Source organism: Schistocerca piceifrons, chromosome 3 (genome assembly GCF_021461385.2).
Source record: "Schistocerca piceifrons isolate TAMUIC-IGC-003096 chromosome 3, iqSchPice1.1, whole genome shotgun sequence".
Classification (NCBI taxonomy): domain Eukaryota; kingdom Metazoa; phylum Arthropoda; class Insecta; order Orthoptera; family Acrididae; genus Schistocerca; species Schistocerca piceifrons.
The window spans coordinates 468,551,527-468,623,615 of record NC_060140.1 but is presented as its reverse complement, the minus strand read 5'-3'; positions in this window follow the sequence as shown (position 1 = coordinate 468,623,615).

The following is a 72,089-nucleotide window of genomic DNA, read 5'->3' as shown; positions in this document are numbered from 1 at the left end:
CCACTGAAGTCATTATATGATTTGAAAGGCATGATAAATAAATGTGAACTATACTGTGAGTGAATAATTAAAATTCCGTTCTCACCTCTCATCTCTTACCCCAAAATTTTCTGCCATGTGTTTAATGTTAAAGACTTGCTAGAGTGCGATATTGGTCCGTCTATCCCTCCCACCTTGAATGTTGATTGTGACGACAGACTGATCTGTAGAGTAGCCCAAGGTCTGGGTTTACAAGTCACAACCGTGGAAAGCACTGATCTTACAGTTACAAGTTGAAATCGGCAGTAGTATTAATGCAATATTTTAAAATGCACACAAAAATTTAACTGCATATTGTACTGTCGGAAAAGAATCCGTCTTGTGAATATAGCAATTAAACTCCTGGTAAAAGTTGCGTAGTAGACACCGTATACTCATCATAATACTCATTGGAAACTTATCAGTTATCTGTTTTTGAAATTCCCGTGCAGTTTTAGCTTTTATGGTGAAGCGTGTGTTTACATATGTCACGAAAATTCCAGTCCACGCTACAGGTCTGTCTGTTTGCACAACCTTTATTCGGCCTTCACATTGCTCGGCTGCACCAATTCTCAACCGAGTATAAAATTTTCCTCAGAGCAAATTAGCTTCTTGGTTCATTTCTTTGAGCATAAGCATGTAATACATCCATACTGTGAGGCAGAAGGTTTTCAGAACAAAGTACGAACGTAGGGCAAGAGATCACATACGGCACCTAATGTTAACTGCGCTTTTTAGTTGCTACATGCTACTTCTAGCTGGGACTTGTCACGGAAATTATAGTTAGACCCGATAGCGTGTCACAAAGTAAAACAGTAGTACGAACTTAGAGTGTCAGATGACATACGGCGTTTATTATTAACTGCGCTTCTTAGTTGCTACTTGCGACTTGCCACTGAAATTGCAGCTAGACAAGAGGATCAGAGGAGGAAGTACGAAATTCGGCCAACAGATGGCACACGTTGTTGAATGTTAAACGCTCCTTGGTACTCTTTCTTACGACTGAAATCGCAGGCAGATTCTGTAAAGTTGTTATTGTGATATCTGTGAATTCTCAGTTTATAACACATAACGCGATTTCTAGCCCATCCTACTGTCAATTTTGAGTGAGATGGCGACTGTGGAGCACAAGGTTTTCTGCGTTCTTGAGCTCGCGAAAAGTGAGTCACAAATTGCAGTGCAGTGGGCATTTCGTGCCAAATTCGGTATTCAACCAACAACTCGCAGAACCGTTAGCCGTTGATTTAAGCAATTTAAACAGAATGAGAGTGTGTGAAAAAGGAAAAAGCACAAGCCGACAACGTGTGTCAGAGGATGAGATCTGCCAGATTCAAGAAAGTTTTGTACACAGTGCCAATAACTCTACCAATAGAGGCAGTCGAGAACTTGGAATACCCCAACCAACTGCATGGGAAGTTCTGAGACGGCGTTTGCTGTACAAGCCCTACCGTTTACAACATAGTCGCCTATGTTACATTCTGACTTCAACGCTGGCGGCGGCCACTGATTCCTTACCTCAGTCTTTCGTTCCATCCATTTGGCTTTTTTCTCTGTTAATTGTATCCTTCTTATATGGTTCTGTTAGCTTCTTAAACTTATTTTTTGGATGTTATTATTTTCAACCTAAAATCACCGCAAGAGTTTCACAGAAACACGTTTTGTCATTTAAGCATTTCCTCTTAATAATTTAAAATTTAACTTTGTTCGTGTTTTTTTACATGTTACATTTTGTTTCTGTAACAGGAACCCACTAATAATTTTGGCCTATTGTACTTTATCAGTTTATTGCATTTTATACAACTGCATAATTAACGAATACGTGCAAGCCTACAGTAGCGACATTTATCGAGCTTACGACGAAAACACACTTTTTACTTACAGTACCTCAGTCTGTTATGAACAACAGCCCTGTTAACAGTGAGACCTTGTCAGCACAGTGGCGTAGTTTATACCACTTTTTAAATATGTGCTGTGATGCTAAGCAGATTATGAATGTAAAAGGGGCGTTCAAGAAGAAACGAGCCAGAGTGTTGAATGCGCAAACAGGTGACAGGAGGGTAATATCGAGACGTGTGTAGCGAGGTGTGGTTCCGATCAGAGGGTGGAAGTCCACAGCCTATTGCTAGAGGGCACGCATGCACGTCACGTGACTATACAGAGCTATCAGCAGCGTGCATCAATCGCCCAACGCTGCCAGTTGCATTGCAGTGACAGGGAGACGTCAAAAGAAGAGCAAAGAGGTATTGTTAGTTTTCTGACAGTGGAAGGAGTAGGAGGAACGGACATTCATCGACGAATGTCACAAGTGTACAGCAAACAATGCTTGTCCCTTGCAACGGTCAAGACTATGCACAAGCGTTACAGCGAAGGACGAGTGTAGTTAGCCGATGATGCACGGTCTGGAGCACCATATTGCATTACCGATGACATCGTCCAGCTGGTGGATGCACTCATTACCCAGGATCACCGAGTGACAGTGAAAGCCATAGCTGCCGTGGTCGGATTGAGCGTCGGAAGTGTTCACATCATTATGAAGTAACGACTGCACATGCACAAAATGTGCGCCCAACAGATGCCCCACAGTGTTCAACCACACTAGGAAACAAGTCGAATGGCCCACTGTGTTGCTCATCTGCAGCGCTATGCTCGGGAAGGGAATGCGTTCCTGGCATGAGTGGTGGCTATAGAAGAGTCATGGTGTCAGAACTTCGAACCACAATCAAAACGACAAAGTCTCCAGTGGAAGCATCCAGGGTCACCACCACCAAAAAATACCAAGACCATCTACACGAGTGCAGGAAAGGTTATGCGGACGTTCTTCTTTGACCAAGATGGCCCTCTTCTGATTCACTTCCTGCAGCACGGGACAACAGTGAATGCCCAGCATTACTCGCAAACCTTGACCACCCTTCGCCAAGCGGCCAAATCAAAACGACCAGGCAATCTCACCCGCGGAGTCATTCTGCTCCACGACAATGCAAAGCCTCAATCGGGCAACACAGAGGCGGCACTCATGCGGAAATTCAAATGGGAGGTTCTCGGCCACCCTCCATACAGTCCGGACGTCTCTCCCTGTGATTACGCCGCTTTTGGTCCCCTTAAAATGGCTCTGAGGGACACACGATTCACCTCGGACGTTGACGTCCAGCTGTACGTGCGGAACTGATTAACATCGCAGTCAAGGGAATTTTATGAGACAGCCATTTACCGCCTTGTGTCACAGTGGGACGAGTGTCTCAACAGCCAGGGTCAATATTTTTAACATACAGATAATGGTTTCTGTAATTATGCCTCCGGCTCGTTTCTTTTTGAACGCCCCTTATATATTTTGACGATTCCAGTATGGCTTCACTATATTAGGACATGTTTTAAAACAGGTATACATTGTCATATTTTAATGCCCAAGCTTTTAACATGTACAAAAGTACTTATTTTCATTATGGCATATTTTATTAAAATGTAGACTAGCCACCATTTGTATCTGGTTTTCAAAGATTTTGCTGCAGATCCGAAATTGGTCATCGCTGACGAAAATACTGAAATACTAAACACCTTTTTCCAAAGCTGTTTCACAGAAGATGACCGCACTGCAGTTCCTTCTCTAAATCCTCACATTAACGAAGAAATGGTTGACATCGAAATAACTGTCCAAGGAACAGAAAACAACTGAAATCACTCAACAGACGGGATACCAATTCGATTCTACACAGAGCACGCGAAAGAACTTGTCCCCCTTCTAACAGCCGTGTACCCCAAGTCTCTAGAGGAACGGAAGGTGCCAAATGATTGGAAAAGAGCACAGATAGTCCCAGTTTTCAAGAACGGTCGTCGAGCAGATACACAAAACTATAGGCCTATATCTCTGTTGTGGAATTTTAGAACATGTTTTTTGCTCGCGTATCACGTCATTTCTGGAAACCCAGAATCTACTCTGTAGGAATCAACATGGTTCCGGAAACAGCGATCGTGTGAGACCCAACTCGCTTTATCTGTTCATGAGACCCAGAAAATATTAGATACAGGCTCCCAGGTAGATGCCATTTTCCTTGACATCCGGAAGGCGTTCGATACAGTTCCGCACTGTCGCCTGATAAGCAGAGTAAGAGCCTACGGAATATCAGACCAGCTGTGTGGCTGGATTGAAGAGTTTTTAGCAAACAGAACACAGCATGTTGTTCTCAATGGAGAGACGTTTACAGGCGTTAAAGTAACCTCTGGCGTGCCACAGGGGAGTGTTATGGGACCATTGCTTTTCACAATAGTAGATAGTGTCGGAAGTTCCATGCGGTTTTCGCGGTTGATGCTGTAGTATACGGAGAAGTTGCAGCATTAGAAAATTGCAGCGAAATGCAGGAGGATCTGCAGCGGATAGGCACTTGGTGCAGGGAGTGGCGACTGACCCGTAACATAGACAAATGTAATGTATTGCGAATACATAGAAAGAAGGATCCTTTATTTTATGATTATATGATATCGGAACAAACACTGGTAGCAGTTATTTCTGTAAAATATCTGGGAGTATGCGGACAGAACGATTTGAAGTGGAATGATCATATGAAAATATTAGTAAGGCGGGTGCCATGTTGAGATTCATTGGGAGAGTCCTTAGAAAATGTTGTCCATCAACAAAGGAGGTGGCTTACAAAACACTCGTTCGACCTATGTTTGAGTATTGCTCATCAGTGTGGGATCCATACCAGGTCGGGTTGACTGAGGAGATAGAGAAGACCCAAAGAAGAGCGAAGCGTTTCGTCCCAGAGTTATCTGGTAAGCGTGATAGCGTTACGGAGATGTTTAGCAAACTCAAGTGGTAGACTCTGCAAGAGAGGCGCTCTGCATCGTGGTGTAGCTTGCTGTCCAGGTTTCGAGAAGGTGCATTTATGGATGAGGTATCGAATATATTGCTTCCCGCTGTGGTTACTGCGATGTCTGCATATGTCTGGTTAACGTTAACCATTAATATGCGCTCATCTGGAGATAGATTGGGTCGAAAGTTGAACGAAGCGTGGGGGGTTGAAGGGCAGAGGAAAAAAAGTGATGAGGCAAGAGTCAAAGGGGAAGAAAATCCTCTGCGATAGTTTGGTCGGGTTGTAAGAGCAGTAGCGGGTTTCCTGTTGCTAGCAACAGGTCATACAAGGGTAGGCTTTGTTAGTAATGGGTATCATGCAGGTCGATACCTGTGACGTTGTGCGGTGGTGTTACTCGGCGGCTGCTGCTGGGTGCCGGTGTTGGCTTCTTGGTCAGTGTCAGCATATCTGTAACAGTTAGGTTCGTCATATACCGGATTCACAGTGTAGGGTAGTGTTGGTGGTTTGCTTGTGCATTAGTGTGCGAGCTTGTTGGCTTTAATAGCAGCTGGCATATCCCGTCAATCATGCTGATGTTGTCGCTTGTGGGTTTATGTTAGCTCGCCATGGGTGGTGCTGCCCTAGCTAGTAGTGTTTTTGGCGAGCAACTGCGCCGGACACTGGTTGTTTTATATAGGAGTTGCCGACCGCAGCTCCGTATTCTGCTTGTTTGCATATCTCTGTATTGGAATACTCATGCCTATACAAGTTTCTTTGGAGCTTCAGTGTGTATGCCAATATGAAAGGGACGTAGCAGCCTTTTCTATGCATAATAACTTATAATTAACGCAAGACTCACCCTGTGGCACTCAGACAGAATGGATGACCGAGGACAAAAGATAAATGATACGATATAGGAGTCACAAATCCACATTTTAAACACGGCAGGACAAACACGTACGTTTGCAAGATGTATAGCAAACCATAAATAACTCACACATGTTGTAACACCCCACCCGTTGCTTGTCCGATTTTTGCGTGTGTTCGCCCCTGACAAACAACTTACAGAGAAATTGGGAGTGGAACAGTGCGTAAAAATGGATAACGCTAGATTTAAATGTGGCCCTGTCACCCCCAATTAATCTGTAGTGGTAGCGTTGACGATGAATCACACATGTTTTTACTTCCAAACATGAGTGATCACGAACGCTTAGAGTGTTCAATGACATCAAACACATACACAAAAATAAAATAACGCAAAAGGGTGACTTCAGGATCAAATACTGAATGTAAAGGCTCTACTGAATCACAATAATTTTATTATAACCTTCAGATCAATGCTGAATAAAACACAATGAACAATTTACAAATTATCCTCCTGACTGGCATTGGTAGTGAACTGTGTTAAAATTGGTCCAAAACGCGATCTCTTATAACTTGGCTGACCGACTGACATCGACACAAAACGTTAAACACGAAGAACCACTACACCCTAAAGTACGGTGAAGCCTATGTGGAAACAGCAATTGCACGTGATCCAACTGTTTAACGTTACTCCTAACACAGGCGGGAGCGATCTCACCGTAATGTTCCAATTTCAGCGGCGGTCTCCGACGGCGACGGCGCGGCTGTGCGGTTGGCGTGTGGCGTCTCGATAAGTACACTCCTACACTACTCGGACAACAGACCGCTGTCCATAAACTTTTCTATTTGCAACGATCTTCCCGGCAGCAAAGAGCTGGCGTGGCTAACGTCCTCAGAACGAAAAAACCAAGACGGGAGATGACTTGGGTAACGTCCTCTCAGTACGAGAGCCCAGAAGGGAAGACGTTTACCGAGAGTCCAGCAAGATCGCTCTTCACCTTTGTTTTCTCCTCTCAACTTTTACCGAGCGAATCACATCACTTGAAGCTCTCAAAATACCCAGTTGGCCAGTGCCGACCAATGTACGGCCTGGGAACAGAACTCTTTTCCATCATTCTTTTATTTCTACAAAATTTCGCAAGTAAACTCCGCCCTCGCCGGCTGGGAAGAACCACAGCTGTGGGCAATAACACGTTTACTGGAAGTTTTCTCCCAAGAGACCACTCGAGATTTTCCCGGCAAGATTCCCCGTCGTGGCGAACGCAGATTCTTGCATTGAAAGTTTGTTATTCGAAACTCTTGGCCTACCCCACTTGAGTTACTCTAAGGCGTAAAATTAGTGGGACATAGGCGAGAGCACGCATAGTCCAGTTATCCACTGCTCTGTTTTGGTAAACACTTGAACACCTGCAGCCGCACGTCCTTCAGAGGTTGGCGACCGCTGTGGTCTCTCTAAACGGATTACAGAAATCCTCCAATTCACCATTCATACCGTCAGGCTGCGGCCTTCGGCGGCTAGGCGGGGAGGTAGCCGAGCTCTGTCTCGTGTACTGCCTTTCCGCAAAATCTTATAATTACAAAATCGCGGAAATCTCGCGCGCCGATGCGTTCCCACATAGATTTCCTACACCGCAATTTAGAGTATTACTCCAACAAAACCTAAATGCTCACGTTAAATGGACTCACGTAAGGCGCAAGGCCGTTGCCACCTTAAGTCACCATCTGCACAGTACATGACAACATAAAAACGATCTACCACAACAGAATAACATTAGAATTAACCGAAAACACTAGCACAACACAAGAACAGCAAAAAACACTACATATTCCGAAGGGAAAACTGGGATAAACTAAAACAGTACAAGATAACAACCTACACAATATCAGAGGAAGTATAGATAACAGAGCGCACAGACTCACACAGATTATAGAATATACACAGGAACAATAAATACCTAAGGCATCACACACGAAATAGAGAACTACACCCTGGACATACGAATTAACGAGACTAAAACGAGACATGAAGAAACGAAAACTCTACTAACAAGCGTGGATTCAGAAACAAATAGATTCAATTTGCTGCATATAGACAAGCCAAAGTCATCTTCAGACAAATGCTGCTACAAACTAGGAAGCAACACTGGAAAAAAATTCATTAGGTACAATACGGCAGGGTGACGGCACAATGACAAGAGGGTGGAGGAATCCAGCACAATTCTTGTTGAATGAACTACTACCCGAAGATGCCATGAACATAGACGCACCACGTGAAACAACGATGAGAAATGAACTAAACGCACCGTACAACACAGTTGCTGTCACCTGTTAATTTGCTCAGGAAGAAGTCGCGGTAGCGATAAAAGAATTAAAGACAAAAATAATGCCAGTGTCAGATGGCATCCATTGAGGGGTACTCAAACCATTATCGCCACAGATCAACCCTTATTTAAGAGAAGTACTTAATGACGCCCTAAGACTCGGCAGGGTGCCTACAATTTGGAAAACCTCAAATGCGGTGATCATAAAAAAATCCAGAGAGGTATCCTTCAGATCCCAAATCATACAGACCAATATCTTTCATAAATATAACAGCCAACTGCAGGCCCACAGAGCTCTCCACGGTCTTAGTCCCCACCAATTCGGCTTTAGACAATGAAAATCCATTGACGGCGGAATTAATAAGACACTCGAAATTGCTACAAATATACCAAAAAAACATACATATCAATAATGATAGACATCGCAGGTGTCTTTGACAACCTGTGGTAGGCAGCACTGTGTGAGGTTACAACAATTGGAGGTACCACATTTGCTGTATAATAGTATGTTGAACTACTGCAGGGACAGAGTAGTGGAATGGAGTGCGGGCAGTCGCAAATTAATCAGGAGAATTAATAAGGGATCTCCACAAGGATCGATCTGTGGACCCATCTACTGGTTAATCACTATTGAATCCTCCTAGAACTCTTGTATGGGGACAATAGGACGGATGGAGTTGTCGATAATGCAGGCGACCTACTCGTAGTAGTTTCTCCTAACAGTAGAGCCCAGATAGAAGAGAAAGCATTTGAACCACTCCAGGCAATCACACAATGGTGCACAACAATCAGACTCCAGACAGCAGGCGACAAAACAATATATACTCTCTTGAAGGGTCCACTGGAATGAGATCCTTCAATAAAAGTCGGGAACACAAACATAAAGAGGACACGCTATCTAGGAATACACATAGACGAAAAGTTAAACTTCTACAAACGCATCAGAGAAATCACAGACAAGGCTGAAAAAAATACTACACAAACTTGCAGGGATAGACTCCAGAAAATACAGACCACCCCTGTCAGTGATCAGAACATACCACTGTGCACTCTACGAATCAGTACTCAGTTTCGCAGTAAGTACATGGGCGCATCGGCTAACCCTCACCACCGACAGAACGGTGGTAAACCAGGTGCAGAGAAGTGTCCTTCTTAGACTATCAGGAAATTTTCGGCACCACATCGATCGAAGTACTATGGGTGGTGCTTGGAATCTACGTGACTGATATCACCAATGGATACTGGGCTACACAATACTGGCTAAAGATGGGCAGACTAAACTGAGTTAGCCAAATAACTGGTACACCCTTAGACAGCCATCGCCAGCTTAAACTCTGGCGAATGTAAACCTGGCAGAACGAGTGGGGCACAAGTGATAAGGAACAGAGAGTCCATACAGTCTTTCTGGGCGTATCAGAATGGTTGAGAAAGCAATATCCCAACCTTAGGCACAGCATGGTTCACTTCTTAATAAGTCACTGACCTTATCCCAAGTACCTGAACCACGTGAGTCTGATGCAGACACCTACATGTATATGCGGGGAGACAGTATCTCTCAAACATACAGTCCTATTCTGCAGAAATTACATACACATCAGGGACACAATACAAGCACACAATCGTTAAACGGAGTATCAACTATACGATGCGCTACGATACAAAACAGAATGGACACACTTAAATACACTAGCAGACAGAATTTCAAAGGCAACACACGAAGAATACCGATGCACATGACCATACAGAAGACAAGACAATATGCAGAAGAATAACCGACTACGTATGTTGGGTAACGACCTGGAAGACGACACAGAGAGCAATATTATATTATTATATAATCGACAGTCCAGACAACAGCACATTTAGTAACTAGACTGCTATTCAACGTAAACATTAATTTAACTGTAGGTATGTTTAGTAATAATATAATACATTTTGTAATAATTTTAATTCTAATCATACACTTGGTAGTGCACATTAGGCTAAGGTAGGTAGTAAAGTGCCGGCGCATTGCCGCATATTGCCAAAGGCAACAGCCAGTATATAGCAACTAGATAAATAAACAGGGGTATTTTAGTACAAATTAGCCTTAAAAGTGCCGGCTAATTGTCGCAAATTGCGTACAGCATGTATGCAACAACAGTTACGGTAAGGAATATTGTACGAGGATCATCCTACTTAGTAACATGTAAGATGTCTGGGAGTCAATGGTTTGGAGCAAATACTGTGATATTCACCCTCAGACATCTAGGTCTATCATTTTGTTTCTTCTTAAATTCACCAAATTTTTATATTTCCGTTTCCAATTCACGCATTATATTCTGAAAAAGTACGAAACAAATAAAAAAACACTGAAATGAACAATAAACTTGCCTTCACATGGCGCGACACACGCAACGGTCTGATCAGATGTGGGCACCAGGTGGAACTGCTACTCAGATCCACTCGGGTCCCATACTCTGATTACAGCGGCCAAGAGGCAATAAATGACCCACTGTAAGCAATAAGGTGGTGGGTCAATAAAAAATAAGCACCAAGTGAAAAAAAGAAGTTCAGCAGATAATATTGTTCAAACACAGTTTTGTATTCAGAAATATGCATCAAATCACCTACATTAAATTTCTGTTTACATGGGTCCACCTCATATGATGCTGTGCTGTATTTGGAAGTCAATTGTCATCGCATTTTAATTATATGATATCTAGTTCGATTAGATTGCTCAATTATTTGTAGGAAAAAATCTAACCATTTGGTGACCCATCAACATATGATATTTTACTATTCTATTAAAATGTTTGACAATGCTCACCTACATTTCAGAGAATGTTGAATAATGGTCTAATCCACATTGTTCCATTTCCAACTTGAAAGGTCTATCACAAAATTCACCTCCAAGATCAATTTGATGATTGTTGCAATACTGATATTTCCCAGTCTGCAGCAAAAGTTCAAATAACTGTGGAGCTCCCTCCTCTGTCTTTGCCTTCACAGGCAGATAAATCACGTAAACCTTATATTATCAAATATCTACATGTGAATGTTTTGTATGCAGGTTTGTGAAACTCATGAACTACTGTCTCCAGGATTACTCGTGATATGTCTTTCTCACGGTTCTGAATGGGTGAAATGATTTCATTTACAAAAGCTGTGTTCCCTGCTGCAGTCGATGTTGTGAGCAGATCTACGTGTTCTATGGTTTTGTTCAGGTCATTGTAGTAAATATGCTTTAGAGGCAGAATGTTCAATCCTCTATGTCAAATGTCAATGCCTTCACCTCTGCCATATATAGCTTTTAATGAAGATTTAGTAATAGTACTGTATTTCTTACTTTTATAGACTTTTATTTGTTCTTTTGGGTCGTTGCCTTTCCTATGTGATAGTCACACATAATATTTCAACATATGTTAACTTCTCTTTCGACAGATACTTGTCAGAACTTGAAGTTTTGAAGAATATTAGCTCTAATAAACATGGTGTCCTCTCAAATTTCGTATTCCCGACCTGTACCATGTCCTTCATTAAATGTGTAGGGTGGCTATCTTGCACATAGGTTCATCCTTGCTGGCCCCATATATGGAGTCTAAGTCTCTATCACTGTGTTCATTAATGTTGTAATCAGTAACAGTGTTCCTTCTCCTCCATCCCTCCCTTCTCCTCCTCCTCTTCTTCTTCTCCTTCTTCTTCTGTTATTCTATCGCAGTTCATAGTTTACAAGAGCCTTTTCAGATTTTCTGTTATGGGTTTAATGTTTCTGTCAGAGGCTGTTTTCATTGCAGCTGTCCTGTCGTAATTTCCATCGAACAGCATTCCACACTACAATAAATTTGCAATTTATCGTTGGCATGTTGTTGTGTACTAAGTCAGTTTCTGATTGGCATACAGTGTATATACACTGTGAGATTATTGGTTGTGATAGGATGCAACTTTCGTATGTATTGCCCTGATAAAACTAGGTGCATACGTTAGTGTTGCATTGACCTCTTCAATACTGTCAGTCAGCAGCTTACCTTTCTAGCTACTGCCTTGGTAAGACTTTCCAGTGGAATTAATTTGGCGCTGATTGCCTCGATTTTTCTGTCAATGTGTAAATGTATGGGCTTTGTAGCCTCAGACTGAGTGTATGACACACATGCAGATTTGTATTATTGCAGTATACGGATACAGATGCATATTGGTAAACTACCTTTCAAGCAGAAACTTCTATAAGTTTTGTTTATATCGACTGCCACTCAATTTTCTCGTTTTATCAATCGCCAGAAAGCCATACCATGTGTGATTCAAACAATCAGAGCATATGCTAACAAACTGATTGCATGTCATTTTGATTCCTACAAGCACTTGCTAAATATGTTTTAAATTCATAATGTCCTTTTTGAATGTGATAATAAAGTTTTCAATGTTCCCTACCAACTGATTTGGACTCTGTAATATCTGTGGTGAAAATAAATGACTTCTTCTTTCTTAAGACATGCAAAACAAACATTTTTGCATATTCGATCCTGGTTTTCCACTATAACATCTACAATGAAGCACTACATAATGAATCTACACACCCAGAAATAATACTAATTTGGCATCACTAAATCGTAGATTAGAACTGACAATCCAACTTCATACCCACACTGGTGCCTTTGGTACAATATTTGTGCGAACTGTAGGTATGGTTATATAATATTATTACTGCATCACGTGACTGCTGATTTTGCAATGGCAACAACTCGACTCTAAGGAGAGAAGAACACATTATTTGTTAAGCATATTATACTGGGTGGTCAGAAATTGTCTGAAAATCTTGGAAAAGTGTTGTAGGGTAGGCTGTGCTGGAAATTTTAAGAAAAAAAAATATAGATACTTTCTCCATTCACTAGCATTGAAGTTAGCCGATTAGGTGGTGGAGAGTGCAAATTAAAGAAGCCCACCTGATACATTTACTGTCGGTTTCTCTCATATTGTAGATGGCAGCACATGAGAGTACTTAGCCTTTCGCTTGGGTTAGATCCTTACTACAATCCCTCATCCAATTTTTCTATAGCTCTCATGTTTGGCTTTAGGAAACCAAACGAAGTACATGTGTGGCGACATTATTTCTGGCAGGTCACTTGAATCTGCATGTGCAATGCCCTGACTGTCTAACTTCAATGCTATTTAACTCAGAAATGGCGCAATAAATCGACTTTTTTCGTAACAAATGTTTCCAGCATAATCTGCCCTGAAAGACCCTTACCAGCTTTTCAGTACATTTCAGATCACCCTGTTCGTTTATTATCAACTATAGTCTTTATTCATCATCATCATCATCATCAATACTAATACATGTAAGGCGACTGTCTTGTTGCTGTACACTTCAACATGTTAGTCATCTGAGATTTCTCCCGTGACTGATCGAATGATTTGTCGATAGCTGTAAATATATAGGTTTCAGTATGAGGAATAATTTTATTACCTTTCGTACTAAATGTAGAGTTGATTGTTAGCTTGGTTCCTGCTACTAATAAAGCGAGTACACTGTTCGCTTGTTACATATTTTTATGAGCTTTAAACGGGAGCGACTGCAGTAATGGATAGGAACTGTGATTGTTGTGTACAGATGCGAGCTGAGTTGGCGACCCTTTGCTCACAGCTCCAGGCTGCTTTGGCTTCCGTCACACAGCTTGAGGCTGCTGCCAAGGGGCATCACTGCGTTGGATTGGATGCAGGGACGCGAGGGACGTCGAGCACATCCCACGTGTCCTCCGATTGGTCCACTGCTGTGACTGCCCCGGGTACTGCGTGCACTGCGGTTGACCCCTCACCTGTGGTCGATTGGGAGATCACTCCAAAGTCTGGCAGGCAGTGAAAAACTTTCCGAGGGGCCGATCGTAGGACCTCCCCAGTTCGTTTGACGAACAGTTGTAAGTAGGCTGTTTAAGTTTTTATATTGGTAACGCCACGTAGCGCTCTGTATGTGCTGTGTGCAGTCTGTGGCTGGTTTGCATTGTTGTTGGAATAAGGGGACTTTTCACAGGTTTCGGGCGTTATCTGCGGCTGACGATGTCTCTGAGCTGGATGCAGCCGTCCACCCTGTTCCACAGGAAGCTTCTCGGCCCGCAAGGTATGGGCATTCACAGAGGGTGGGTTTGCTGGTAGTTGGGAGCTCCAACGTTAGGCGCGTAATAGGGCCCCTTAGGAACATGGCTGCCAAGGAGGGGAAGGAAGCCAGTGTGCACTCCGTGTCCATTACGCGAGGAGTCACTCCAGATGTGGAAATGGTGCTTCCGGATGCCATGAAGAGTACAGGGTGCAGCCAGTTGCAGGTGGTGGGTCATGTTGATACCAATGACGTGTGTCGATTTGAATCGGAGCAGATTCTGTCTGGTTTTGGGCGGCTAGCGGAAATGGTAAAGACTGCCAGTCTTGCTTCCGAGACTAAGGCGGAGCTCACGATATGCAGCGTCATTGATGAAACCGACTGCGGTCCTTTGATGCAGAGCCGAGTGGAGCGTCTGAATCAGAGGCTCAGGTAGTTCTGTGACTGTGCAGGCTGCAGATTCTTTGACTTCAGCCGTCGGGTGGTGGGTTTCCGGGTTCCGCTTAATAGGTCAGTCCACTACACACAGGAGGTGGCTACACGTGTAGCGGGGGCTGTGTGGAAGGAACTGGGCGGTTTTTTTAGGTTAGAGGGTCTCAGGGAACCACAGAAGAGACGTCCGTCTAAAAGTGGTCAGGTAAAACACAGTGATGTAGTTGTAGAAACGATTGGTATTGTAGTTGTAAATTGTCGGGAAAGAACCAGAGCTCCAAGCCCTAATAGAAAGCACTGAAGCTCAAATAGTTGTAGTTACAGAAAGCTGGCTAAAGCCGGAAATAAGTTCAGCCGAAATTTTTTCAAACGGTCTAACAGTGTTCAGAAAGGGTAGATTAAATACAGTTAGTGGTGGAGTATTTATTGCTGTCAGAAGTAGCTTGCCTTGTAGCGAAATTGAAGTAGATAGTTCGTGTGAAATAGTATGGGTAGAGGTTATACCCGACAATCGGACTAAACTATTAATTTGAACGTTTTACCGACCCCCCGACTCAGAAGATGTAGTTGCTGAACAGTTCAAAGAAAACTTGAGTCTCATTTCAAGTAAGTACCCCGCTCATACAATTATAGTCGGTGGTGATTTTATCTACCCTCGATATGCTGGAAAAATTATACGTTTAAAGCTGGGGGCAGTCATAAAACGTCATCTGAAATTGTACGGAATGCTTTCTCAGAAAATTATTTTGAACAATTAGTTCATGAGTCCACTCGAAGCGTAAATGGTTGCGAAAGCATACTTGACCTTTTAGCAACAAATAATCCTGGACAAATAGTGAGTGTTGTGACGAATACAGGGATTAGCGACAACAAAGCAGTTGCTGCTAGGCTGAATACCGTAACACTTACAACCAACAAAAAGAAACGCAAAGTATATCTATTTAAAAAGCTGATTAAAATGCTCTTAACGCCTTTTTAAGAGACAATTTTCACTCCTTCCGAACTGATTATGTAAGTGTAGAAAAGTTGTGGAATATTTTCAAAGAAATAGCATCGACAGCAATTGAGAGATATATACCACATAAATTAATAAGTGATCATACTGATCACCCATGGTACACGAAACGGGTCAGACCGCTGTTGCAGAAGCAGCGAAAAAAGCATGCCAAATTTAAAAGAACACAAAATCCCCAAGATTGACAAAGTTTTACAGAAGTTCGAAATATGGCGAGTACTTCAATGCGAGATGCTTTTAATAATTTCCACAACGAAATTCTGTCTCGAAATCTGGCAGAAATTCCAAAGAGATTCTGGTCATACATAAAGCACACCAGTGGCAAGACGCAAGCAATACCTTCACTGCGCGATAACAACGGTGAAGTCACTGATGACAGTGCCACTAAAGCAGAGTTTTTAAACACGGCTTTCCGAAACTCCTCCACCAAAGAAGACGAGGTAAACATTCCTGAATTCCAATCAAGAACAACTGCCAAGATGAGAAACATAGAAGCAGATATCCTCGGAGTAACGAAGCAGCTAAAATCACTTAATAAAGGCAAGGCCTCCGGTCGAGATTGTATACCAGTCAGGTTCCTCTCACAGTATGCTGGTAGAATAGCTCCATATTTAGCAATTATATACAATCACTCGTTCACAGACAAATCCGTACCTAAAAACTGTAAAATTGCTCAAGTCACACGAATACCCAAAAAGGGAAGTAGGAGTAATCCGCTGAATTACATGCCTATATCAATATCGTCGATTTGCAATAGGGTTTTGGAACATATACTGTATTCAAACAGCCGGCCGGAGTGGCCGAGCGGTTCTAGGCGCTACAGTCTGGAACCGCGCGACCGCTACGGTCGCAGGTTCGAATCCTGCCTCGGGCATGGTTGTGTGTGATGTCCTTAGGTTAGTTAGGTTTAAGTAGTTCTAAGTACTAGGGGACTGATGACCACAGCAGTTAAGTCCCATAGTGCTCCGAGCCATTTGAACCATTTTTGTAATCAAACATTATGAAGTACCTCGAAGAATACGATTTATTGACACATAGTCATCACGGTTTCAGAAAATATCGTTCTTGTGAAACACAACTAGCTCTTTATACTCATGAAGTAATAAGTGCTATCGACAGGGGATGTCAAATTGATTCCATATTTTTAGATTTCCAGAAGGCTTTCGACACCGTTCCTCAAAAGCGTTTTCTAACCAAACTGCGTACCTACGGAGTATCGTCTCAGTTGTGCGACTGGATTCGTGATTTCCTCTCAGAAAGGTCACAGTTCGTAGTAACAGACGGGAAGTCATCGAGCAAAACTGAAGTAAAATCCGGCGTTCCCCAAGGAACAGGATATAAGAGACAATCCGACCAGCTGTCTTAGATTGTTTGCAAATGATGCTGTCATTTACGGTCTTTTAAAGTCATCAGATGATCAAAACGACTTGCAAAACGATTTAGATAAGATATCTGTATTGCGCGAAAAGTGACAATTGACCCTGAATAAGGAAAAGTGTGAAGTTATTCACATGAGTACTACACAAATCAGCTAAATTTCGATTACACAAAAGTCACACAAATCTGAAGGCTGTAAATTCAACTAAGTACTTAGAGATTACAATTACAAATAACCTAAATTGGAACGATCACATAGATAATATTGTGGGTAGAGCAAACCAAAGACTGCGATTCATTGGCAGAACTCTTAAAAGGTGCAACAGGTCTACTAAAGAGACTGCTTACACCACGCTTGTCCGCCCTATTCTCGAGTATTGCTGTGCAGTGTGGGATCCACATCAGGTGGGACTGACGGATGACACCAAAAAAGTACAAAGAAGAGCAGGTCGTTTTGTATTATCGCGAAATAGGGGAGATAGTGTCACAGACATGATACATGAATTGGAGTGGCAATCATTAAAACAATGGCGTTTTTCGTTGCGACGGGATCTTCTCATGAAATTTCAGTTACCTGATTTCTCCTCCGATAGCGAAAACATTCTGTTGGAACCCACCTACATAGGGAGAAATGATCATCACGATAAAATAAGAGAAATCATGGCTCGCACATAAAAATGTAAGTGGTCATTTTTCCCGCGTACCGTTCGAGAGTGGAATGGTAGAGAGACAGCTTGAAGGTGGTTCATTGAACCCTCTGCCAGGCACTTTATTGTCAATAGCAGAGTAATCACGTAGATGTAGATGTGGATGTAGCAGCAAGTATATGCTTCCATTAATTCCCAACACTGATGTATGCTCAAATAGCTAAACCTTTTTCACGGGAAATTAAATAGTTCCACTAGTGTAACAAATTTAAAGTTTGGAGTCTGGAGTTTTCTAGGTGCCTTGAGCAGTGTTAAGTGGTGTTTCTGCCTGTTGAGTCACATCTGCTGGAATGAGCAGCTGTGGCTCTTAGAGAGAAGCTTCGTGTGGCTGGTGAATATCCGGCAACAGCCTCTGTGTCTCGAAGCCAAAGTGGGGAGCGATGCGGCCTGGCATGTATGAAGCATATGTGGAATATGAATCGCATATGTACGACTTATGTGCAGTGTATGTATGGCTTAACTGTGGTGTTTAAGCGGCGCATTATTGGCGCAATTGCAGTGTATGTGGTGTATGAGTGGCCTAATTTCGGCGTATATGCGGCATGTATGTGGCGTATGCTGTGTAATTGTGGTGTATACGCAGTGTATGTGATGTATGCATTGGGTAATTGCAACCTATGTGCGATGTATGTGCACCATCATTATAATGTTGCATCGCATTGGAGTTAAATGTAAAGAGTCCATACTCTGGGTAGAGAAGTGCTCTCATCTTGACACTAGACTATTCAGGACAGCTACAGTATCGTTACAAAGAAACATCCAGCATCCTCAGTAGTCACATGTGACTGTCTTACATCAGCTACGTACACAACATGGATGGATTCGTTGGTGAGTAGCGAAAGAACATACTTTGACGTCCAGTTGTTTCATATCTTAAACGCATCAACAACAATTTTGTGTATGTGCGTGTGTGTTCGATCCTACAAAGTTCAGATCCATGGCGCTGTGTGTGTACTTGGTATGCATGAGGGTGGGCACGTCCTGATACAGCTGACACAATACTCTGCTGCTGCAAGTTCAACTGCTAGCACTTTATAAACTGCAAGTGCGTGAGTGTGTGTGCGCTGTTATTGGATGAAAATAAGAAACAGTTTTACAGAAAATATTTATTTAAAACGAAGAATTACAATAATAACTAATCATTGACAGACTGTATTCTTTCTGTTAGTTCAAATATACTTGATGTAGAAGGTTGCATCTGTGGTTCAGACAACAGTAATCTTGCTAGCGTTGTAATAATAACAAAGCCTTAAATATAACGACATACGCAATTAGTAATAAAAACAATAATTAGAGATGAGCGAATAGTTACTGACATTTCCATCATAGCTCACAGCTGGGTCACAACCACTTCTTGGGTGGTGAGAAACTGAATAGACATTTGAAGAAGGGTATACAGTTCTAGCAAGTGCATCACGTTGTGTTGGTGTGCCCAGTAAGGTAATGTATATTCTTACCACTCTGTTGCACTGTCATTATTTCTTGAATAGTATTCTTCTTGTCTGTATGCCTATAGTCATACCCATGTCCATCACCATGCATTTCTATTCGTAGTGCAGAACGCTGTGAATGCATTCATTTTTGCAACAAATAGAACTGTTAAGGACTTCACTGATCAACACAAGTATCTTGTCCATTGAGCAATTGAGAGCTTGAGACCTAGATGTATGGACAGACAGCGAAAAAATAATTGCGCTCATGCAATCTAATTATAAAAATTAAAATTGATAGAAGGATGATGACTGAACTTTTAGACCATTCGCCAAAAAATCAGAGCTCCGCCCTCCGCCCCCCCCCTTAATTTACCGACAGCATGATGACATAAATGCACATACGTATCACCATTGGCCAGAGTTGGAGGGGGCAGGGCGAATTCCAGGAATAGGGGGAGGGGAAGTAATTACAGGAAAGCTGACGTTAATGTCAATGATTCCATGAATACCGATGCTGACATCAGCAACTTTTGGGCCAGAACCCACAGTGATTCCCTAATGTAAAACTGGTGTTAATGAGTATTGAAAGTGATAGTAGACTTCTCTGTCAACAACACTGGTCCTCGAGAAAAATCGTCCCTTTTGTTAACTAAATAAAAAATATTCGTTAGCTCTTAAACAAAATTCACTATGATGTTCAATATATGGTGATTCCCACGGTCTATTTAGTAATAATTTCAGACTTTCTGCCAAAAATAAACAAATTTAACCGGTGCATATTGCATAACATTCAAGAAATGTGTTCCAGTAAGTTTCAGAAGCTCACTGCTATAAATCAACAAATGTTAAAGTATGCGAGGGGACTCTTGCGACCTAAAAAATCACTACACCAGTCCTAAGCCACGCTATCAACTCCTCATCATGCACATTACCTCAATGACGGATCTGCACGGAAAAACCACTCGACTCACAGTGCTTGCTCAACTCCGAATGACCAGGGCACCATTACAGGTCTTGTTTTCCTCACCAATATTCACAACAAATATAAAATATAGAAAATAGACCACCATTTAAAATACATACAAGTTATAATTACCATTACTGGCTGGTTATAATCAAACTTTCCCTATTTGTTATAATGCAAAACTAATTATCGTACGAGGACCAAACTTGGTACCATTAATGTCAAGGACATGGGGAAGAGAAATAATGCAGAATCAGTTCAACTGAAACGCTTTTAATGTGCTGCTACAGTACACATGCCATTACACACTGGTACCATTACTGCTACTAAAGAGGCTCAACATGGCGCCCACCAGTGTCCAGTAGAGTCTCAAAGCGCAGGATTGCATTCTGAACAGCAGAACGAAGCATATCCGTAGGTATGCTAGCTATCTCTCTTGCTATGCTGCCCTTCAGATCAGCACATATGTGAATGTTCCCCTGATAAACCCTGTCCTTCAGGTAGCTCCACAACAAGAAATCGCAGGGAGTGAGGTTAGGTGATCGTGCCGGCCAAGCATTTGGAAACGATCAGCCGATAATTCGATCGTTTCCTAATGTGTTTCGGAGGAACAGGTCAACTTCACGAGCGATTTGCTGTGGGGCCTCATCTTGCATGAAAACTGTTAAGTTCAATCCGTCTCTCTCCTGTAGAGCGGTTATGACATGCTCGTGAAGCATATAGCAGTAACCCTGGCCAGTCACACTGCACGTCTTTGGTCCTTGAGCGCCAACCTGTACGGGAAGGAACGGGTAAATGATGAACGTACCCGTAAAGCCACACCATACGGTGACACGTTCACCATACAGAGGAACTTCATGCATACTGACTGGAAGTGAAGATCCCCACACTCGACAATTCTGTGTGTTCGCCACGCTCGTCAGGCAAAAATGAGCTTCGTCTGCCCATAGAATGGTCCAGGGCCAACCCTTGTCAACTTGAATCCTTACGAGAAAGTGGAGAGCGAAGTCAACAGGTCGTTGTGCGTCCTGTGGTGCAAGCTGCTGTACGATGTGGATCTTGCGCGGACACCATTTGAGAATGGTTCGAAGCACCTTTCTTATAGTGGAACACAGGATGTTCAATTGTCGTGACAAAGCACGCGCACTTACCGACTATCGGGAATTGCGCGCAGCGTTGTCTGCAAGAGCAATAGCGATTTAATCAACCACCTGTGGTGCAATCGGTCGTTGGCCTCTTCCCGGAGTGACGCACAGTTCTCCGGTTGATTCAAACTTCCTCATCGTGCACCGCACAGCAGGTGGAGGAGGACGACCTGTCCGTAATCCTTTCAGCCGGCGGTATTCTCGAAGTGCAGCTGCAACGTTACTGTTGTTTTGATAATAAAGCTTCACCAATAATGCCCTGCCCCTTTTGTCCAAGCTCATGCTGACACGTCAACAAGAGCACTGCGACTGGTCAGGTGTGTGAGACCATGGATCACGATCGCTGGTTATGGCAGGTGGTGGCCTTAATTGGAACTGGTTGGTGGTGTTGTGACGCATGGAAATCATGCATCCCATACTCTGGATTTAATGCTGCCAAGTTCGGTACTCGTACGATAATTAGTTTCCGTGTTATAACGTGTAAAATAGGAGAAGTTTAACTATAACCAACCGGTGTATGTGCGAAATGACAGAGCTCTCTCTCCCAGTACCCTACAGATCATACGCATTGTGGTAAATGATCAAGAGAGCGACGTTAAAATATGGTGAAACTAAAGGTGGGCTGTTCAATAGAAGTGTCACTTCACATTTTATGAAATGAAATATTACACTTCAAGTGACGAGAATGTTGAATAAAGACTAAATTTAATAATTAAATATATAAACGAGAAATTACACAATAATCTACACATATGACATTTGGGCACATAGGGCAAGATACAAGGAAAGTCATGGTGCGTTCGTGTCTTGTGTAAGTGCGGAAATACGATGAGCTGAAACAGTTACATAAATAGATATAAAGCAAGTTATAATTCAATAGTAAATGTTCACGGTGACCCAAAAATTCCTTAACATTTGAAAAATCAGTACATCACGGAGTATTGTAGATATAGATGTCTACTCATCACAATACGTGTATTTCAGGGACAATGTTGTGGACATTGTACAGCATGTTAGTATGTATGGTGAGAAACTGCCTTGGGATGTTGTCTTTTAGCATCCCTTTTGAGGTCGGACGTGGACTTGCGACTTCACATAACCCTACAACCAATAATTACACAGATTGAAGTCTGGGGACCTGGGAGACCAAGCATGACGAGAGTGACCTCACAGCACATGATCCGCACCAAACGATATGCGCAAGAGATCTTTCACACACATAGCAACATGGGGTGGAACGCCATCTTGCATAAAATTCGTACTTTGTAGTAGGTGTTTGTAAGCCAGGTCAGGTATGCTGCGATTCTGTAACGTACTGGAGTACGTCGTACCCATCACGCTGACGATCTCATGCAAACGTCCCTGAAGTGTTGCTGCCCGGCGCCATCTTTGGTCAGTTTCTGCACTCGTTTTTGGTTTCGATAAAACCTCATGTTATTTAAGGCATGTGTGTCTCTGCATACATTATTCCGTGAATTAAGGCATTTTCAAATGTTAACAGACTTTTGGGTCACCCTATACACATATTTTGGGTTTTTAGTGGTGGTAGATAGCCCCAGTCTGCCGTATGGTGATTGTCGCCATGATTAGTGCCAGCTCCTTCACGTAAGTGCTGTTCAAAACAGCTAACCATCTCCATCAAACACCAGAGGCCTGGCAAAAACCACTGATTGCCGGTCGCTGGCGGCTGACTCGCTGGCCATCGCTTGGCTGTCGATGCTGCCCTAGGTACCTGGAGTCGCCGCGGCCCCTTTGCCCAGTAAATACAACAACTCCAAGATTTCAGTGACTATACGTGGCCGAATACCTCGCCTGTATATGCCATATGTTACAAGGTATACGAGGTATAAGAGGAATGAGAGTGTACAGAGTCATATGAGCAACGATTTTTACCACGCTACATACGTGAACAGAACACCTTAGAAAGTAGTGGACACTGACTAGAAGTGCCCCCTGTCTAGCACTGTACGGTGGATTTTAGAGTGCACGTAGATCGAAGAGAGCAGACATCACGTTCCTTGCTACGTCGAGAGTGGAGCCACTTTTTGTGGTCACTACTCGCGTCGAAGCAGATCGCCGAGACGGCCAGAAGCGCCATCGTTCAGTGGCTGGCGTCATGTGTGAAACCGCTCATGTTCCTGCAGCATTCGCCGTCGGAAGCGCTACTCAGAAGCGCTGCTAAGTGGCTACGTCTGAATGGGCCATTGATTGTACCCAGAGCATTAGCTACCCGTTCTGAGGGCAGTCTTACAATGTCAGGATACGTTTTTTTAGAAGGACACTTTCTATATACACCACTCAACATGCTCACCATGGAATCGCTCAGATTTTCTGGATAACATGATTTAAAACTTGTTGCAGAGGGAGCATGTATGGAACATGATGTAAAGATATCTGGTCCGATTTCAGTTACCGCCAAAATCTCTTGACTAGCTGCAACAATATCGGAAGTAGTTTGAAACATTATTTCCGAAAACGACATCTGGCACTACTACGATCTTCTCTAAGCACCATTCCATTGTAGTTACAAGAGGCAATGTGAGTTCTTGAAATCCATCCTTAGGCGTATGACCCTGTCATTATGGGCACTCACTAACAATAACGAGTATGAGACAAAGAAACAGTAATTTATTTGGGATTGTTGTTTCTGTGCATTTCTTACTTTCCACGCGGTTATGGGCTGATATAAACGGAGCGAAAGCTTAATCACAATGGGAGGAGTTATGTTGTGTCGTAGGCAGAGTGTCTTCGGACAACATAGTTGGGAACGGTAGCTAGCGAGGAGCTGGGAGTGTTGAGGTGAAATACCAGGAAAAAACATAATATGTCAACCACAAAAGATACTTTGGTTTTATGTAACAATTCGTGAAAAATTTTGCGGTTTTTTAACATAAGAAATTCGACAAACAGATGAATGCAGCTGTTTACAACAGTCTACAAAAACGAGCTTCAAACATTTAGTTTTTCAGATTTGCTCAGCATTAATCTGAGATTTCAAATCCTGACATAGGGCAGAGCTTGACCTCACTTAGGTGGTGCTGTCTCCAAATAAATTCATTATAGCACAGTATGAATTGAGGTACTACTGGAGCAGGGAGAAAAAGATTTCGATTAACACATGTTCCAGAGTAACACATCAAGAGGAGACAAACTTCGCATCAGTTAACACCCGTAAGCACCCCAGATTATAAAAGGCAATGGGAAACTATAAAAACCATACGAAATATTGTAATCTGTAAATATTGTAATCTGTAAATATTGTAATCTGTAAATCAGAGAAACATTATTTTAACTTGACAAAAAAACTATTTGAACTGTCGTAAACAGGTACCTACTGTCTCATTAAAGAACCCATGATTAAATACTCAGTCATGGAATTCGGTATATTGCAATTCTCGTCCAAGAGAAAATGTACCAATGTATGTAGCCTGGTTTCATGTTCCAATAGCTTAGGATAGTTCTATAAGAGAATGTACAAATAAAATTTAAACAACAACGCCCAAATGTCTTTAACTGAAACAACAGGTTGTAAAACTGAACTTACATTAATCCTGAGTACTCCTAGCCAGCATATGCAATTTTCATAAATCAGCAACTGGACTTAAGCGCAATAAAAAAGAATTTTTGCAGCTAAGATCGCTTGTTTGAGTACTATTATTTCTTCAGTGAGCGGTTTCGACAGAGTCTAGTTGTCATCTTTGGATCTCCTGGAAATAATATTGGTGTGCATGAATCATACAACCATAACGAGAGCGCATTCCATATGGTTGTGCGATTCATGCACAGCAATATTATTTCGGGAAGATCGGAAGGTGACAGAGAGGCTCTGCCGAAACTAGATTCTAACGAAACCGGTCATTGAGGAAATAAAAATATTTCAACAGGCAATCTTGGCTGCAAAAATTTTTATACCAAATATCAGTTCGCACCAAGCAACATGTGCAACATATATCAAACCGAACAGACAAGAACTAAACAGCCCACAAAAATAACTGTGGCGTAAACAGTTTTACCAGTGTAAGCTAGCCGCATTAGAACCAGTAAATTCAATGCAATCGTGGTTAACTCAGACCTCAAACGATATAACATACACAGTTTAAAGAACCCTACGGCACAGCAGATTGCTCCGAAAATCGGTCTGTACAGTAAGGTTCTCACCAGATGAGACCAACGTACGTTAATAACTACGGCTCACTAATCCCACTCTTGCCATTAATTCTGCAGACACAAATAGCTCACAAAGTTCCAAAGCCGTGTTCCATCAAATTCGAGCGTCGGGCATGTAAGCTGGTAGAACAGAGTCACACACCCACTCACGGCTTATTTAACTTTGGGAAATGCTCATAGCGACCACGTGCCACACATCTGGCAGCGCTAGTCTTTGCACGGTTATCCCGCATTTATCAGTGGTAAATAAATGTAAATGTCGTGTGACTAGGTCCTCCCGTCGGGTAGACCGTTCGCCGGGTGCAAGTATTTCGATCTGACGCCCTTTCGGCGACTTGCGCGTAGAAATGATGATGACTAGGACAATACAACACCCAGTGTCTGAGCGGAGAAAATCTTCGACCCAGCCGGGAATCGAACCCGGGCCCCTAGGATTGACGTACAGTCACGCTGACCACTCAGCTACCGGGGGCGGACTATCAGTGATATATGGCTCAGAATGAGCTCATGGTTAACGCCTTTAAGTCGTCTTGGTGGAGAAAGAGCATGCTTTCCGGCGGGACGCGACGGAAGTGCTTGCTTAGCGACACAGAGATTATAGCGTGCTCTCGAGTTCACATCGAAGTACCACAGGGGCCATTAGTTTCTGTTTTCGGAGTATCGTTTTACAGCAGTATGTTGGCATTTTATTAGGTACCTCGACGGGACAGCGGTCAGCCAGGTTGATTTCCAAGTGGAGAACCCCGGTTGAATTCATGTGAATGAATTTTTATGGGTGGAAGAGCTGTAACATGTCTCGTAAGATATATTCACGATCTACTTAAAGCACTAGTAGCTGTTAGGGTGCGAAAAACTTGATATTAACGGCAGGAAGAGCAGTTTACTTAACCACTTGCATCTGATTGTCGGCGACAAAAAATGTTGGTGGCAGCGACTGATGACATATCGTCAGCATGCGTGGGCCTCTCGATCTTACAGTGGAGTTGCTTCAAGTGTGTAATATACGTCTTTGGCCACACTATAGACTAAATAACAAAGACATATTAAACACGTCCTCGAAGTATAGAAAATGTTCTACAAAATCGGAACTCCACAGCTATACTCAACAACTCTGATCTTCACAGACATGTTAACAGATTGTGAAGAGCTAAAAGCCAAATGCAAACGACTCTAAATACTTCAAGACGTACTGTACACTTGTAATGTAGGAGATTAAACTATTGACCACGTGCAATGAGCCTGCAGTAATGTAACAAAAGAAAGGAACAATCCCGGACAATAAGCGATGGAAAAAGGTCGAAGATGAGCTCTAAATAAATCAGAGCTCTTTCTTAAATTCACAACAGCTTTTGATATGTTTCTTAATTCAGTTAGAGTCCCAGATATATAACCATCTGTTGTTTTTAACTATTTCGTCCAACCTTAAAAAACTTGGATATATGCAAGAAGGCTAAGAGATGCCTAATCGTAATTCATACAGTAGCTGACACGGTTATTAGATTACATTACAGAATAAAAGTGCACACACTCATATTTAAATGTTAATTTAAACTGTAAATATTTTGAAGATAAACTTTTGTATATGTACCTACATCTAAATTATTTAATAAATAACTAAGATTTGATGTATTCTTATTTTGTTCTACCTGTTCCCGAGTAAGAAAAGAGAAAGCAAACGTTTCTGATACGTATGCATATTGCTTATACATTGTAATCCCCTTCTCTCCCCTGTCTCTGCCTATCACCGTATCCCCTTTCTTCGACCATCTCTTTCTCTTTCTTCCTCTCTCTAGCACCTCCTCCGCCCTCTCCCTGTCTGTATTCTACTACTCTCTCTATCCCCTCTTGCCCCCTCTCACTTCCTCTCTCTGTGCGTTACCTCCTCTCCCATTTCTCTGTCCAGGTTCTTCTCCGTCCCCTCTCTCCAACTCCTCCTACCACCCCTCTAGCCCTTCCCTCTGTTCAACACCTCCTCCCCCCTTTCTGTGTTCATCTTCTCCTCCACCTCTCTCTGTCCAACACGTCCTTTCCAGTTTGTACCCCCATTCTCTCCCACCCCTCTGTCCGTCTCCTCTTCACCTCTCCCTCCGACATTGAGAATTGTTTATTTTTATTGGGTATTCACGTTCTGTAGCATAAGTTGATAAGCCATAAATAAAACTTTCCTGTACGCCAACAACGTTCAACGTTTCACAACCTCATATATATATATATATATATATATATATATATATATATATATATATACGTAACGTATGTCTTATTTATTAGAGTATTGTGTAAAAATTTCAGGTAAAACAATCCAGAATTTTCCGAGATTTTTGGTAAAAAAGTTTACCCTTTTATTGCATATTTATTCGTATATTAAATATATTAAAAAATTGGTACACAAAACAGGCGCATATTTGAATGCATCATTCCATCAAAGTAACAAAGCAATTGGCCGAGAACTTCCGGAGATTTACGATTTTGTACAACCGAACATTTACATTTTTACTGAACGCCCTACAATTATTCCATATATGTATACAACATATGTGGCGCACTTGTCGATATATAAATGCACTGGCATATTCGAATGCAACGCACTGACGATATTTCAAAGGAGTTAGTGAAGAAAGTACGGAAATTTAAGATTTTGAACACACAAACATTTACATTTTTCATTTATTTAGATGTCAATGTTCGTTTGTACAAAATCTTAAATCTCAGAAAATTCTTCACCGAATGCTATGAAATCGTGAAACAATGTGTCATTAAAATTGCGGGTGCTTTTATTTACACGATAAAGTACCATGTGATGTATATATATATATATATATATATATATATATATATATATATATATATATATATAACATGGTAGTTTATCGCAGGGTGGTCTATTGAAAGTGACCGGGCCAAATATTTCACGAATTAAGCATCAAACGAAAAAACTACAAAGAACGAAACTCGACTAGCTTCAAGGGGGAAACCAGATGGTGCAATCGTTGGCCCGCTAGATGTCGCTGCCATAGGTCAAACGGATATCAAATGCGTTTTTGTAAATAGCAACCTCCGTTTTTTATTACAGATTCGTGTAGTACATAAAGAAATATGAATGTTTTAGTTGGACCACTTTTTTAGCACGGTGATAGATGGCGCTGTAATAGTCACAAACGTATAAGTACGTGGTATCACGTAACATTCCGCCAGTGCGGACTGTATTTGCTTCGTGATACATTACCCGTGTTCAAATGGACCGTTTACCAATTGCGGAAAAGGTCGATATCGTGTTGATGTATGGCTGTTGTGATCAAAACGCCCAACGGGCGTGTGCTATGTATGCTGCTCGGTATCCTGGACGACATCATCAAATTGTCCGCATCGTTCGCCGTATAGTTGTGTTATTTAAAGAAACAGGAAGTGTTCAGCCACATGTGAAACGTCAACCACGACCTGCAACAAATGATGGTGTTCAAGCAGGTGTTTTAGCTGCTGTCGCGGCTAATCCGCACATCAGTAGCAGACAAATTGCGCGAGAATCGGAAATCTCAAAAACATCGGTGTTGAGAATGCTACATCAACTTCGATTGCACCGTACCATATTTCTATGCACCAGGAAGTGCATGGCGACGACTTTGAACGTCGTGTACAGTTCTGCCACTGAGCACAAGAGAAATTACGGGACGATGACAGATTTTTTGCACGCGTTCTATTTAGCGACGAAGCGTCATTCACCAACAGCCGTAACGTAAACAGGCATAATATACAGTATTGGCCAACGGAAAATCCACTATGGCTGTGACAAGTGGAACATCAGCGAACTTGGCGGGTTAATGTATGGTGCGGGATTATGGGAGGAAGGATAATTGGCCCCCATTTTATCGGTGGCAATCTAAATGGTGCAATGTATGCTGATTTCCTACGTAATGTTCTACCGATGTTAACTACAAGATGTTTCACTGCATGACACAATGGCGATGTACTTCCAAGATGATGGATGTCCGACACATAGCTCGCGTGCGGTTGAAGCGGTATTGAATAGCATATTTCATGACTGGTGGATTGGTCGTCGAAGCACCATACCATTGCCCGCAAGTTCACCGGATCTGACGTCCCCGGATTTCATTCTGTGGGTAAAGTTGAAGGATATTTGGTATCGTGATTCACCGACAACGCCTGACAACATGCGTCAGCGCATTGTCAATGTATGTGCGAACATTACGGAAGGCGGACTACTCGCTGTTGAGAGGAATGTCGTTACCCGTATTGCCAAATGCATTGAGGTTGACGGACATGATGTTGAGCATTTATTGCATTAATGTGGTATTTACAGGTAATCACGCTGTAACAGCATGCGTTCTCAGAAATGGTACGTTCACAAAGGTACATGTATCACATTGGAACAACTGAAATAAAATGTTCAAACGTACCTACGTTCTGCATATTAATTTAAAAAACCTATCTGTTACCAACTGTTTGTCTAAAATTGTGAGCCGTATGTTTGTGACTATTACAGCGCCATCTATCACAAAGCGAAAGAAGTGATTCAACTAAAAGGTTCATAATTCTTTACGTACTGCACGATTATGTAATAAAAAATCGGGGTTTCTATTTTAAAAAACGCAGTTGACATCCGTTTGACTTATGGCAGTGCCATCTAGCGGGCCAACCATAACGCCATCTGGTTTCCCCCTTCAAGCTAGACATGTTTCGTTCTTTATAGTTTTTTTCGTTTGACGCTTATTTCGTGAGATATTTGAACCCGGTCACGATCAATGTACCACCCTGTATATATGGGAAGTGTGTCAGCAAGAATTTCATGTTTTTCGTTCAAAGCTTCAAATCTCCGACAGCTCTTCACCGATTTCTTTGAAATTTTGGGACAACGTTGGTTTGGAATACGCGGGTTTACTTATACACATACGGGAGCGCCATACGGTGTATTTTTATTTATACACACCATTCGGGGCTCCAGTGGGTGTATAAAAACACGCACATTCGAAAGCAACATTGTTTCAAAATTAAAAAAGTATAGTGAAGAACTTTCCGAGATTTAAGCCTTTGTACAAAAGGATATTAAAATTTTTATGTTCATAGATTGGAGAAGTAAGGCGCTTAATATAACAGCAAGAGTTCTTTTATCTTTGTTATTCTAATGTTCTGCTGATAACATTGCATGTTAACCACACATGAACTTTTGTATGTAATGGGGGATAAACTTAATAATACAATACAGTTCAGTACTAAATAGTATATTAGCGTCTAATCAAGCATTTCATCCTACGTCCTTCAATGACAAAATATTTGTTGGTAGTTTACATGTTTTATAACTTACCGACCCTACCTCTCCAATTTTCACGTCTTGCTTCCTCCTATTAGTCAGAGGTACTGGAATAAGTTTAGCCGTTTATGTAGATTGATTTCAAAATGTTGTATCAAGTATCATTTGTACTCTGTTAATTTATGTATTGTGTGTGGCAGATGGCTTGATTTTTCTCTACAGCTAATGCTAAGTTGGGTCTCATTTCGTGTTAGTACGAAAGAACTACACAACTTCATAAGCGTTAATGAAATCTGTTTATTGTCATTTTCTGAGTAGGTTTCGCCTAGACATATCCACTTTGTGTCTCTTGCTTAGATTTTCCAGTATTCTTGGGACAATCGCTCAGCGTCGAACACACCTGTGAACATTGTGGTATTCTCCTTTGCATACCCCCTACACGCACTGTTAGTTCGAACTAAAATCCATTTCGAATAACGTATTAACAGGATGACTGATCACCACGGACAGCAATGCATGCTTTTGGAAAGGTTGGCAAGGAATTCTTGTGGTACGGCGTCCCAGTCCTCCACTAGGCACGGTTGACATCTGACAGACGGTCGTTGGTAGGCCTACATGTGGCTCTGTGGCATCCCACAAGTGCTTCATGAGACTTAAGTCAGGGGAACGGGCAAGGCGGTCCATTCGCCGGATATCCTCCCGTTCCAAGAACTCTTCCATCTGCGCTTTTCGGTAGGGTCGTGCAAGCCAAAGATACTTTTCGACAATGCTCCTGGGTACGTTTCGCGTCTCCACCTCTTTTCATATGAGGATACGTCCAGTTTTGTCGAAAATGTTCGTTTTGAAGGTCCAGGTGTTATGGTATGGGGACGAATAACGTTTCATGGATGTCCTGACTCTCAAGCCTTTGAACACGTGATAGTGACCGGTCACCGTTATAGTGATACAGTAGTCCTTCCCCATGGGCATCTTTTCAGGGTAGCATTCGGCCCTTACCCCTTTTTTATGGATGACGAGGCACGACGTCGTCGAACACCGCAGGTGGACGAACTCTTGGAACGAGAGGAAATTCAACGAATGGTTTGACCTTCCCGTTCCCTGGACCTAAATTCCATCGAGCACGTGTTCGATGCGTTAGAAGACGTATTACAGTATGTCCATGTGCATCAATGACCATCCAGTAGTTGTCAACTGCACTGGTGGAGGAATGGTGCGTCCTTACACTTCCTTGCCAACCCAGCGGCCAGCATGGGAGGGCGTAGCAGAGCATGTATTGCCAACCGTGGTGAACACACACCTCATTATGAGCCCTTCATCTGTACTGCACCCGGGACCATCATGAATCACGGTGACTTTTGTGTAATCATTGTCTTTGAATAAAAGGGTCATTCCTGTCCGTCTCATTGCGTATTGTAGTTACATTCTGTAGCAGTTGTTTCTATGTATGCTCCAAGTTTCTTCGAGAAATATTACTTGGCAATGAACGTCATGCGAAAGTAACTTTCTAAAGAGACTGGCCACACAAAGTTTATTCGTCCTTTTCTGGAATGCTGCTACGTTCAGAGAAGGGCAGCTAGTTTTGTATTATAACGAAATAGGGGAGATACATGATGTGATACACGAGCTGGAATGGCAGTCATTAAAACAAATCTGTATTTCATTGCAATGGAACCTTTTCAAAAAATTTCTGTCATTATCTTCTCCTCCAAATGCGAAAATATTTTTGTGCCGGAATGAGCTGTCGCAAGCACACTGGTTGGCAAAGATAAAGCGGGACTAGTTTACGTCAACCAGAATTGTACTTTACTAGCTGTGAGAAACTAAAGTTTGTAATAGCAATATTACCGATACTGACGTTACATCAGTCTGCAAGAGGACTATTACTGATGAGCTAGTACCACAAACAATGGACTCTATCCAAGCCAACTAAATGTTTCCAGTTCATGCAAATAAAGAACTGTATTGTGTTGTAGAAGAACGATACCGACCACCCATAACAACGTCCTCTCCCTTGCTTCCTTGCGGTACAATACTCAACAATTGTATTGACTCTCACCTATACAGGGAGAAAGGCCAATCATAATAAAACAACTGTAATCCGAACTCGCAGGGAAAGATTTAGGTATTTATTTCTCCGACATGCTATTCAGGCGTGGAACACTCGAGAAATAGTTTGAACTGGAGATGCAAGTAAACAGAACATAATCATGCCATTTGTGACTCGTCAGTTTACTAGTAAAAACTAACTAGTTTTTAATGTTCTGTGAACAAAACCTTTGGCGTTTCTGCTTATCTGCCAGTCTTTGCCCGTTGACGTTCACCACAGCACTAACATACACCAAATGAGAAGGTATGAAATCAATCAGTTGCCCACATTCCGCCGGAGCTCTCAGCTACCGGGTGGTTATAATTAAACTGCAGATACTCGCGGAGGTGCAGTTGGACTGTAATTAACTTGGTAGACATGCTAGTGCGTTATTGAGGAACGGTTTACACTGGATTTTTTTTTCCAGTTATGGCCACCGCATGAAAACCTGGCACTGTACACTGTTTGTATGACGATATGATATCCACGTGTCATTTGACAAGCCATAACGTGAGTGAACAGTATGGCTATCGAGAAGAGAGCACATGCGCTGTTAATGAAACTGTTTTATGTGAACGGCTCCAATTAGTGTTGCATCGTGAAAATATCGCTAGTTGAAAGGTCTGAGGAGAGGCCTGATGTCATTAAATCGTTTAAAGAAGATGATAATCAAATTCGAAGACATGATGAGCTTGGTGTGGCACCTGGAAGAGGAAGGCATCCTATCACGTGTAAGTTATCAAATGGCCCTGAGCACTATGCGACTTAACTTCTGAAGTCATTAGTCGCCTAGAACTTAGAACTAATTAAACCTAACGAACCTAAGGACAACACACACATCCATGCCCGAGGCAGGATTCGAACTTGCGACCGTAGCGGTCGCTCGGCTCCAGACTGTAGCGCCTAGAACCGCACGGCCACTCCGGCCGGCTGGAAGTTATCGACGAGGTTGCTGTTACTGTAACTGACCGTGCAGCACGTACACCGGGGAACTGCTGGTGCTTGCGCAGTGTCACTAGAGTTGTTCTTCCCATGATCAGCAGTTCGGAAAGTTTTTGTCTATTTTACACTGGTGCCTCACAAAATCCATGTGGTGCAGCAACTGAAAGCTCATTCATGATCCACAGCAACGTTCTGAATTTGTTCTTAGCTTTCTGGCACGGATCGAAGTTGATGACATGTAGCCGAGCAATATTCTGTTGAATGAGGAATTACATTTTACACTGCACAGTGCAGTGGGTGCACAGAACTGCCGAATTAGGGGTACTGTTATGCCCAACGTTGTGCGCGAAGAGCCTTTGTCCTCGCCGTATGTGACTGTATGGTGTGTATTCAAAAACACCTTCATTTTCAGTCCATTCTTCTTTGAAGAAAATACGCCCAGTGGGAGTGTCAGGTGTATCGTGACGTCTACACATCATCGAGACCTTCTTGTACGGCATGTTACTGCTGCTTTGCAAGAACGCAACAGTGTGGAAACCATTGTTTTCATGCAAGATTGTGCAACACCTCGTGTCGGTGTTTCAGCGAAAGATCTGCCCAATACATCCTTCCTCGAACGTGTTATCTCTAGAGGTTTTCCTGATGCATGGCATGCAAGATCACGTGACCTGAAACGTTCGGTCTCTACCTGTTCTGAAAGCCAGTATACAAGAACACGGTGCTCAGATTCCAACGGAACTGCTGCGAGCAACTGCTAATCACGTCGTTTTGCGAATACAGCATCTCGTCGACGTCTCCGATGATACTGAACAAATTGTGTAAGCGGTGGTTAGCAATAAAATCAACTTTATGCCTCTGTCACTTGGTTGAATTTTTCTGCCCACGTCCCGTTCCTAATCCATTACATACGGAAAAATTTCTATTCGTCTTTCTTGCATTCACAGCGCCAGATTTGCACCTGGTGGCCAAAGTTGGAAATATTTCTTTCGGCGTAAATCTGTTCCGCTTTAACGCATTAGCATATCTACCAATTTTCGCTGCCATGTGATAATTTTACCTGCTACAACAGGTCCTCCAGGAGTATCTCACCTTCATTAAAACCATCCGGTATGCGATTGCACAAGGCAGTGGTCCCCTTGCTCGATTAGCGCTGCCGCGCGTGAATCAAATTGATGTGTTGCAAGCCGCGCGGAGAGGAGTAAAGAGCAAGAAGAAAAAAAACCCAGGCCCGCAGACAAAGCAACAGCGTTCAGCGAAAAGAGTCTTCTACGTGCGCGGAATCCCCAGAGCGGAGGCCTTTTAAATAGGCGGAAACTGTGCGGGAGGCATCAGTCGGAGTCGCCTCTCCGACGAGGTGTACTGGTCCCAGTTTGCTACCGCTCATTTTCTGCTACCATTCAGGTCTCGAAATGGCCGTCTGGAGCTGGCTGTGCTGGGCCACCTCGGTCGTCACCCTTCTGTCCGTTGCCTTCGCCGCCGTACCGATGGGGGGTTCGCCTGCACACCAGCAGCCACCTGTGGTCGCGGGCCTGCAGAAGTGGGACAGCGTCGGCGGCAGGAGCGTGTGCCGTGCACAGGTCGAGTACAGCAAGGAACTGCGCGTGCACCGCGTGTGGTGCGCCGACGGCGTCGAGGGACAGGTGTTCGAGGCCCGCGGCCGGGAGTACGTCTGCACCACCCTCCGCTTCAACATCCCTGTCGGCGACTCGGACATAGACGTGCCCGGAGGCTGCGTCGCTCGTCTCCGCAGCGTCGTCACGAATCCAGCAAAGAGTCCTGAGGCCAAATGATGTTTTACCGAGGGTCCAGGTGCTATTCTCTGGCTACAGTCGCAGTCTCCATAAGTCTTGCTGTTTCAATGTTGTTTCTTCACGATTTCTCAATGACTCACAAATTATTCACAAATACTTTAAAAATAGATTAAAAATGTCTTGACCGCAATAAAATATTTAGTTGCAGTGGTTACCAGTTCCGGTCAGAATATGACCATTTTCAGACCAGAATGGTAGGCGGGGCGGTGAACGGACCAGGTGCTCCCCCTCACAGCCTACCATCATGATCTGAAGATGGTTGCATTCTGACCGGAACCGGTAAATACAGCAAATAAATATTTTATTGCTGTCAAGACATTTTTAATCCATTTTAAAGTACGTTTACCAAACCGCTATTTTTCTCCGCGAGAAACATTCTCAAACATTGGTCAGATAAAGGTCAGGTCGCTGATTATTTGTTTTGCGGGCTCAAAAGGGTCAGTTTCAATTGTAGTCTTTTTTCCAATTGTTTTCTGAATTGGAAAAAAAATGCAAATGAATAATCTCATTTGTATGGCATCTAAATTATTCAAAGTATACTGTTACTAACTGCGCTTGTTGTTTTTCTCTCTGGCGCTGAGGTGAGTAACTTTTGCTGTTCTCCAACACACGAACACAATACGTGTGTTTTTCCGTGAGGGGAAACGCAATTTTTTTCGATTCACTCCGCAGCACTGGAATATTTGCCGATGAGTGATTGCCGTTCTGCTTCATTGATAATCATACCATACTCTGATCTTACCAGAAGCTGGAGTCTTTTAAAACTAAGTGGTAACTTAACTGAAATGAGTGGAATTAGTGACAGAAATAGTGACTTGCCTTTTCCTTCTCCGGTTAATATTGTCCAGAAGCTGGAGCCTTTTGAAAGTAAGTGGTAACTTAACTTAAATGAGTGGAATAAGTTGTAGAAATAGGACTTGCTTTTTCCTTTTCCGGTTAACATTTTCGCTTCTATGACGTTTAAAAGAAAGGTTTTTCGCGACGGCATAACGGGAACATTGAGCGAATTTAGGAATTTGTTGGGAAGTTTACGATTTCGTCTTGTTATCACTGTATTACAATACATTTTCTTCCCCTGGTATCATGTTCGGTAATCGCCGATTTGTTCGTTGCAGTACGTCGTCTTTATTGATAAAACTGTTCGCTCACATACTCATTTTTCGTTTACTTGGTTTCTTTCTACGGATACACTTTTTCCATGAGATGTTATCCTTACCAGTTAAGACGTATCTACCCGAGTGAATCAGTGTGATATGTGCCGCTCGCAAGTTGCCTAAAATATACGTTAACATACGAGTATATTCGTAAAAGCTTGACTTCATTATAAACAATTACAAACCCTTTACTCCTTGAAAAAATATTTATACGGAGAATACAGATGATGTCCTGAAACAACCATGATGTAACGCAGACCATTTCAAACACTAATTATCACTACAACTACTACAGCTACCATTGCACAATAATGTATTCCACAAAGGAAGAACCAAGGGTAGCACCAGATACAAAAAAAGTTGTCATTAGCGGTTTTCATTACTACTTTCACTCTACAGGCGATAGCACCTTTAAGTACTCATTGCCCTGTGGCAGTACCTTAAATTTTCAGTTCACTTTGCATAGACGATGGTGCTAAGAGCAATTTTCAACCTTTAATGTGTTGCAGTGAATGTCTACAGGTATTACCGTTTTTACAGTGAAACTAGTAACTAAGCAAATAATACGTCATCTGTTACGGATTTTATGTACAATAATTCCTAACGGTCACTTTGTCTCCTCTAGAAGATGCCTCTCTCTGATTTAAAAAAAAAAAAAAAAAAAAAAAAAAAAAAAAAAACAAAAAAAAAAACAGCAAGTTGTGTTTATTTTGAAAAAAAGTATCATTTAAACGTGGCTTGAGGTTGGAAATTGCTAATGCTAATCTATTTTAAATGTGGAATAATTGATTTGACAGGGTCTGTTGATAAGTTATATGATGAGGAACAGCATCAGTACTAGTACGTCGCTCACAGATCACAAATATTTTGCCTAAGATTGACAAATATATAGACAAAGGGTTAACTACCGTATTAAGAAATAAAAAGCCTTCAGCTCTACACCCCTGCTTTTGCTTATCGCTACCACTGTATTAAGAATTTCTAGGAGCTATTTAGTTCTTTGTAATTGCTCTGTAATTGTAATGATTACTTTAACTGATAAAATCTACATGAAAACAAATGTCATTATTATATGTTGCCTTTTCCACATTGTAATCAATTAAAATAACGCATGATTCAAACTATGTTATAGCATGTTACTAGATTATGTGACTTGTGTATTTGAACATATAAAGCTATTAATAAAAATTTTTGAAATTTTGAAACTTTCGTTCTGTTTCCATTATTTGTGTTTGTCTTTCAACCGCTAAAATTAAGGTATACTTGTTTAATTGAATAGAAAACAAACATATCATGTTCGCAATCAAAAGTGTGCCTGTTTGAAACGAGATGTCACATAACTAAGATACTAGGGAAGTTGAGTTACCTTCGATAACAATACTTCACTTTACGTGAATGTTGGCATGGTTTCTACAACGATGTCACGGCCGGCCTCTTCCATCATTCTGACAGGAAATAACTGATGCTAAGTCTCCAACGACTGCAATGTCAATACTATTTTAAACGGCTTCAAAAAGGGTTCAAATGGCTCTGAGCACTATGGGACTTAACATCTGAGGTCATCAGTCCCCTATAACTTAGAACTACTTCAACCTAACTAACCTAAGGACATCACACACATCCATGCCCGAGGCAGGATTCGAACCTGCGACCATAGCGGTCGCGCGGTTCCAGACTGCAGCGCCTAGAACCGCTCGGCCACTCCGTCCGGCCTAAACGGCTTCCATTTTATTTACACAGGCTACTACCTAAGATTAAGGAGCTCTGGACTCGTTGAAATCGTAAAGTTTTCAACTTTTTGTTGCTCTTTTCTTCACTTATCTTAATCTAATGCATTTCTCCTTTGCTTTATTTTTGGTTTATTCATTCATTCAAAGAAAACATTGTGTGGGGGTACATTTGTACATGTGAAAGTGCCCAGACAGTAATTTGATTTTTGTATCACAAGCCTCCGAGGGCTATTATTTAGGAGATGGGAATTCAGAATTTTTCAGAGCAGTCGAGGAAGAGAAGCCATATAGAGAAAATGAAACTTCCACAAAACTGGAGTCCAGAGTTCATGTACAAAAGCGAATGGGTACGAGGATGAGACGACTGAAAACTGCGTACAAGGGAAAAAACAGGAAGGTGGAAGAGGATTAGATGGTAAGAACAGACACACAGAATCGGCCATACATAAAATTCAAAATTTCTGTGGCAAAGGAATCAGGGAAAATGTTAATACTGTAGAACAGATGAGAAAAGCTTTATAAGTAGTTTTGTTTCACCTCTTTTCGGCAGAAGATACACCCATTTGTGGCCTATGTCCTCCAGGAAATGAATCATTGTGCACATACGACAGAGCACAACAAAATGAAGAGAAATTTATTCACAAACCAATTAGACCGTTTTGACACAATGAACGACTTGAAAGAAACTTTCAAATGAAACTTTCAAATGTAAGACTACTGAGAACTGTCTTCATGGACACTTTGAACATCCTAAAAAGCCCATCAACCACAAAATCAATCCAAAATTCCCAAGACAATATTTGCGTCTATTAGTAAACTACATTTTGGTGTGTTTGATTCAGTGGCAACTTTCAGTGGAGGACATGTTGCAATGTGTGAAGTTCTGAAAAGACTGCTACAGACTGTTGATTGTTTCACTGTGAAACAAATGTTAAATTTAGATAAAGAAAGACTTAGGCTATCAGAGAGACCTATTAGAGACCTTGAAACAAATGCGAAACAGCGCAGATGAGCAGGAAAAAGCATATTGCAAGATGAGGTGGAAGAGGCAGCGGACAACCCATCATATGGAGCAGGGAAGCTTTTGACAGCTTTAATGGGTGTTTCACGGAAGTTACATTTAATAAGAATGAAGTGCACTACGTCTCAGCTCCTGCTTGCTAGAATTACTTCAGTATTGCAGAGTATATTCACTGAAATACTGTGCATATTTTAACAAAGGAGTTTTCTTACTTTTTAAACCTCAAAGAAGTCAGAGCCTTACATACGTAGGAAAGTGTAGACAGTTCTTTATTTATATGAAGATGGTATCTATTCTTTCGGATATGTCCGACAGAACAGATACCATCTTCATATAGTTAAGTCTAACCGGCCATTGGCCTCCTTCTGTGCGGATGCACACGCACTGCCCGAACTCTTACGGGAATCGGTAAGATTGTCTGCCGCGAGTAATGAGTGTAGTGGGCAGGGGAACCACGAATGTAATGTGTGGATATTAAGTTGGGAATGTGGGCCTTACGGGGAGCGTGCAGGGGATAAATCCCTGCAGTCGCACTATCCTCTCTGCCCTCGGTGGCTCAGATGGATAGAGCATCTGCCATGTAAGCAGGATGCAGTTTCGACAGCTGCGACACTGCGCCTGCCACGAGAAGAAACGCAGGTTGGGAGCGAAGTTGCTGCGGGCCGCCACGAGGGCGCCCCGCCACGCGGCAGCCAATAGAAGAAGAGCACCGAGTCTTCCTACTGAGAGGACGACGAGCCATACAGCAGACGTACACAAGCTAGCCAGCGGAGAAGAACAAATTATCTACGAACATTGTATCCTGTACTTTGCTTCGCTCAACACATCCGAAGTTATGTAATCTGTTTATTTCTCTTAATACACGTTATTACTAATTGATTGCTTTGTGTTGCATATCCTCACATCCCGGAAAACTTCCTCGAATTAAACCCACACTTTTTCTCTGATAATCCACTAAGAATACAGCAGAAAATGCCGACGAGGATGGGATTCGCGAAGATTTTCTATTATTTGTGAGTAGCACATTGCTTGCTTTGCCCTCGTTGCTCAGGTCAAAAATTTTACGCAGGGATTGCGACATATCACACTGACGTGTCGATTTTGTTTTGTGTGTTTTGTCTTTCATTTTCTAGCTTGCTTGCCATTGTGGGTTGCTATAGTCTTTGTAACACTGTGTCCTAGTTTATTGCTAACTTTTTTGCTAACATTTTTATTGCTTGTGTACCATATCGACCCCACCTGAAATACCTGCCGGGCTTCCCAATATGCCACAGCCAGGCAACGTACCACCCACTGTTGCTGTTCTCCTGAATGTTAGTTATGCCCAGGTTCAACAGCAGCAGAGCCCAAGCCAGCAATTGGCTGGATTCCAACAGCTGATGCTCCAGATGCTGCAGCTACAACAGCAACAGCCAGCAGCAGTAGCCGCTGCTAAACCAACGGTGCCGACATTTCGCGCCTTCAACGAAGAAACAGAATATTGGGAGACGTATCTGCAGCAACTAAAATAACACTTCCTGGCCCACCATGTCCCAGGTACTGAACAGATCCATTATTTTTTGTTGTGGTGTGGGGGTAGGACTTTTACAATAGCCGAAAAACTCTTTCCGGATAAATCCATAGACTCAGTGCAGTTTACAACGTTAATAGACGTCCTCTCCAAGTATTTTGCCGATCACGTGCACGTTGCTGCAGCCCGCTACCAATTTTTTAGATTAAAGAAAAAGGACAATCAAAAATGTCGCCAATGGGTGACTGATTTGCAGGGATTGACTAAGAAATGTAACTACAAGTGTGTATGTGGTGCGTCGTATGCAGATACAATGATTGGGGATGCAATTACGTAGAACATCACAGACCACAAAGTGAGAGACAAAATTTTGCAGTACAGTAATCCCTCATTAAGTCAAGTGTTAACTATCATTGATCACCAAGATGAATGTGAACTATCCTCTCAGTGCTTTTAATCAACTGTGTGTAAAGTAGTTGCTCGTAATAACGAACATGTAGCTAGCAGTTGAGGTCGCAACGACCGTCAAGTAAACAGACAGAGCGCTAGTAAGGTGCCCCACGCTACTCGTGGGAACGCGGCACGCAGTTCAGGCAGCAACCGCCACAGCTATGTAGCCCGTACTAGCGGTAATCGAAGCAGGAAGTCCTGTCCGCGCTGTTTCACTAAACATAAACGCAGCAACTGTCCATCCAGAAATGTGAAAGGTTTTGCTTGTAGTAAGGTAGGTCATGTACAATCAGTTTGCTTGCAAAGACAACGATAGGCACAAAGTCAACCTTCAACCAATTTAATCACATCAGATCCAATTAGTGACCATTATATTGTCATTATAGACTATTCCAGTGTCACAGTCTCACAAAAGTGTGCGTCTCCCATTAGTCAGACAAAACAATAAATTGCTTGTGAATTTGATAATCCAATATTTGCCAGTGCAGTTACAATTAGATACCGGAGCGTCACTTTCCTTACTTAACAGGAAAACGTACAATTTACTAGGACGACCGCCGTTGGATCCAGCACGTGTGAACTCATCAGCTTATAATGGAGACAATATTGAGGTACTTGGCACCTATAGCTTACCCGTCATGTACCGTAACTGTATAAAAACAGTACTTTGCTCGGAAGATTCCACGAACATTTTTGGCCTGGATCTTTTCGATTTGTATCAACTGACAATACAGGACAATGTACTTTCAGTGAAATCGTGTGTGCCCACAGACAGTATACACTGTCATGAATTCGCCGGCTTGTTTTCCGATGCCATAGGAAAAGCACATCAGTTTACTGCACAAGTGACCTTGAAAGCCTCAGCGCAACCTAAGTTTTGTCGCGCTCGCCGTCTGCCTCTCGCCATGCAAGACCAAGTAGCTTTTGAACTTTCGGAACGGCAACGATAAGGTGTAATTGAACCAATCTCGGCTAGTCAGTGGTCCTCTCCCATTGTGCCAACTCGAAAGCCGTCCGGCCGCTTACGCATTTGCGCGGACTTCAAAAGAACAGTTAACCGGCAGCTTGTTGTGGAGACATTCCCGCTACCTCGCCGGGAAGAACTTCTGGCGAGACTCAACAGGGGGAAGTATTTTTCTAAACTAAATCTGAGAGATGCCTACTTGCAATTGCCATTAGATGTAGCTTCACAAAATGTCCTTGTCATTAACACTCATGTTGGCTTGTTTAAATTCTTGCGATTGCCTTTTGGTTGCGCATCTTCGCCTGCTATTTTTCAGAGTTTTTTTCACAATTGACAGCGAAGGTTCCATGTTGTTCCACTGATTTAGATAACATTGTAGTTGCGGGTCGTACACCTGACGAACATTTGCAAAATCTTCGTGCTTTGTTTGCAGTTTTGTCCACAGCCGGACTAAAGTGTAACAAATCTAAATGTGTCTTCTTTCAAACTGAAATTGATTATTTGGGTCATCGACTGAATGGACAAAGTGTACATCCGTTACAGTCACATTTGTTGCCATCAAAGATTTTCCGCCTCCCAAAAATCTTCGCGAGTTGCAGTCTGTATTAGGAACATTGTACTATTATTGCAAATTTATTCCTAACGCAGCACAAATTGCTGCACCATTGCACCGTCTTCGAAAGAAGAATGTACCTTTCACTGGACTCCCGATTGTGCCAAAGGTTTTCAGACATTGAAAAATGAACTCTTGAGTAACAGATGTTTAGTTCATTTTGATCCATCGTTCCCTGTAGTATTAGCGGCTGACGCATCGGCCTCTGGGTTCGGTGTTTTGTCCCATCGCCTTGGACACCAGGATCGGCGGATTGCTTTCGCCTCAAAATTGCTAAATGATGCATAACGCAAATATTCTCAGATTGAGAAAGAGGCACTTGCTCTTGTGTATGGTGTAACAAAATTCCACCACTATTTATATGGCCGTAAATTTTTACTTGTCACGGACCATAAACCATTGCAATAGTTTCATCCTAACAATCCTCTCCCGGAATCGACAGCGCATAAATTGCAGCGTTGGGCTCTGATTTTGTCTTCCTAAAATTATGAAATTCTGTTTCGCCCTACGTCCAAACACGCCAACGCAGACATTTTGTCCTGTCTGCCGATTGGTCATGATTCTGATTTTGATTCGTCACCGGCGTCTTGTTTTGCAGTCGTCGCTCAGGTTTCAGATTGGCTTGCGTCTTTTCCGCTTGATTTTCGGAAGATAGCTCACGCTACCGCCACCGATCCACAATTGAAACTTCTTGTGAACTTTCTTCGTTTCGGTTGGCCACGATCTTCCAAACAAATTGCAGACACAGTAGTTCGCAGATTTTTTGCACGCCGTAATGATTTGTCCTTGCAAAACGGTGTCAGTTTGCTTCGCAGCGGAGCTGATCAGTTGCGTGTAGTTGTGCCAACGTCATTATGCGCACATGTGTTGCGTCTTTTGCATGAAGGGCACTGGGGTGTCGTCCGAACGAAACAGTTAGCTCGCCGCCATTGTACTTGTCCTGGTATCGATTCGGTCATCGAGCGTATGACGTCACGTTGAACCGTCTGTTCTTACACCTACATCCATACTCCGCAAGCCACCTGACGGTGTGTGGCGGAGGGTACCTTGAGTACCTCTATCGGTTCTCCCTTCTATTCCATTCTCGTATTGTTCGTGGAAAGAAGGATTGTCGGTATGCCTTTGTGTGGGCTGTAATCTCTGATTTTATCCTCATGGTCTCTCCGCGAGATATACGTAGGAGGGAGCAATATACTGCTTGACTCTTCGGTGAAGGTATGTTCTCGAAACTTCAACAAAAGCCCGTACCGAGCTACTGAGCGTCTCTCCTGCAGAGTCTTCCACTGGAGTTTATCTATCATCTCCGTAACGCTTTCGCGATTACTAAATGATCCTGTAACGAAGCGCGCTGCTCTCCGTTGGATCTTCTCTATATCTTCTATCAACCCTATCTGGTACGGATTCCACACTGCTGAGCAGTATTCAAGCAGTGGGCGAACAAGCGTACTGTAACCTACTTCCTTTGTTTTCGGATTGCATTTCCTTAGGATTCTTCCAATGAATCTGTCTGGCATCTGCTTTACCGACGATCAACATTATATGATCATTCCATTTTAAATCACTCCTAATGCGTACTCCCAGATAATTTATGGTATTAACTGCTTCCAGTTGCTGACCTGCTATTTTGTAGCTAAATGATAAACGATCTATCTTTCTGTGTATTCGCAGCACATTACACTTGTCTACATTGAGATTCAATTGCCATTCCCTGCACCATGCGTCAATCCCCCTGCGGGTCCGGGGTAAGAATAGGCCCGAGGTATTCCTGCCTGTCGTAAGAGGCGACTAAAAGGAGTTTCAACCGTTTCGGCCTTCTATGTGATGGTCCCCCTTGGGGTTTGACCTCCATTTTTTCAAAATTCTACAGAAGTACGAGCCTTTTGGGGAAGGACACCTTACATGGTGTACCACATGGTCCTAAGTGCACTCAGCATTGCACTGGCGTTGTAATCATACCCACTATTCCTCAAATTGGGCCTAAACGCCTGATGGGTTGTCCAAGTTACGCCCATAGTGCATTTCCATCTGCACCAGCGATCATGATGGACTTTCCATGGCACCAGAAATCCAGCACGGTAGCCAGCTCGTTGTGGTGGGGTCGTCATGTACCCTCTAGGTTGTAGCCCCCTGACAACACAGGGATCGTACTGCCGATACCTGAGCTGCACCCTCCCCACGTCGGCCAAGGAGTAGATGCCCGTCTTCTTGGGGCATCAGGACTCCCGGCAATGGTCATCCTGCCAGGTGGCCCTTGTTGCGGCTGGGTGGCGCCCGTGGGGAGAGCCCCTGGTCGGAGTGGGTGGTATCGGGGCGGACGTTTCGCAGATGAAACGTCAACATGTATCAGGTCGCTCTGCGGCCGAGTCTTTCAAAAGAAAAGGTACCGTTTCTAGTTCTGGTTCTCCTGCCCTTTCCCCCTTGGCCACTCCATGGGAGGAGGGACAGGCCTGCCGGCTTGGGGCAAAGTACTTCCCCCGCTATTTGGTCTGTTCTCGAACTGATGGGGGGACGTTCGCCACCTCCAAGCCCATGTTCTTTGTTCAGCTCATTGAGGACGTCTTCGGGGAAATCGAGGCTCTCAGCAAGATGCGTTCAGGGTCCGTTCTTCTCAAGACCACCTCCGCCACACAGTCGGCGGCGCTCCAGGCGTGCGACCGCCTAGGGGACATCCCAGTATCCATTGTCCCACATCTGGCACTAAATAGGACGCAGGGGGTTATATTTCATCGTGACCTCCTGCTACAATCTGATGAGGAGCTCAGGGCCAACCTGGAGCGCCGAGGTGTGCATTTCGTCCGGCGAGTCCGTCGCATCGACACCGGGGCCTTTATCCTCGCCTTCGAGGGGGACGTACTCCCGGAGAAGGTAAAGGTGATGTGTTACTGGTGTGACGTGCGACCTTACGTCCCGCCTCCTATGCGCTGTTTTAGGTGTTTGCACTTTGGGCACATGTCGTCACGGTGTGAGGCTGAGCCCCTTTGTGGCGATTGTGGACGTCCTCTTCGTGAGGAACATACATGTGCCCCACCACCTCGGTGCGTTAATTGTCCTGGCGTCCACTCGCCTAGATCCTCAGACTGCCCCACATATCAGAAGGAGAAGAAGATACAAGAAATCAAAACTTTGGATCGGCTCTCTTATTCTGAGGCCCGGAAGAAGTACGACCGCCTCCATCCCGTGCCATTGACCACTTCGTTTGCCTCAGTTGTGTCCACTCCTTACGCGGCATCCTGTCCCCCCTCCGCCTCCTCCGCCCATCAGGGGGCTCTGCCTCCGCCTCCCAAATCCCTCCCTTCCAAATCCTCCTCCCCCGTGGCCCCCACCCCGTCTGCCCCAGGGGCCACCCTTCCTCCTCCTCCTCCTCCTCCTCCTCCTCCTCCCCCCCCCACGCCACCTGAGAAGCGATCCTCTTCTCAGGCGTCCATCGGGGAAACGTTCCGGACCCCAGCTTCCGAGGTCCGGCGTTCCAAAACGGACCCCGCGCGTGAGGACCTTCTTCGGGTCCAGCCCACCATCCCAGTGCCTCCTCGGCCCTCCAAGAAGGCCTCCAAGAAGTAGTCTCTATCCCCCTCTCCACCCCGGCGCGTTTCGTCTGACGCTCCATCTGTGAGTCGCTGCTCCCGGCCGTCCTCAGTTTCGCCGGGACGCTCTGCTGCCAGGCGCTCCGCTGGCCTTTCGTCGGCAAATGATGCGGCCCCTCCTACACAACCAGGGACAGCGGCCGCGGCTGGCGACGAGTCGATGGAACCGGATCCGCCTCCCGTCGGTTGTAGCGTTGTTCCCTCGCCACCTGGCCCTCCGCGGCCGTCGAGGTGACCAGCTCTTCCCCCGTCTCGTTCCCCCAACCTTTTGACTAGCGATGGCGTTGTTTCACTGGAACATAAGAGGTATTCGATCTAATCAGGAGGAATTACAACTGCTCCTCCGCCTGCACTGTCCGCTCGTCCTTGGTCTCCAGGAAACCAAGTTGCGCCCGACTGACCGTATTGCCTTTACCCACTATACCTCGGAGCGGTATGACCTCACCCCTGTGGACGGTATCCCAGCTCATGGTGGGGTCATGTTGCTCGTTCGGGACGATGTTTATTACCATCCCATCCCATTGACCACCCCACTCCAAGCAATAGCTGTCCGCATTACTCTTTCTGCTTTTACTTTTTCAGTTTGTACCATCTACACTTCACCGTCATCTGCTGTTAGTCGGGCTGACATGATGCACCTGATCGTTCAGCTTTCCCCGCTGTTCTTATTGTTTGGCGACTTTAATGCCCATCATCCCCTTTCAGGCTCTCCTGCATCCTGTCCAAGAGGCTCACTCTTGGCGGATGTCTTCAACCATCTCAATCTTGTCTGCCTCAATACCGGCGCCCCGACTTTCCTCTCGGACTCTACTCATACCTACTCCCACTTGGACCTCTCGATCTGTTCTACCACTCTTGCCCGTCGGTTCGAGTGGTATGTCCTTTCTGACACCTATTCGAGCGACCACTTCCCCTGTGTTGTTCGTCTCCTGCACCACACCCCATCCCCACGTCCTTCGAGCTGGAACATACTGAAAGCTGACTGGGGACTTTACTCCTCCCTGGCGACCTTTCCGGACCACGATTTTCCCAGTTGTGACAGTCAGGTCGAATACCTCACGGCTGTTATCATCAATGCTGCCGAACGTTCCATTCTTCATACTACTTCTTCACGTCGCGTTTCCGTCCCCTGGTGGAACGAGGCTTGTAGGGACGCTATCCGTGCTCGACGACGTGCTTTACGCACCTTTCGCCGCCATCCTACGTTGGCGAATTGTACTGAATACAAACGACTCCGAGCGCAATGCCGTAGAGTCATCAAAGACAGCAAAAAAGCTTGTTGGGCCTCTTTCACCAGCTCCTTTAACAGTTTTACTCCCTCTTCCGTCGTTTGGGGTAGCCTGCACCGGCTGTCGGGCATTAAGGCCCACTCCTCAGTACCTGGCCTGACCTCAGGTAATGAGGTCCTTGTTGATCCTGTGGCTGTCTCCAACGCCTTTGGCCGCTTTTTCGCGGAGGTTTCAAGCTCCGCCCATTACCATCCTGCCTTCCTTCCCAGGAAAGAGGCAGAAGAGGCTCGGCGACCTTCCTTCCACTCGCTGAGTCTGGAAACTTATAATGCCCCCTTTACTATGCGGGAACTCGAATGTGCACTTGCACGGTCCCGGTCCTCTGCTCCGGGGCCAGATGCCATTCACGTTCAGATGCTGGCACACCTTTCTCCGGCGGGCAAAAGCTTCCTTCTTCGTACCTACAATCGCGTCTGGACCGAAGGTCAAGTCCCCATGCGTTGGCGTGACGCCGTTGTTGTTCCTATACCCAAACCCGGGAAGGATAGACACCTTCCTTCTAGTTACCGCCCCATTTCTCTTACAAGCTGTGTCTGTAAGGTGATGGAGCGCATGGTTAATGCTCGGTTAGTCTGGATTCTTGAATCTCTACGACTACTTACTAATGTCCAATGCGGCTTTCGTCTCCGTCGCTCCGCTGTTGACCACCTTGTGACCTTGTCAACATTCATCATGAACAACTTTTTGCGAAGGCGCCAAACGGTAGCCGTGTTCTTCGACCTGGAGAAGGCTTATGATACCTGTTGGAGAGGAGGTATCCTCCGCACTATGCACAGGTGGGGCCTACGCGGTCGCCTGCCCCTTTTTATTGATTCCTTTTTAACGGATCGAAAGTTTAGGGTACGTGTGGGTTCCGTATTGTCCGACGTCTTCCTCCAGGAGAACGGAGTGCCTCAGGGCTCCGTCTTAAGCGTAGCCCTTTTTGCCATCGCGATCAATCCAATTATGGATTGCATTCCACCTAATGTCTCAGGCTCTCTCTTTGTCGATGACTTCGCGATCTACTGCAGTGCCCAGAGAACATGCCTCCTGGAGCGCTGCCTTCAGCGTTGTCTAGACAGCCTCTACTCATGGAGCGTGGCGAATGGCTTCCGGTTCTCTGAAGAGAAGACGGTTTGTATCAACTTTTGGCGATATAAAGCGTTCCTTCCGCCATCCTTACATCTCGGTCCCGTCGTTCTCCCATTCGTGGACACAACTAAGTTTCTAGGGCTCACGTTGGACAGGAAACTGTGTTGGTCTCCACATGTCTCTTATTTGGCGGCCCGTTGTACACGTTCCCTTAATGTCCTCAGAGTTCTTAGCAGTTCATCTTGGGGAGCGGATCGTACTGTCCTGCTTCGCTTGTATCGGTCCATAGTCCGATCGAAGCTGGATTATGGGAGCTTCGTCTACTCGTCCGCTCGGCCATCCCTCTTACGCCAGCTCAACTCCATCCACCATCGGGGGATACGTCTTGCGACCGGAGCCTTCTACACTAGTCCTGTCGAGAGTCTTTATGCTGACGCTGCCGAGTTACCATTGACCTACCGGCGCGACGTACTGCTGTGTCGGTATGCCTGCCGGCTGTTGTCTATGCCTGACCACCCCTCTTACGAGTCCTTCTTCGCCGATTCTCTCGACCGTCAGTACGGGTTGTATGTGTCTGCCCTGCTGCCCCCCGGAGTCCGCTTCCGTCGCCTGCTTCGACAATTGGATTTTGACCTCCCTACCACCTTCAGAGAGGGTGAGAGCCCGACACCACCTTGGCTCCAGGCTCTGGTTCCTATATATCTCGACCTCAGCTCACTCCCGAAGGAGGGTACTCCGGCTGCAGTGTATTGCTCACGGTTTGTCGAACTTCGTGCTCGACTTGCCGGTCACACCTTTATTTACACCGATGGCTCCAAAACTGACGACGGTGTCAGCTGTGCCTTTGTCGTCAGGGCCGCCACCTTTAAATACCGGCTCCTCGACCAATGTTCCAGCTTTACGGCCGAGCTTTTTGCTCTCCATCAGGCTGTTCAGTATGCTCGCCGCCACCGCCATTCATCGTATGTACTCTGCTCTGACTCACTCAGTGCTCTTCAGAGCCTTGGAGCTCCCTATCCGGTCCATCCCTTGATTCAACGGATACAGCAGTCCCTCCATTCTTTCGCTGATAATGGTGGTTCTGTCAGCTTTCTGTGGGTTCCCGGACATGTAGGAGTGCCTGGGAATGAGGCTGCGGATGCTGCAGCCAAGGCTGCAGTTCTCCTGCCTCGGCCAGCCTCCCATTGTGTCCCGTCATCTGACGTTCGTGGGGATGTATGTAAGAGGCTTGTGTCGTTGTGGTGGGATGCTTGGTCATCCCTCCAAGGAAACAAGCTCCGGGCAGTAAAACCGCTCCCAACTGCTTGGACAACATCCTCCCGACCATCTCGGCGTGAGGAGGTCCTTCTGACCAGGTTGCGGATTGGGCATTGCCGGTTTAGCCACCGCTACCTGCTCTCCGGTGACCCAGCCCCGCAGTGCCCTTGTGGTCAGGCTTTAACAGTGCGCCATGTTTTATTGTTGTGTCCCCGTTTTAGTCAATTTCGTGTTATCCTGTCTCTGCCATCTACTTTATCGGATGTTTTAGCTGATGACGCTCGAGCAGCTGCTCGTATTCTGCGTTTTATAACTTTAACTGGCTTGTCCAAAGACATTTAACCTTTTTACTTATTTTATCTGCATCTTTGTCAGGTCCTTCTGATGACCCCCCATCCCCTTGATTTTTAGCAGATTCCATGTGCTCTACCACCAGTGACTGGGCGCAAAAAAAAAAAAAAAAAAAAAACATGCGTCAATTCGCTGCAGATCCTCCTGCATTTCAGTACAATTTTCCATTGTTACAACCTCTCAATACACCACAGCATCATCTGCAAAAAGCCTCAGTGAACTTCCGATGTCATCCACAAGGTCATTTATGTATATTGTGAATAGCTACGGTCTTATGACACTCACCTGCGGCGCACCTGAAATCACTCTTACTTCGGAAGACTTCTCTCCATTGAGAATGACATGCTGCGTCCTGTTATCTAGGACCTCCCCAATCCAACCACACAATTGGTCTGATAGTCCATATGCTCTTACTTTGTCCATTAAACGACTCTGGGGAACTGTATCGAACGCCTTGCGGAAGTCAAGAAACACGGCATCTACCTGTGAACCTGTATCTATGGCCCTCTGAGTCTCGTGGACGAATAGCGCGAGCTGGGTTTCACATGACCAGTCTCCAGAAAAGTCATTATACTCGAACACAATACGTGTTCCAAAATTCTACAACTGATCGACGTTAGAGATATAGGTCTATAGTTCTGCACATCTGCTCGACGTCCCTTCTTGAAAACGGGGATGACCTGTGCCCTTTTCCAATCCTTTGGAACGCTACGCTCTTCTAGAGACCTACGGTACACCGCTGCAAGAATGGGGTAAGTTCCTTCGCGTACTCTGTGTAAAATTGAACTGGTATCCCATCAGGTCCAGAGGCCTTTCCTCTTTTGAGCGATTTTAATTGTTTCTCTATCCCTCTGTCGTCTATTTCGATATCTACCATTTTGTCATCTGTGCGACAATCTAGAGAAGGAACTACAGTGCAATCTTCCTCTGTGAAACAACTTTGGAAAAAGACATTTAGTATTTCGGCCTTTAGTCTGTCATCCTCTGTTTAGTACCATTTTGGTCACAGAGTGTCTGGACATTTTGTTTTGATCCACCTACCACTTTGACATAAGACCAAAATTTCTTAGGATTTTCTGCCAAGTCAGTACATAGAACTTTACTTTCGAATTCACTGAACGCCTCTCGCATAGCCCTCCTCACACTACATTTCGCTTCGCGTAATTTTTGTTTGTCTGCAAGGCTTTGGCTATGTTTGTTTGCTGTGAAGTTCCCTTTGCTTCCGCAGCAGTTTTCTAACTCGGTTGTTGTACCACGGTGGCTCTTTTCCATCTCTTACGATCATGCTTGGCACATACTCATCTAACGCATTATGTACGACGGTTTTGACCTTTGTCCACTGATCCTCAACACTATCTGTACTTGAGACAAAACTTTTGTGTTGAGCCAACAGGTACTCTGAAATCTGCTTTTTGTCACTTTTTCTAAACAGAAAAATCTTCCTACCCTTTTTAATATTCCTATTTACGACTGAAATCATCGATGCCGTAACCGCTTTATGATAGCTGATTTCCTGTTCTGCGTTAACTTTTTCAAACAGTTCGGGTCTGTTTGTCACCAGAAGGTCTAATACGTTATCGCCACGAGTCGGTTCTCTGTTTAACTGCTCAAGGTAGTTTTCAGATAAAGCACTTAAAAAAATTCACTGGATTCTTTGTCCCTGCCACCCGTTATGAACGTTTGAGTCTCCCAGTCTATATCTGGCAAATTAAAATCTCCACCCAAAACTATAACATGGTGGGGAAATCTACTCGAAATATTTTCCAAATTATCCTTCAGGTGCTCAGCCACAACAGCTGCTGAGCCAGGGGGCCTATAGAGACATCCAATTACCATGTCTGAGCCGGCTTTAACCGTGACCTTCACCCAAATCATTTCACATTTCGGATCTCCGTCAATTTCCTTCGATACTATTGCACTTCTTATCGCTATAAACACACCTCCCCCTTCACTGTCCAGCCTGTCTCTGCAGTATACATTCCAATCTGAGTTTAGGATTTCATTACTATTTACATCTGGTTTCAGCTCCTGCAGTTTACTATTAGCACATTAATATTTTTATTCCTGTTGCATTTTGCCTACTCCTACCTTGCTGCGTCTCAGGAGGCGTCTTCTTAACATCAGTCAGCTCTACCACAACGCTTCTCTGCTTGGCCTACTGCCACCTCGCCTTGGCAACGCCTTCACTTAGATTTTGCAGGACCATTTTGGAATTCGCGATGGTTATTGTTGATTGAGTCATACATTCATTTTCCGTTTGTGGTACCAATGTCTTCTACCACGACAGCAGCATCAATCAAGGGGTTTCGGTCCATCTTTTGCATAGAGGGGTTGCCGCAAACAATTGTCTCGGATAACGGACCACAGTTAGCTTCGTCGGAGTTCGCTTCTTTCTGCAAGAGCATGGGAATTGATCACGTCACAAGCGCACCGCTTCATCCTCAGTCAAACGGTGCCGCTGAACGTCTAGTAAGGACATTTAAAGAGCACATGACCCGCCTCCGACACGACCATTTCCGCGAGGACGCCTTGCTCATTTTCTGGCTACCTATCGCTCGCAGCCGCACAACGGTTCCTCGCCGGCAGAATTATTGCAGGGACGGCCACATCGCAGATTACTGCACATGCTTCGACCGCCGCTACGCAGCGCGCAGTCAGCGCCGCCTGCTGCATCTTCGCACTTCCGTGCTGGCGCCTCGGTGTGGTTTAGATCTTGCCATGCGCCAGCGTTGGCAGCAGGGTACTATAGCTCGCCGTATCGGACGCGCGCTGTGTTAATTTTAGAATCAGCGAGGCTTGGAGAAGCGGCACCGCCATCAGCTTCGCCTTTGTGTTCCTGCCGCCGGCCCTATGTTCAGACATGGAAGCAGCTGGCCCGCGGCCGACGCCGTCCCACACCGCCGACGACGAGACGCCTTCGTCCGGGGGCGCCATCGCTGTCGACTCACCAGCGCCGCCGCCACCGCCGACGCCGTCGCCCATGGCGTCGCCATCCTTACCGTCGCAGGCTCCTTCTCCAGATGTCCATCCAATGGAAGTTGTCATCGCGGGACAACAGTAGCATGCCATACCAGCTTTGGAGATTCGCTTCGCCCATGGTTTTGGCAGTTTTCCATCGGGCCCGCGTGTGGAATTCCGGACGCGTGAGCCTGGCGACCCTGCCTGGCGACCCTGCCTGGCGACCCTGCCTGGCGACCCTGCCTGGCGACCCTGCCTGGCGACCCTGCCTGGCGACCCTGCCTGGCGACCCTGCCTGGCGACCCTGCCTGGCGACCCTGCCTGGCGACCCTGCCTGGCGACCCTGCCTGGCGACCCTGCCTGGCGACCCTGCCTGGCGACCCTGCCTGGCGACCCTGCCTGGCGACCCTGCCTGGCGACCCTGCCTGGCGACCCTGCCTGGCGACCCTGCCTGGCGACCCTGCCTGGCGACCCTGCCTGGCGACCCTGCCTGGCGACCCTGCCTGGCGACCCTGCCTGGCGACCCTGCCTGGCGACCCTGCCTGGCGACCCTGCCTGGCGACCCTGCCTGGCGACCCTGCCTGGCGACCCTGCCTGGCGACCCTGCCTGGCGACCCTGCCTGGCGACCCTGCCTGGCGACCCTGCCTGGCGACCCTGCCTGGCGACCCTGCCTGGCGACCCTGCCTGGCGACCCTGCCTGGCGACCCTGCCTGGCGACCCTGCCTGGCGACCGTGCCTGGCGACCCCGCCTGGCGACCCCGCCTGGCGACCCCGCCTGGCGACCCCGCCTGGCGACCCCGCCTGGCGACCCCGCCTGGCGACCCCGCCTGGCGACCCCGCCTGGCGCCCCCGCCTGGCGCCCCCGCCTGGCGACCCCGCCTGGCGCCCCCGCCTGGCGCCCCCGCCTGGCGCCCCCGCCTGGCGCCCCCGCCTGGCGCCCCCGCCTGGCGCCCCCGCCTGGCGCCCCCGCCTGGCGCCCCCGCCTGGCGCCCCCGCCTGGCGCCCCCGCCTGGCGCCCCCGCCTGGCGCCCCCGCCTGGCGCCCCCGCCTGGCGCCCCCGCCTGGTCAACATCTTCACACTGGTCCCTCTCCCCCACAGCCGTTCCCGTTCAGTAGCCATAGGCCGCGAAGAGGGGAGGGGAGCAGTTTCGATAGCTGCGACACTGCGCCTGCCACGATAGGAAACGCAGGTTGGGAGCGAAGTTGCTGCGGGCCGCCACGAGGGCGCCCAGCCACGCGGCAACCAATAGAAGAAGAGCACCGAGTCTTCCTGCTGAGAGGACGACGAGCCATACAGCAGACGTACACCAGCTAGCCAGCGGAGAAGAACAAATTATCTACGAACATTGCATCCTGTACTTTGCTTCGCTCAACATATCCGAAGTTATGTAATCTGTTTATTTCTCTTAATACACGTTATTACTAATTGATTGCTTTGTGTTGCATATCCTCACATCCCGGAAAACTTCCTCGAATTAAACTCGCACATTTGCTCTGCTTATCCACTAAGGATACAGCACAGGAGAGCCCAGTTTCGATTCCCGATCTGGGCACACGTTTTCAGCTATCCCCGTACATGTCTATCAACGCCTGTCGACACATTAGGGTCTTGATTTAATTACCATTTCATTCTAAGAGAATTGCATCGTCACCGATGTCACATATGTCCGAAAGAACAGATACCATCTTCATATAGTTAAGGCTAACAGGCCATTGACCTTCTTCTGTGTTGGATGCACACGCATTGCCTGGACTCTTAAGGAACTCTGCCACGAGTAATGAGTGTAATGGGCAGGGGCACTACGAATGTAATGTGTGGATATTAAGTTGGGGATGTGAGTCTTATGGGGAGCATGCAAGGGATAAATCCATACACTCGCACTAACGTCTGTGCCCTCGGTGGCTCAGGTGGATAGTGTCTGCCATGTAAGCAGGAGATCCCAGGTTCGAGTCCCGATTGGAGCAGATATTTTCAACTGTCCCCCAGGGGTCCACTACTCGTTTGTGGATACGTGCGTGGCGAGCACGGGGCCGCGAGCTAGTGCAGTTCTCCTTCCTTTCCGTGCTGCCCTACCCCTCCTTCCCCATCCCTCCTCGTCCCCAGTCCTCCTCCCCCCCCCCCCCACCGCCTCCTCACAATCCCTCTTCTTGGGAGTAATGTATCGAGCCTTCGTCTGTAGATGGACGTTTGAACACTCCAGGATCCTGTTTCCTTTGTTTTTCTCCTTGCCCTATTCTCCTTGTCTTCTTTTCTGTGTTTTATTCTCCGCTTCGGTGTTTGAGATTCTTCTTCTTCTTCTTCTTCTTCTTCCTCTCTCTCTCTCTCTCTCTCTCTCTTTCTTTCCTCCCTGTGCGTGTCTGAAGGCCAACCCACGCGTTCGCACGCGTGGCCGGTGACGGGGTAATGCGTAATTCCCCGCCCTGGGTCGACAAGTAAGACACACACGTACCCCCTGGTAAGGGCCATGCCCATGGAGGGGTGATTGCCTGAGCTGTTACCTTCCGAACGTGTCGATTGGTCCCTCCGTCCGTTTCTCGGGAGGTGTCACCTGAGGTGTGGACAATCACCTAAGGCGGGAGTGCCCTCTGAGGGGGCCCCCACAAGGAAGGAGCGCGCCATCGGAGACGCTGGCAATCATGGGGGATTCATCCGCAATGGATTTCTTCTTCTTCTTCCCTGTTATCTGCCTAATAAAGAAAGCTAGATGACACTCCTGTTCCGAAAATTCTACCACCAGCACCGAAGTTTCTTGTTGTCACAAGATCTGACGGTCACGATTTTTCAACAGTCAACCCTTTAGTCATTCAGAAGTGTGTGGATGCGGTTGCAGGACCAGTGAAATCTTCTACTCGGTTGCGCAACGGTACCTTGCTGTTGGAGAAAGAGAGCGCCTTCCAGGCTCAAAAATTACTTCGAGCCACTCTCTTAGACACAGTCCCTGTACAGGTGGAGGCCCACCGCACCTTGAATTCGTCGCGTGGTGTGGTCTATACCAGGTCACCCGACGGACTAACTGATAAGGAGATTCTGTCTTTCCTCTCTGATCAGGGACTGACGGCCGTCCATCGGGTCGTGAAACGGGTCAAGGACCTCATACAGACCCGAACCATCTTCCTGACATTAGACTATGTGCAATTGCCTACCCGAATTAAAGCGGCTTATGAGATCATTTCTGTTCGGCCGTATGTACCCAGCCCCACAAGGTGTTGCCAATGTCAGCGGCTTAACCATACACGGCAGTCCTGTTCAAGTGCGGCTAAATGCGTTACCTGTGGCAGGGACGCCCATGAGGGTGACTGTCCACCTCCGTCCCCTCGTTGCGTCAACTGCATGGGCGACCATGCTGCCTACTCTCGCGACTGCCCCGTCTACAAAGATGAGAAAAGTATACAAGAAATTCGAGTGAAAGAGGTGGTGTCGACCTCGGCTGCTCGCAAGTTATTCAATAGCAAAAAGCCCACTGTGCTTCCGGCAGGGAAATACAGTACCGTTCTCGCCTTTCCTCGGCCTACGAGGGAGGTAGCTACAGACATGCGATCTAACATTTAGCGATTCGGTCGTCAGATCGGCCAGTGCTAAGATCGCCCTGTCAGCGTCTCCTCTTCCTCCCACCAACCCTAAGGCTCAATCATCTGCTACTGCTAAGACGACCTTCAAAAAAAGAACCGACACCCGAACTTCACAGCCATCGACTGTTCTTTCGACAAAACGCAATTCTTCAAAGAAGGCTCGTAGTAAAACGAGTTCATCTCCCCCGAGGCTTGTTTCTTCTCCTGCACCACCCAGCGGTTGCCGTCCCCGGCCATCTACTGTTTCGCCTGGCCGCCCCGCTGGTAGCCGATCATCTGACCTTTCACCGGCGGAGGAAGCTGCCCCTTCTGGCCAGCTTAGGAAGGTGGCAGGCGTACTTGTAACTGTTAAGTTGATGGACCATGACTCACCACCTATCGATTGCAGCAGCAGTGCTCTCTCGATGCCAGGGCCTCAGCAGCCATAGAGGTGACCCTTTCTTGTTCATTCTTTTCTTTTCGTTTTCGTAATGGCACTACTTCAGTGGAATACTCGCGGCATTCGCTCCAACCGAGAGGAACTAAAATTGCTCCTTCGAATGCACTGCCCGCTTGTCGTAGGTCTCCAAGAAACGAAGTTACGCCCATGCGATCGTATTGACCTGGCACACTATACCTCCGTGCATTTTGACCTACCCCCTGTGGCAGGTATTCCGGCTCATGGAGGGGTGGTGTTGCTGGTTCGAGATGATGTCTACTACGATCCAATCACATTGCACAGAGATCTGCAGGCAGTTGCCGTCCGAATTACTCTCCCCCACTTTCACATTTTCCATTTGTACTGTTTACACTCCATCGTCGTCTGCCTTTACTAGGACAGACATGATACAACTGATTGCTCAGCTTCCCACACCCTTTTTGTTGATTGGAGACTTTAGTGCCCACCATCCCCTTTGGGGCTCTCCAGCATCCTGCCCGAGAGGCTCCCTCTTGGCAGACCTTTTCAACCACCTCACTCTAGTCTGCTTAAATACCGGTACCCCTACCTTCCTTTCGGACGCAACGCATACCTATTCCCACTTGGACCTCTCAATATCCACTATCCAACTTGCACGTCGGTTCGAGTGGAATGCTCTGTCTGACACGTACTCGAGCGACCATTTCCCCTGCGTAATCCATCTCCTACATCACACCCCTTCTCCACGTTCTACTAGCTGGAACATCTCCAAAGCCGACTGGGGGCTTCTCACCTCCCTGGGGACCTTCCGTGATCAAGACTTCACCAGCTGCAATAGTCAGGTCGCATACCTCACGGACGTTATTCTCACTGCTGCTGAATATTCTATCCCTCGTACTTCTCCACGTCGAGTCTGTCCCCTGGTGGACTACGGTATGCAGCGACGTTATTCGTGCTCGCGCGACGTGCTTTACGCACCTTCCAACCCTACGATGGCTAACTGTATCAGTTACAAACGACTCGGTGCACAATGTCGTCGTATTATCAAGGAAAGCAAAAAGGCTTGCTGGGTGGCTTTCACCAGCTCATTCAACAGTTTTACTCCTTCACTTGTCTGGGGTGGCCTGCGCCGGCTATCTGGCACCAAGGTTCACTCCCCGATTTCTGGCCTGACTGTAGCGAATGAAGTCCTTGTGGATCCTGAGGCTGTCTCAAATGACTTCGGCCGCTTTTTCGCGGACGTTTCGAGCTCTGACCATTACCACCCTGCCTTCCTCCCTCGAAAACAAGCAGAGGAGGCACGGCCACCTTCTTTCCAGTCTTTGAATCGTGAAAGTTACAATGCCACCTTCACCGTGTGGGAACTCGAAAGTGCACTCGCCCGGTCCCGATCCTCTGCTCAGGGGCCCGATGGTGTCCATATTCAGATGCTGAAGAACCTTTCTCCTGCAGGTAAAGGCTTTCTTCTTCGCGCCTGTAATCGCATCTGGGCTGAAGGTCATGTTCCCACAAGCTGGCGTGAAGCAATTGTTGTTCCCATACCCAAACCAGGAAAGGACGAACACCTTCCTTCCAGTTATCGTCCCACCTCCCTTACCAGCTGCAAGGTGATGGAGAGCATGGTAAATCCTCGATTGGTTTGGCTCCTTGAATCTCGACGTCTCCTTACCAATGTCCAATGTGGCTTTCGTAGGCGCCGCTCTGCTGTTGACCACCTAGTTTTGTAAGTAGGCTGTTTATGTTTTCTCTATGTAAGTAGGCTGTTTATGTTTTCTCTATGTAAGTAGGCTGTTTATGTTTTCTCTATGTAAGTAGGCTGTTTATGTTTTCTCTGTGTAAGTAGGCTGTTTATGTTTTCTCTATGTAAGTAGGCTGTTTATGTTTTCTCTATGTAAGTAGGCTGTTTATGTTTTCTCTATGTAAGTAGGCTGTTTATGTTTTCTTATTGGCAACGTTACGTAGCGCTCAATATGAAAATCACTGGCTGTGCTGTGTGCAGTCTGTGGCTGCTTTGCATTGTTGTCTGCCATTGTAGTGTTGGGCAGCGGCAGCTGTATGTGAACAGCGCGTAGCGTTGCGCAGTTGGAGGTGAGCCGCCAGCAGTGGTGGATGTGGAGAGAGAGATGGCGGAGTTTTGAAATTTGTCATGAACTGCTATATTTGTATATGATGATATCAAGGTAAATACATTGTTTGTTCTCTATTAATATCTTTCATTTTGCTAACTATCCCTATCAGTAGTTAGTGCCTTCAGTAGTTTGAATCTTTTATTTAGCTGGCAGTAGTGGCGCTCGCTGTATTGCAGTAGCTTGAGCAGCGAAGATTTTTGTGAGGTAAGTGATTTGTGAAAGGTATAGTTTAAAGATTTTTGTGAGGTAAGTGATTTGTGAAAGGTATACTTTAATGTTAGTCAGGGCCATTCTTTTGTAGGGAATTTTGAAAGTCAGATTGCGTTGCGCTAACAAAATATTGTGTGTCAGTTTAAGCACAGTCCTGTATAATTGTTCAAAGGGGACGTTTCATATGTCGACCCTTAGCCTAGGATACCTCACTGGAATCTTCTGATTTTTCTTGTAGTTTGTGTAATTGGTGTAGCTATTGTTTATTGGTAGCGCGTAATCATAGAGAGAATTTCCTTTGTAGTTGTAGTTTTTCATTGTTGTACAGTAAAACAGTTGTGGCATGCATGTAGATTTGCACCAAGTATTTCGCAGCTGCGCTGGCAATTAAGTAGACATTATTTCCATTGCTATGTTATTTTATTTTGCTCTTCAAATTGTGCTTTTCTGTGTTATCGTGTGAAATATTGTGACAATTATGGCGTGTGAAAAACGTAATACTAGGCTCCAAAGTAAACTGAGAAATGACAGTGAAGACGAAGGCAGTGTGTTAGCGCCGCAGAGTAATGAATTAACTAATGTTCAAAATAGTAATTTGGTAATTGCGCATAGGGAAATGGAGCGGGCGGCAAACAATGGTGTAGACAGTGAAACAGGTAGTGAACAGGGAAGCGTTATCGATCGATTGGTCGGCAACAGCTCGCCGCAGGAATCGGGAATGACAGAACACAATATTGCAAATACTGCAGACTCAGGTTTTGGGTTCTCACCGTTTTCTCAAATGAGTCAAGACACATTTTCCGCTTGTCAAAATGTGAATGTTGCCGGTGCAACTTCACTGCCGAAAAGCACTGAGGAACTTGTTTCAGACACCAGTGCATTGTTATTACAATTAATGCAACAAATGGGACAAAAGCTTGAAAAGTTAGACACAGTGGAACAAAATCTCAAGAAGTTAGACATAATGGAACAACACCAGAGACAAACACAGCAACAGTTAGACACAATGGAACAAAATCAGAGACAAACACAGCAACAGCTTCAAAAGTTAGACTCATTGGAACAAACTCTTGAACAAACGCGTGAAGATTTAACTACTGAGTTACATCACATTGAATCGAAATGTCAAAAAGTCTGTAATGACGTAAAAACTCAAATTTGTGAGCATTTTCAACCCATTTTTTCGCGGCATGAAAATGCATTACAGAATCACGAATCAGCCATAAAAGAACTGCAAATTATTGTTCATGAAAATCATGAGACCTTGCAAGCTAAATTTGACTCAGTTGCATCTACCGATTCGGTTACGCAACTTGCAAAAACTCAGGAAAACTTTAAGGACACAGTAGATACTCTGAAACTTGGTTCAGAAAAACACACTGAGGAAATAAGTACACTATCGGAGAAAGTAGCCGAACTTTTGGATCAGTTCACTAATTTATCTACGAAGGTAGATGATGATTTGAATAACACAACACCTGTAGCCTTCACTGACACTGAAGAGTATGTAGAAATTAGAAAATTCAAACAAAATCAAAATCAAATCAATACACAGTACAAAAGAGAAATCCGGGAAGTGCAAGATCAGTTGGCACAAGTAGTACAAGAATTGCGTATTTCAGAGGACACTCGCGCCCCAATACGGGAAGAGGGACACAGAAATACGGAACAACCACAAAATAATAACACAGGGCATTTCGGAAGTTATGAAAGAAATTGGCAATGTGCACCGAATTTTGAGATGGAACGGCCGACACGACCTAACAATGACCGATATGCGACTCGCCGACATGATGACTTTGACTATAAGCTGTTCATTACTACACGTAAATTCAAAACATTTAAGAATTCTGGCAACGACATTCATCCACAAGCATGGCTCCATCAATTCTCGCATTGTTTTCCTCCCAACTGGTCGTTAGAACACAGATTAGAATTTATGTGTGGCTACTTAGAGAATGAACCAGCTGTAAGAATGCGATCGGTCATTCACGATTGTCACAGTGAAGGAGAATTTTACCATGCCTTCCTCTCAGCATATTGGTCTCAAGCCACACAAGACCGCGTAAAACATGGCATCATAATGATGAAACATTTCGAACAATCTGAATTCTCCAGTCTTGTGAAATATTTTGAAGACATGTTGCACAAGAATCAGTACCTGACAAACCCATACAGCCCCTCAGAACTCATCCGCATTTGCTTAATCAAATTACCTGAACATTTACGACATATTATTTTGGCAGGACGTTGCAAAGACGACATTGAAGCTTTTCAGGGACTGTTACAAGAACTGGAAAGTGACACTGACAATCGCGGAACGCGAAAACAAGGACACAACAATTACAGGTCACAACCGTCACAATTCCGTGACGACAGAAACAATAACCGGACACGACTGGTCTATTCTTACAACGCAAATCGTGACCAAAATAGACACCACCCGTACGACAACCGTTGGCAGAGTAGTAATAGTTACAGAGAAAGATCGCATTTCCGTAGTAATGACTATCACAGAGACAGAGAAACAGACAATATGGGAACCAAAACAAGTATTATCAAGGGAGGCAGAATAACTTCAGACGCAACAGTTCGGCGCAGAGTTACGATTCAGGGAGAAATTCTCCACCACATGACCGACAAACAAGAAACTATGTAAACTACCGACAAAACGACAGACGTGAATTTCATCAGAACTGGCGGGATTCTAACAGAGCTGGGCCCTCTCGGCAAGGCGAATTTGTAGAAGTTAGGTCTCCTAATCCCAATAACAACGCGCGCCAACAAAGAGACAGACAATGACTCGCGCCGCAGGCACCCACGTGCGCCGACTGGCTCAGAGAAAAATAACATAGACGCTAACCTTGAGAAAAATTCCAGTATTCTTTGCCGACGTATACCGCATGACAATTGCATTCAAGTTCAAACTCTGAGTACTATGAAGAGTAAAGGTTTACACATGTAAAACCATTTATTGAAAGATAATCTGCTTTTTAACTTTGTCTTTGCCATAAAACTTTTCACATTTCTAGTATGCTTTGTCAGACTTAGAATCTGTTAACATGCAACAATGTCTGTAGTTAAATATCCAGTCATGAACCAAGAGAACTTATTTAAACAGAAATTACGAATGCATTGTTATAGTGAACAGACGACACAGTGTTGTATTTGTACATTCTTGCTTGTTAGTTGCACGATTACGTAACGACTATCAGGCTTACATACTTAGGACACATACTGGTACTGCTAATGAGATTTTAATGCAACATTTTGGTTTATTTGAAAATACATTCTGAATTTAAAGTGCTTTCTGAGAGATACCAGATGACACAGAGGTTAGTTTATGTGACAGCTGCACGATTTTTATCACGACGCTACTAATGAGTGACAATTTACAATGTTGCTTTTGCGGTGTATCTGTTTTATATCTGCACAGTTTTCTGAATTCTTCTGGAAAGAAAAACATGTTTTAGTAGTAACTTTTGTGGTATAGCAACAATGAGACAGCCTTTTTCGTGGCACAACATTACGTTACTGTACAGTACTTTCTTCATCACGCCAATAAGCATAATAACTACGATATCTATACGCAAAGCATTTCACTTTTGTTTATCATGAGGTAAGTACATTGGCTTCTGCAGAACTTACTTTCGGAGGAAAATAACTACGACACTTCCACAGAGATTATCTTACAACAAGATGCACATTTAGCGCTACAGGACACGCATTTCAGTGATCAATTTTATACTTAAAACATTTATTTTTAAAGATTTTTGAATTACAAAGAAAGTTTTCTGTGATATATTTCATTCCATTGGTGTAATCTGTAACACCTGAGGGTATAATGACATTAATCCTCAGGGGGGTACACGCTTACTTTGTGTACCATGTGTGTGGCAACCACAAGGAACCCTAGCTAATATGGTATTTGCTTATACAACTTTACACATCGGTACCATATTTCTCTAACACACAAATTACACAGCTACCTGATCATTTAACTGAGAGAGACAAACATTTATTTTACTACATCAGTGACACATGTTTACGCAATTATACAGTTGGATAACTTCACACTTATGAAACTGTATTTTGTCTGTACTTTGTAAACTGTTCATATTTTTTCGGAATCATTGTGATACTATGAGAGCTTTGAATGATGTATTTGGTATGAGATCATGATTTTTAAAGTACGTTTGAGGCAGCTGACACTTTTGACATGAGCAGAGAATTTTTTTAGGCTTAGAAATTATTGGAGGAAGTTACGACGATTTTGAGATTTGACTGAAGTGTTATGATGTTATTACGACGACGATGTGTATTATGTTGTTGAGGAATGTTTATTATGCTACGTATTTCTCATGATGAAATATTGAAGAAGTGTCGACGAATATGTATATGTATAATGAGGTAAGGAATAATGAGTAGTGTTTAGGGACTCTGATTTATGAAAAGGATGTTGGAAACCAAGAAACGTACTTTAAGAGTTATGAAATGTGTGACTGTATCACAATGCTGACCAATATTTTTTTTGGACACTTATATTTATAGGATTTTCTTTCTACAGATTTGCAACGCTAATTCTTGACCTGTGAAATATTTTTATATGAGACTGCCACGGTAGCAGAAACTGCTGTCGTAAATATTTCCGTACGAAAGTTGAGTGACCACGTGCACGTAATGCGTCGCGGGCACCCAGCTGTGTCAGACGCCTGGAGAAAAAGCCATTATTGCGAGCCCTTTTCAGCGGCACAGGTAGAACAAAAAAAAAAGGGAGGCCATTATCCTTGGAAATATTCTTACATCTGCAAACCTGATAATGACAAGTGTCTTTCTACGAGAATTGAGAGCTACTGACTTACGAAATGCCACATAGCTATTGAATGATGTTTTTATGCTTTGGTTGGCGTAATTGCTTATTTCATTTGATATCTGGTTTCCAGCTGTGTTGCAGCATTGCTTTTATAAAATGAAATGCATTTGCTAATGTGAACACTTTCTGTCAACAGATCTATTAAATAATTATTTTATGATCCACATTCTTTAAAAAAGGAGCACTTGGAAAGGAAAGAGCAATAAGAAGGAACTAGTAACAGTAACACATAATTTTCTTTTCAAGTACATGGTAATATTTCTTTTTACAATCAGTTGTTGTGGTGCACCACTTTAATTACTTAGACATTAAGATGTGATTATACATTTGCCTTATCTGCAATGTTATCTTTAGTGTACTATTTTTTCTGCTTGAGCTATGTCATGTTTCGATATAAGCTGCTGTTTGCCAGGCATAGTGCTACTGAACTTTAATTTGTGTTACTCTGCTAAGCCAGATTTATTTATTTTTTATTTTTTTTTGCTGCACAGTGCCCTATATTAGTTGTAATATTGCAATTGCTTTGGCATTTGTATTTTTGTCATTGATGTTTGTGTTAATTGTTTTGTGCTGCTGCATTGCCTCGTCCCTTAGTTTAGCATCTGAGCTCAGTAGATTTAAGTTAGATTAAGAGGGGGTAGACTATAGAAGAGAATGAGTTGCGATGAATTGGAAGAAATGCATTGAAAAGTTATACAAAAAAAGGTACAGAAAACAGGTTTAGGTAGGATTTTCTTGGAAATAAATGTTGAGGTAAGAAATGTGTGAACATATAAATACAGAAAGCATGCTTAGATAGAATTTTTTTGGTGGAAACAAGGGATGAAATAAGAGGAAAGATATATGAAGTTTTGGGTTGGACTGCAGTACCAAATGTTACGCTGAAAACGAACCCTGTCCTTTCCTATTGGTGTTATCCCACTATGTGTGTTTGTGTGTACCCTTGTGTATTTGTTTTCTTCCTGTCTCTGTGTAGTTTCATAGAATTTTTTCTTCTTTTAATATTAAGCTACATTCACTATGATGAGGAATACTGTTATCCTCAAATATAATGGGCATTAATAATATGTTATTTACCTCATAAATATGCTTACACATTATTTATTCTGTTTAATGCTCATGTGTGAAGTTGATGTTTCAAAAGTTATTGTGATCTTTTATGTATGTACTCATGTCATAATTCCACTGATGTATATGTTAGTTCGATTCTTTTGTAAAGCCTGTACTACAAATGTTATCTGTATTATTATGTTTTTAATGATGTGTTTTGTACCTTTGTTATTGTATTCTTATGTTATAAAATTGTAATTGTCACCAGTTCATGATATTATTAACTTGTTAGTTACATTTCACTGCACACGTTTCTGTTGGTCATAGTATATGGACAATATGTGAGAAGTAGGGACTGTTAGTGTTTGCACGTGTGTTAATAATTCAGCAAGGGACTGGATAACAGCATTGCTGGTTCTAAGGACAATTCCAAAAACTTTGTGAGCGCACAAGTGGTGGTTATGGACTTGCTAAATTATCCGCAAGACTCTTCAATGGTGATTGTGCACCTGCAGTCACAACAGATGGCTGCTGGTTATCTCTACAAGGACTACAATGGGTCCGCATCTATAATGATCCACCATGCCATTATTTCTACAAGGACTGCAGTGGGTCTGCACCTCTCGTGGCCCACCAATACCACAATCTCTACCAGGACTCCTGTGGGTCTGCTCTGTGATGACCTACCTACCAATATTCTTCAAAACTTCGAATGAACTCTGCTGTGGGTTTGCTCTGTTGTGGCCCATTACCTGTCAGCATGTCAAGAGTCAGCACTGTCTTTCCGTTGGAAGGACAACACTACTTCTTCAAGGCGGCATAGAAATCCACTACTTCCGTGTGCATTGTCTTTTACTGCTCAGACATTGAGAAAAGAAACGGCAGTTTCACTGTGATGTATGATCAGGACTGTCTTTATAGACTGTGAGAAAATTTGAGCTTTTGACCAACATAATATCAATAAGTGTGTGCATTTGATTTCTTTGTTATTGTAATTATGAAAAATTTTATCAAATCATTATTGGCCACTGCCCAAAAAAAAATTTGTAAATTTTTTTGTGGGGAGCATGGGGGCTATGTAAGTAGGCTGTTTGTTTTCTCTATGTAAGTAGGCTGTTTGTTTTCTCTATGTAAGTAGGCTGTTTATGTTTTCTCTATGTAAGTAGGCTGTTTATGTTTTCTCTATGTAAGTAGGCTGTTTATGTTTTCTCTATGTAAGTAGGCTGTTTATGTTTTCTCTATGTAAGTAGGCTGTTTATGTTTTCTCTATGTAAGTAGGCTGTTTATGTTTTCTCTATGTAAGTAGGCTGTTTATGTTTTCTCTATGTAAGTAGGCTGTTTATGTTTTCTCTATGTAAGTAGGCTGTTTATGTTTTCTCTATGTAAGTAGGCTGTTTATGTTTTCTCTATGTAAGTAGGCTGTTTGTTTTCTTATTGGCAACGTTACGTAGCGCTCAATATGAAAATCACTGGCTGTGCTGTGTGCAGTCTGTGGCTGCTTTGCATTCATTGTTGTCTGCCATTGTAGTGTTGGGCAGCGGCAGCTGTATGTGAACAGCGCGTAGCGTTGCGCAGTTGGAGGTGAGCCGCCAGCAGTGGTGGATGTGGAGAGAGAGATGGCGGAGTTTTGAAATTTGTCATGAACTGCTATATTTGTATATGATGATATCAAGGTAAATACATTGTTTGTTCTCTATTAATATCTTTCATTTTGCTAACTATCCCTATCAGTAGTTAGTGCCTTCAGTAGTTTGAATCTTTTATTTAGCTGGCAGTAGTGGCGCTCGCTGTATTGCAGTAGCTTGAGCAGCGAAGATTTTTGTGAGGTAAGTGATTTGTGAAAGGTGTAGTTTAAAGATTTTTGTGAGGTAAGTGATTTGTGAAAGGTATAGTTTAATGTTAGTCAGGGCCATTCTTTTGTAGGGAATTTTGAAAGTCAGATTGCATTGCGCTAACAAAATATTGTGTGTCAGTTTAAGCACAGTCCTGTATAATTGTTCAAAGGGGACGTTTCAGTTTCTTGTCGACCTTCATTATGAACAACTTTTTGCGTAAGCGCCAGACGGTGCCTGTGTTCTACGATTTGGAGAAGGCTTACGACACCTGTAGGAGAGCGGGCATTCTCCGCACCATGCTCACTTGGGACCATCGCGGTCGCCTCCCTCTTTTTTATTAAGCATTTTTAACGGATCGAATGTTCAGGGTACGTGTTTGTTCCGTTTTGTCAGATGCCTTTCGCTAGGAGAATGGAGTGCCCCAGGGCTCCGTTTTGAGCGTGGCACTTTTTGCCATAGCTATCAATCCAATAATGGATTGCCTTCCAGCTGACGTTTCAGGCTCCCTTTTCGTGGACGACTTTACGATCTACTGCAGCGCTTAGAGAACATGTCTCCTGGAGCGCTGTCTTCAGCGTTGTCTCGACCGTCTATATTCCTGGAGTATCGCTAACGGTTTCCGTTTTTATGGTGAGAAAACGGGCCGGCCGTTGTGGCCGAGCGGTTCTAAGCGCTTCAGTCTGGAACCGCGCGACTGCTACGGTCGCAGGTTCGAATCCTGCCTCGGGCATGGATGTGTGTGATGTCCTTAGGTTAGTTAGGTTTAAGTAGTTCTAAGTTCTAGGGGACTGGTCACCTCAGATGTTAAGTCCCATAGTGCTCAGAGCCATTTGAACCATTTGAGAAAACGGTCTGTATTAACTTCTGGCGTTACAGTTTCTTCCACCATCCTTACATCTCGGTCCCGTTGCTCTCCCATTCGTGGAGACAACAAAATTTTTAGGTCTTACATTTGACAGGAAACTTTGCTGGTCACATGTGTCTTACTTAGCTGCTCGTTGTACCCGTTTCCTAAATGTCCTCCGTGTTCTCAGCGGTACGTCATGGGGAGCAGATCGAATGGTCCTGCTTCGCTTATATCGGTCCATTGTCCGATCAAAGCTGGATTATGGGAACTTTGTCTACTCTTCTGCCCGGCCGTCCATCTTACGCCGTCTAAACTCTATCCACCATCGGGGGTTACGTCTGGTGACGGGAGCATTCTACACCAGCCCTGTAGAGAGTCTGTATGCCGAAGCTGCCGAATTACCGCTAAACTACCGGCGCGATATGTTGCTTTGTCGGTACGCCTGCCGACTGATGTCAATGCCCGACCACCCGTCATATTTCTCTTTCTATGACGACTCTCTCGACCGCCAATACGAGCTGTATGTCTCTGCCCTGTTACCTCCTGGAGTACGATTTCGTCGCCTGTTTCAGCAACTTGATTTTACCCTCCCTACGACCTTTCGAGTGGGTGAGAGCCCGACCCCACCTTGGCTCCAGGCTCAGGTTCGCGTTCACCTTGAACTCAGCTCGCTCCCAAAGGAGAGGACCGCGGATTCGATAAACCGCTCAGGGTTTGTCGATCTTCGTTCGAGGCTCGCTCATAACGTCTTTATTTACACAGATGGCTCCAAGACTACTGCTGGCGTCGGATGTGCCTTTGTCGTTGGGGATGATACCTTTCAATACCGGCTCCTTGACCAGTGTTCAAGCTTTACTGCTGAGCTTTTTGCTCTCTATCAGGCTGTTCAGTATATCCGCCGCCATCGTCATTCTCCCTATGCCATCTGCTCTGATTCTTTGAGCGCCATTCAGTCTCAATGACCCATATTCGGACCACCCTCTCGAGCAACGAATTCAACGGTCCCTTCAGTCGCTAGCTGATACCGGTGCTCGTGTCCTTTTTTTTGTGGATTCCTGGCCACATTGGTGTGCCTGGGAATGAAGCTGCTGATGCTGCGGCCAAGGCTGCTACCCTCCTGCCTCGGACAGCTTCCTTTTGTGTCCAATCAACTAATGTTAGTGGGGTTCTTTGTCGGCACATTTCATCACTGTGGCATGAGGTTTGGTCCTCTCTCCATGAAAATAAGCTTAAGGCCATCCAACCGATCCCGACGGCTTGGACGACCTCCTCATGCCCTTCCCGGCGAGAGGAGGTCATTTTGGCCAGGTTGCGGATTGGGCATTGCCGATTTAGCCACCGCTACCTGTTGACCGGTGACCCCACCCCACAGTGCCCCTGTGGTCATCCATTGACAGTGTGCCATGTTTTATTGTCCTGTCCCCATTTCCCATTTTATTCACTCTCGTATTGTCCTATGACTGCCGTCTACCTTACAGGAACTTTTAGCTGATGACGCTCGAGCAGCTGCTCGTGTCCTTCGTTTTATTACACTGACGGACTTGTCCACAAAGGTCTAACTCTTTTATTTTGCTTCTCTGCGTCTTTGTAAGTACTTTCTGATGTTGCCCCCTTGCGTTTTTCTACGCTATTAGTGCACTAACGTTTGTGACTGGGCGCAAATGACCTTAGTAGTTGAGCGCCCTAAAAAAAAAAAAAAGAAAATTCAGCTGTCCCTGTTGATGTCTATCAACGCCTGTCGACAGCTTAGTCTTGATTTAATTATCATTTCAATCAAAGAGAGCTGCATGGTCACCGATGGTGTCTGTTCTACAAGAAATAAGTTTCACATCGCCGCCGAAGTTCTATGGCTACGATGCACATTGCTGTGTGCACGATGAGAGCGGATGCGGTATGGAGATCATCACTAGGGAAGGGACAGGAGTGGAGGAAGTCCTGCCTCTCCCTTCTGCACGTGGAATAGCGATCACTGTTGATGGCGTTCGTTTCATCAATGTATACGCGCCGTCTGGCTCCACAAAAATAAAAGGGCGACCTTTTACACTGAAGAGAGAGCACCGTTGTTCACCGGCCAATATGACAATTATGTAGTGGGCGACGACTTTAATTGTGTCGTCACCCAAAAGGACCAAATACCTCATTACGTGTCTTGCATGCACCATGTAGTACGTGAACGCCAACGACGACGGAGGACATTGATCAGGGAAATAACCTTTGAAACTGGCCAGCAAGTTGTGACTCAACGTGACATTGCGCAGATGTTTACCGACTACTTCCGCCAGTTATATGGGCCTGTACAAGTAAACCACGAGAAACTAAATGTCATCTGAAAAAATGGTTCAAATGGCTCTAAGCACTATGGGACTTAACATCTGAGGTCATCAGTCCCCTAGACGTTTGAACTACTTAAACCGAACTAACTTAAGGACATCACACGTATCCATGCCCGAGACAGGATTCGAACCTGCAACCGTAGCAACAGCGCTTCCGGACTGAAGCGCCTTTAACCGCTCGGCCACAGCGGCCAGCGATGTCATGTCAGAAATGCCAAATAGAGGACCACCACTGGATGCAGAGACTTCCATCTCAGCGATAACGGAGGACGAGCTGACAGACGCAATTGCCAGGGGAGCTTCGACCAAGTCCCCAGGACAGGACGACTTTCCAATTGAATTTTACCACGCCTTTGCATACCTCATGTGACAGACGTGGATTCAGATGTATAACGAACTCCTGTTACCGCAGACTGAGATACCTGTGGATTCACGGAGGGTATCATCATTCCAATACCCAAACCAAGCGGTGGCAGAAGGCCAGGAGACTATAGATCACTAACCCTCCTGAGCTGCGATAACAAGATTTTCGCGCGCATCCTTGAGGCTCGCCTGAAGTCTTCAATTTCTGATAGACTCCTCACAGATAAAACATGCCTCGGCGGTAATAGTAATGTCCATACGGCGCTTGGTGATTACCGAGACACCGAGCGAGGTGGCGCAGTGGTTAGCACACTGGACGCGCATTCGGGAGGACGACTGTTCAATCCCGCGTCCGGCCATCCTGATTTAGGTTTTCCGTGATTTCCCTAAATCGCTCCAGGCAAATGCCAGGATGGTTCCTTTGAAAGGGCACGGCCGACTTCCTTTCCCCGTCCTTCCCTAACACGATGAAACCGACGACCTCGCAGTTTGGTCCCTCCCCCCCCCCCTCCCCCCCCAAAACAACCCAACCCATGGAGCCATGGATGGATTACCGAGATATCGTCGCATTAGCAGCAGCGTGTCGACTGCGCGGGACACTATATTGACTTCGATCATGCGTTCGACAGGGTGGATCATATCTTTTTGCACGCCGTGATGGGCAGTTTGGGGATCCCACATGCCTTCATTCTAGTGATCATGGGACTGTTACACCGCGTGCGATCCAAAGTCTCAGTGAATGGGCGGGGAACTGACTATATTGTCATTTCACAGTCAGTTCGTCAAGGTTATCCCCTTTCGATATTTTTGTAATTGATGGCGTTGAACCCTACCTATATGGTCTCCAAAGACAGCTGGAGGGAGTGCCGTTGCCACAGCTGACCTTTCATTGTCGCGCTTATGCTGACGAAGTGATGCTGGTGGCACGGACAGGCGACGAATTACGTACGGCGTTGGCATGAATACAACGATACGGGATGGTGGCGGGAAGCGTGATTAATCTACAGAAGTCACGCTGCATGAATGTCGGTCGAGGATTACAACCGGGGGAGGAAGGCCCGCTCATGTTAGTTAAGACCATAAAATGTCTAGGTATTACGTTCCACACGGATGTGCAGCGGACAGCAGCG